Genomic DNA, 69,422 nt, shown 5'->3' on the forward strand with positions numbered 1-69,422 from the left:
GAGTTGTTTGTGGGGGTCGAAGTCTCATTGTCCTGGGTTTTGGTGAGTGCACAGTGCTGCAATTTTATTTACATTCCCTGCTTCTGCTGTTTTTCTTGTCTTTACTTTTCATCTCTTCTTACATTTTATATTTTTCTGTTGGTTTACATTTCAACCTCAATTCCAGAGGTATTTGGTTTCTCAGATTTATTTGTTAACCTTATTCGGTTATTGAGAGGCAGAGGGCCCAGGGATTTTGTGGCTAGGTGGTTTAGTTCCATCCTCTACTGTTTTTGCTTATAGCACATTGTCTTGTGTTTTGCTGTGGGCTCAGTGTAGCTGGGGAATTTTGAAGTACATTCGTGCCTGCTGCATTCCACCACCAGTTCCCACCCTCCGCTGTGTCTGCCATCATCGATTCCCTCTATCCTGCAGCCCTCAAGCAGTGTCCTCTCTCACCCAGTGCCCAGCTATGCCACGTCCCCGCCGCTCACCTCAGGTCCCCACCTGCTACCGATACGCCGCGGATCATCCGGTGAAAGCTGCGGCTGATGCCCCCCTTCTTGACCCGCCTGCTGCTAGGGCCTCGGGCAGATGTAAATCCCGTGCTAGAGCCGATGCGGTGGGCGAGGCTACATCAGCATGCTGACCGCGCTCAGTGACTGGCTGGATATGTCTCAGCGGAAGTGATGGCGCATCGGGGTCATCATCACCCAGCGCCGGGGAATCTTCACATTCCCACGGCAGCACAGCGAGAGGATGCAAGCGGCGCCCGCCCACGTTCATATCACAGGCGGGCATGAGAGCGGCAAAGCGGAATTAGCCCCCATTCCACGGCAGCATCTTGCCCGCGTTCGAACACTGGGCGGATGCAGCCTTCCAGAAGTGGAGCCACAGCGGGGGGAGCAGCGTAGGGCGACCATCCCCGGCAACCTTGCGGGGGGACCCAGTAAACACTTGCCCGCAATCACAGACGGGTGCAGGCTGACGGCAGTGGGGCAACCCCAGGATCAACAGGGGCACAGGGGCGCACCAGCGGCGGAGGGGAGAGCTGGGCAGAGGTCTGATCCTAGAGAAAATTATACATTAACCCGGCATAAGCACCAGAGGTCCCAGGGCAGGGCCGTAACTAGGGGGGGCTAAGGGGGCATGCGCCCCGGGTGTTATGATTCCCGTACTCCAGACCAGAGGTGATCTCATGGCAGAGGTCTGAGTACTGGGAAGATATGCTGGTTGTGGGAGCAGGAGAGCCTAGTAACCCCTGGCGCCCTAACTCCGTTGTCTCGCCCGTGTTATCAGAAATCCCCTGCGAGACTATGGTTGCTTGAGCCCATGGCAGCCGCGTTCGAAGGGCGGATTATGTCTGCCCAACCCCGATGCCCCCGCAGGTCTTAATGGGAGACAAAGGGAAATCCGAGACAGGGTGATAACAAGGGGCCCTCTGACTAAGCAACCAGGCCAGGGGTTACAAGCTAACTAACTTAAACCAAAGGTATGTGCGGACTAGCCGCCAGGGAAAAGGACAACCAAAGATCCACTGATCCGTTACTCCTATCCAGCACCGCTGGATACCAGAGTGGATCTGTGGGAGCGGAATCCTCCGCAAAAGCTCCAGAACACAAATAAACTAAATAATAAACAGTAAGCGGACAAGCCGCAACACACGGCTGCGCCGCGACTCACGAACACCACAGGATGTTAAAGGTGCTCGGTCAGACTCCAGGAATAGATGACAAACTTCCGAGTACAGGATCACTGAGGACAGGAACAACCGGATTGAGCAGGACTGGAAACTCTCTGTAGCTGACACAGGCAAACAGGAAGCTATCACCGGCGTCTGTAAGAAGTCCTGAGAGTGCCTTTATTCAGGAACCCTCCAATCAGGATCCAGACAAGGTAATCTCAGGTAATGCCGTGCAGCTTGCATGCTGCACGGCCAGCACACCAAAATATAATTAGAACAGACCCAGCAACGGGGAACGCGGCCGAACGTGGCGTCCCCGTTGCTAAGGTCAGAGCGGCTCCGTGCGCCCGGCGTCTAGCGTTGCCAGGGAGCCGGCGGCTGTACGCGCACGGCGTCCCTGGTTGCTAGGCGCCGGGCCGCACCGACGAGCGGACCCCGGCGCCTAACACCGGGTGCAGGAATTGAGGGCGTGCCGAGGAGTTACTGAGGAACAGGTGGGTTTTTTTTACTAGCAGTGCTGTGCTGCTCCAGTGAGACAGCAGACTGCTCCTGGGGCAATGTCTCTGACCCACTTGTCTGCCCACAGTTGGCTCCAACGCTGTGCGGATGAGCTCCAGTACCCGGGAACTCTCCTACGCCGGCTACTGTCTTAAACTCTCTTCTTTGCCATGCAGTGCTGCAACTAGCATGCAGTGAACTGTGCAAGCTATAGAGGTGAGCTGTTGGTGCTGTGTTTTTAAGCAGGCTATGATCCCTGCTGCCTGGCCAGCACCAACCGATAACAAGCTGCTGCCTACACACCATTGAGAAGACACGCTGTAGTGTAGCGATGTAGTTCAGCATGTAGAGGATGTTGTACGAGTGATGTAATGCAGTGGATATGGTGATGTAGTGCAGTGATATGGGGGGTAATTCCAAGTTGATCGCAGCAGGAAATTTTTTAGCAGTAGGGCAAAACCATGTGCACTGCAGGGGAGGCAGATGTAACATGTGCAGAGATAGATAGATTTGGGTGTGGTGAGTTCAATCTGCAATCTAAATTGCAGTGTAAAAATAAAGCATCCAGTATTTACCCTGCACAGAAACAAAATAACCTACCCAAATCTAACTCTCTCTGCAAATGTTATATCTGCCCCCCCTGCAGTGCACATGGTTTTGCCCAACTGCTAAAAAATTTCCTGCTGCGATCAACTTGGAATTACCCCCATAGTGCAATGTATGGGGACACACAGGGGGGCATGTGACACTTAGGGCATATGGGGCACATGGGGAATATTGTCCAATAGTATCCCCTTTTTTCACATTTATTTGATAATATGATTATTTTAGTCTGACAGTGTTTGTTAGTTTGCGTGGTTTTTTTTTTTTTTTTTTGGGGGGGGGGGGGGAATTACCGCCTTGCCCCGGGTGATGAAAATCCTAGTTTTGGCCCTGCCCACGGAAGGGGGAGAGCAGCAGTTGAGGACACAGGAAGGGCCCATGCAGCAAAGACAGACAAGGCAGCACAGCCTCATGCTGGCACCCGGGGCAGTACACAGGGGGTAATGCATAGACGCCAGGTTCAGCAGCGCAAACCAGCGGGGAGAGGGAGGCACACTTCTGGCCCCTTCACCAGTGGTCAGGCAGGGGTTTTTCTGTGGCTCAAGCCCAAGGGGTTGCAGGCAGCAGTGCCATATCTATAGCACGGCAACAGGACCCCACGTCAGCATTATCTGCACTATCTGCTTTAGCAATGGTTTTGATGCTATTTTTGTCAGCATTAGACCCTGCTGCAGCAGCAAACTCACTCATTACGTCAGGCAGCAATAACAATCAGGGTGCTGCCCAATTATCACAGTTGCTAGGGGCCAATGGCTGTAGAGACACCTCCCGTAGTCAGTGCGGACGTTTCTGCAATGCAGGAGCCCATAGAGGTCGAGGAGGATGTGTTTCCATCTGTTTCAGATTCCGTTGCAGGGGAGGACGAGCAACAGGACATTGATTCCAATGAGAAGCCGTCTACAGGTACCGACGCATCCAGTGCGTTAGATTCATCAGGTGGGTCTCTGTCAGGGTCTAGCACTTTGTCATCTTCCTTGTCATCATGAGGGTCGCTAGCCGATAGCGACCAAAGGGAGCGAAAACGGGCAGCTAGGTATGCTAAATGCGAGGCCAGACGATGTTCTAGGCATGGACACCGCGCGCACAGGCATAAGAAACAGAGGGCAGATAGCACTGAGACAGCGGGAGTGCATTGCGAGAACACCGCGGTTTTGAGCGGTTTGAGGAAGACTTGCCGCAACAATATACGCTAAGGCCATGTTTGTTTTGACAGAAAAAGCAAAAAAGGCTTTCAAAGCAGCCAGTGCGAAGGGAGAAAGTGGCATAGATGCATTCAAGTCATATAGTAATTGGCTAGTGGAGTTTTGCATATTTTCAGTGTGTTATCTTGAGACACACCTGCAGGAACACATAAATGTGATAAGGTACCTCCATTTAGTGCATAGTATGCAGCTTTCGTCCTGCAATGTGGTGTGGCGTGCTTATGACAAGGAGTTCCGCAGAAAGCAGGACGGCAGGCATATTATGACCTTGGGGTCAAAGGACGTTGAGGTTTGGCTGGAGGTCACAGAATCACTGGCGGGTGACGATCCAGCCACAGGTAAGGAAACCTCGAGCAAAGGCAAATTTACAACAGCGTTTTGCCAAAATACACAGCATACATTGGACGGCAAATGCTTTGCTTATAATAATGATTCCTGCACGCAGGGTCGCAGGTGTCATTTTTGACACCTTTGTATGCACTACGGGGGTGCCCACCCCATCTCGCAATGTTTCAAAGCCGGGGCACAGCAGAAGCTCAGCCCTGCGGCCAATGCCACATCTCCTGTTCATCTGTGGGCAATGTCCAAATGGCTGGGCTGGTACCCAAATGAGCAGGACGCTGCCTTCTTGTTCAATGGTTTTAGATTTGGCTTCCATTTACCGGTTTACGGAAGGATCTATACGGTTTCCCCTCGGAACCTCAAGTCCGCAAGTGATTTGCCTCAGGTGGTCTAAGACAAAGTTGCAGCGGAAGTCAGGTTAGACCGAATGTCAGGGCCTTTCGAGGAGCCGCCCGTGCCCGATTTTGTTTTGTCACCAGTGGGAGTAGTCCCAAAAAAGACGCCAGGTAAATTCCGGCTCATTCAATAGCTATCTTACCCAACTGGATAATCCGTGAATGATGCCATACCGTCAGAAGATTCTTTGGTGGGGTATCAGTCATTCGATGAGGCCTTAGAGGTTGCCTGCGCCTATGGCCCGGGTGCCCTCATGGCTAAGGTGGATGTTGAATCAGTTTTTCATCTGCTTCCCCTACACCCAGATTCATTTTGGTTCATCGGTTTCCAACTTGACGACGGGTATTACATCGACAAGTGTCTGCCAATGGGATGCTCAGTGTCATGCGCGCTCTTTGAGCGTTTCAGCACTTTCCTCCAATGGTGCGTCGAATACTCCTGCAGGCACGGTGTAGCCCACTATCTGGACTATTTTCTCTGCGTCGGCCCTGCCAATTCAAATAGGTGCAGTTTCCTGCTTTTCTCATTGCAATCGCTGTTCAGTCACTTTGGGGTTCCCATTGCAAGCAACAAAACGTAGGGTCCGGTTTTCTGCCTGTCATTCCTGGGTATTGAAATCGATACCTGCGCGGGAGCTTGTTGCCTACCCAGAGAGAAAGTGGACAAATTGCGTGCAACATTAGCAGATTGCGCAACAGCTCTTAGAATTACCCTTCGGCAGGCTCAATCGCTGTTGGGCCTGTTGAACTTTGCTTGCAGAGTTATCCCTATGAGTAGGGTGTTCTCTCGGAAATTGGAGAGGGCCACGGCTGGGGTCGCAAAGCCCGGACACCGGATACGGCTGTCATCTGAACTCAGGAGGGACATGGCTATTTAGGTCTCTTTCTTAGAGGAGTTTAATGGTGTCAGTCTTTGGGTGGCCCTGGTCGCGGTCAATCTCCAGCTCCAGCTTTTCACTGATGCTGCCGGGTCTTCAGGTTTTGGCTGTTACCTCAACGGGGCCTGGTGTGCATGCGCTTGGCCGGCCGAATGGCTGGATAAGGGTTTGACAAAGGATTTGCTACTTCTCGAGCTTTTTCCAATCATGGTTTCCTTAGAAATCTGGGGGGACAGATTGAGAACGGAGTAGATGACGCTTGGTCTCGGTTCCAGTGGTCCCGGTTTTGTGCTCTGGCACCTGACGCTGACCAAGTTGGTACGTCTTGCCCCTCTTATGTTTGGAAGGTAATCAAGCTGACATGGAGGGCTTAGCGGAGCAGGCATTAGCACCAGCCATGTTGCATGAAAGGAATGGGAGGCATATGTCCGCGGCCACAGGCAAGCGGGTAAGAGTAGGCATTGCATGATGCTTTCTTTTATTTGGAGTTATCATGAGGCGGGCAGGTCCAAAGCATATGTCACGCGAGCTCTGGCAGGGATTTCCTTCTATTCCAAATTAAGGGGCATCCCCGACCACACCAAAAGCTTTATAATTACCAATGCCCTTAAGGGATGGGCTAGGATCTCCCCAACTGTGGCAGACCAGAGGAGGCCCGTGGATAGCCAGTTTGTCCCATCAGTATTATAGTCAGTCGGGTGGATAGCGCATTCGAGGTACGAGACATTGCTGGTACAGGTCGCTTTTACCATAGATTTTCATGGAGCCCTACGGGTATGTGAGCTCATCGCACCTGCCAAGCGGGAGGAGGTGACTCTGCACCAATCACATGTCCTACTGGGTGAGGGGTCAGTCCTTATTAGAATTTGGCGATCCAAAACCGAACAGGCTGGTCGGGGTAAGTGGATTTTGTGTCCCTCGTCAAAGGACCAGCGAATCTGCCCGGTAGTACTGGCTCACTTGAACGTGTTGCAGCACCCAGACATTGGCGGCTCATGGCTAGTACACCAGGATGGGTCACCACTTGCAAAATACCAATTCTGTTGGTTCCTTAATTGATGCGTTTCAAGCATCTGCCTCACACCACAAGACTTTGGTACACACTTATTTCGCATTGGCGCAACCACTTCAGCAGCAGCAGCAGGCTGCTCAATTGCAAAGATCAAAGCTTTGGGTCAATGGAAATCGGCCAGTTACAAGCTTTATGTTAGGCCATTGCTGTAATTTACGATTGCCAAGTTGCGATGTGTTATTTTGTCTCTGTTTACGTTTGTCATGTCTTGTCTCATCTGTTCCCCCTTGTCCTTCCTACTCAGGCTTATATATATTATATATTATTTGAACAATTCGGTCCTAGTCACGTCGCTCAGCAGGTTTTCATCATTTCATCTCTCGCCAAGTTCATCTGTGTTAACCTTACACCGCCCCTCCCCCCATGCCTTTCCTCCTGTGTCTCATGTCGTTCACACCTCTGTAGCAAGATAGCAAGCAGGGTATTTTAAAAATTTTCTTTTGGCAGATCCTCAATTTAATGTAGCCATGCTCTTTGGGACGCATTATTTATTTTCTTCTACTACTTTTCCTACCCTCATTTTCAGGTACACGTTTTGATTCCCGGGTTTGTTGGATTGTAGGTCAATCTTTTGTATTCTAGGTGGCTGATTATGTTGTGGCGGGAAAAGCTCCAGGAATTGTAAGTTCCAGCAGAGTGCACTGGTTTGATTTCAGGGGTATGCAGTGGCATTCTTTTAGGCCTCAATTATTACGGCTAGCGCAACACTTTGTAATTCCACGGGTGCTGGTTGTGCACTTGGGTGGAATGATTTAGGTCAGATTTCCACTATTGAACTGCGATGCTCCATACTGCAGGATTTGTCAATGGTCCTGGGAGCTTGGCCTTCATGCAAGATAGTCTGGTCTTACATTGTCCAACGTCAGGCCTGGCGTGTGGTGCAGAATTTACCGGCAATTGATGAGACTCGAAAAAGTCAAATGCTGCAGTAGCAAAGTTTGTGTTAGCAAATGCGGGCGGCATAGTGCCCCACCCACAAATTAAATTCCGCTTTAGGAGCCTTTACTGAGAGGATGGGGTGCATTTGTCAGAGGAAGGTTTATCTTTGTTTGTTGAGGATCTGGTTAGGGTAGTATCTGTTTCTTTAGCTCGTATGGTGGTGGTGCGGTGGTTGCTGTGGGCCAGAACCTTGCTGTGGCGGGAAAGAATGGCAGTTTCACCAGTCAATGTGCAATTGGTTATTTGAGGTGCACTCCCCTCCTGACTAGTAGTTAGCTGTACCACCCCGACGGCAGGCAGTATCACCACCTGGCAGGTGGGTAGTTCAGTCGAGGCTGAGTTGATACCTTCTTGTTTGATTGTACTGTTTGTTATATGGGCACACTGGGTGATCTACGCATGCAATGCTTGTTTTGTGTTGTTTGAAGTCTGAGCATTGCAGACTGGGGATTTCTGGCAGTCCTTTCTTTGCCACCATACATCTTTAATACAGCTCTAGTAGAAAGATTAATCTTATGTTTTAAATAAATTCGCTAACAGTTTCTCTGCCAAATCTATGTCTCCGTGTCTTATTTTATGAGAGTTATTGCAACTTATGGTATGCACCAATGACACACCTCAACCAATAGAACGTTGAAGATAGCAAACAGCACTTTTGGAATAGGTTATTTAATTCCGCATATAAAATAAACACAATAAATTTAATACAATCACACTGGCTGGTATCTTAAAAAAAATACATATTATAATAACATGCTTTCCACATATTTCAATAATAGGGGAATTATCATCCGATCAATGGTTAAACTAATTCCTTAATGCCAAGCTTAATAAGGTACCAAAATATTAAATCCACTCATGTCCTTTGTTAGTTAGAAGTGATTTGCATAAGCGTTTCAGCAACAGAAGTAACCACAGTTGATTAGAATATAAAGCAGTTTTCCTTCTCAGTAGAAAGCAGCCAATTGCTTTTTATAAAAAGTAACAATTTTTCTTGGTACTTATGTTCTAAATAGCAGAATACAATGTTACAATCTTTATTTAGACACAGTTCAATCCCAGCAAAAACTGTATTAGTATGGCAAGGCAGAAAGACAACAATAGAAGAAGCTTTGGTGCTAGCAATCATAGAAAGTGGATTTTTTTTAGTAGCAAGTTCACAACATCAGGGTGATCCAATTACCTTTAGATTTCTTTTTTTTTTTTTTTCCAAATATATTTTATTGAGGTACATGTATAAACCAAAATGAGCAATACAAGTAATAGGTACAAAGCCTAGTATACAATACTAAGAATATATGAGCGAGGAAATATAGAGCGGCCGCTGTATAATCCCAATTAAATCTCACATTTTCCATTTTCAAATATAAAACATATGGACTAAAAAGAAGTGACCAGTACATAGTGCGATAGAATCATATGAATAGGTGTAGAAGTGAAGATACACCTCTAGAAAACCATGACAGGTCCAATAGTATTTTAAGCTATATATATATCAAGGTGTCCTTCAACATGGAGGACACATAACCTAAAGAAAAATAAAATAAAAATAACAGCATACAACAAAAATAAAAATAATAAATGTAACTAAAACATTGTCCGCCAAAACCAGGGGGTCCTCAACCCATCCATGAAAAGAACGTCAGGGCAGAGAAAGAAAGAGAAGGAAAAGGATATGAGTACTGGAGATCAACAAGAGATTAAAGAAGGGGCAATGTGAGATGGGGGGAAGGTAGAGTGAGAAAGAAAGAGAGAGAGAGTTGGCACAGAGAGTAGAAGGATTGCTCTCATCGTATCTAGTTATGGAAGAGAGATAGGGGGTCTATGGTCTAAAAGTTGGCGACAGTACCATGTAGTGTAGTGTAAGCTTTGTTGGATTGCTCGTTTAGTGGATGTGGGTAGTGTGTGAATATATTTACCCCAGCAGAGGAATAATGCAGGGGTAAGAGTCTCTTTATCAAGAGAGGTCTCCAACCAGTCCATGGTGAAAAGGAAGAGCAGTCTGGAGGTAGGCATGGGTAGAGAGGGGGTAGTAGCGTGTATCCACTGCTGGAGGATAGCTTTTCTCCCCACAGCTGATAAAAGAGTCACTAATTTTTTGTCAGTAGAGGGAATGGATGGCTGGTCGAGGAGGTAACCAAAAAGAGCCCAAGAGGCGGTACAGTGAAAATCAATACCTAATGAGGAGGAACTGTATGCTTGCAGTTCGCCCCAAAATGTTTGTATGTGAGGGTAGTGCCAAAAGCAGTGCATAATGTCGGCTACTGGTGCGGAACATTTAACGCATGCTGCAGACTCCGAGAGACCCATCAAGTGACTTCGTTTTGGGGAGATGTAAGCCCTATGTAAAATTTTATATGACATTTCCTGATAGACCCTTGCTGGAATAAGCCTCAAAGATGTGTTAAAGCAGTCTAATACCGCTTCCGGGGAAAAAGAAGGAATTTGGGACGACCATTTTGTACGTTGTATAAGATCGGAAGAGGGGATATTGTCCGTGCATATTCGAGAGTATATAGTTGATATAGAGTATGTGCCAGAGTGTAGGAGCATATCAAGGGGTTGAGAAAATCCTTAGCATCAAGTCGTGCCAGGACTGAACGTATATAATGAGAGGCCTGAAAATAATAAGTCATGGTTAGGGTTAATGTTATATTTGTCTATAGCTTCGGTGAAGGTGAGTGGTTCATGTGAGGAGTTGAGAAGATTGCTAATGTGTGTGATTCCTGCCGTATGCCAGCTGTTGAAAGGAAAAGAGGCCCGTCCGTTGTGAAAGTCTAAGTTCCCCAGAAAAGGAAGAAACGGAGAATGAAGACAATGTATGTCTAATGATTTCCTAGACCTTTTCCATGCTAAGATAGTAGAGGTTAAGAGGGCATTGTCAAGTTGAGGCGTCTTCAAAGTAGCATTGCTGGCGTGTAGAATGTAACTAAGGGACAGGGGGCACATAGTTGAGAGTCCAGCACCGAGTCAGTGAAGACATTCGTGGAGCTGAGCCAGTCCATGGCTATGCGGAGAAGGCAGGCCCTATTGTATTTCTCTATATCAGGCAGGTTTAGCCCTCCATTTTGTACTGTTTGGGACAGCTTGAGGAAACTTATCCGAGGCCGTTTGTTGGCCCATATAAACTTAGATATGTGTGCATTAAGGAGGGATAGGTCCGATTTGGTGAGTAGTACAGGGACCATCTGCAGTATATAGAGCAATTTGGGAAAGCTAGCCATTTTGACAAGGTTACTTCGTCCCAGGAGGTTGAGAGGGAAATTTTGCCAGAGGCCTAGCTCAGTTTGAATTTTAGTAAGAATAGGTTGGACATTGTAGGAATAAAGAAGGGAAGGGTCTGCGGGTGGTTGAACGGAAACGGAGGGTCCCAGCCAGTGGCGTAACTAGAAATTTTTCTCCCCTAAGCCAAAAAATCCTTCGCCCCCCCCCCCCCCCATACCCCCCGTAATTGGCACTAGCAAAGGTAGAAAAATGCGCGCGCCACAGGCGCGCGCCGGCAAAAAGAGTGTGTGGCTTTGTTGAAATGGGCGTGGCTTTGCGTGGAGGGCGTGGCATTGCAGGAAAAGACTACCTTATACCCCAGTTTTGCAACCTGCACGCCCAGACGTTGGCCACCACAGGAAAGAAAAATAATCCTGATTCATGCCCCTTACATTATTTGTCATTTTTCCTCCTTATAGTAATGCCCAGTATACATTATTCCACATACTGCAATGGCCCTTAGACATTATTCCACACACAATAATGCACATGACACAATATGCACACACTGTAATGCCCCAGACACATTATGCCACACACCGTAATGCCTGTGACACATTATGACAGGAATCGCAATGCCCGTTATACATTATGCTACACACTGCAATGCCCCTGATACATTATAGCACATACAATGTCTGTGACACAATGTGACACACACCACAATGATCCTGAGACATTATACCACATACCACAATGCCCGTGATATAGTATACAACACACCGTAATGCCTGATACATTATGACACACACCGTAATGCCCATTACACATTAAGTTCTACAGTAAGGCTTCTAATTACTTTTAAATTACCTGCTCATTGCCAGGGGTTTCATGCTCTTGGTTCCATGCACGGTGCCAGGGGTTTTCATGCTCAGGGTGTCATGCTCGTTGCCAGGGGTTTCATGCACTGGGTGTCATGCTCGTTGCTAGGGGGTAGTGCTTGTTGCTAGGGCCATGCTCCCAGTGCCACATATGCCCCCAGTGCCAGATATTCCCCCACAGTGCCAGGTATATGCCCCTAGTGCCAGATATTCCCCCACAGTGCCAGGTACATGCCCCCAGTGCCACATATACCCCCCCCCCCAGTGCCACATATGCCCCCTCAGTGCCTGCTCCCCCCAGTGCCAAATATTCCCCCACAGTGCCACATATGCCCCCTCAGTGCCTGCTCCCCCCAGTGCCAAATATTCCCCCACAGTGCCAGGTATATGCCCCCAGTGCCAGATATTCCCCCACAGTGCCAGGTATATGCCTCCAGTGCCAGATCTTCCCCCCACAGTGCCAGGTATATGCCCCCAGTGCCAGATCTGCCCCCACAGTGCCAGGTATATGCCCCCAGTGCCAGATCTGCCCCCACAGTGCCAGGTATATGCCCCCAGTGCCAGATCTGCCCCCACAGTGCCAGGTATATGCCTCCAGTGCCAGATCTTCCCCCACAGTGCCAGGTATATGCCCCCAGTGCCAGATCTGCCCCCACAGTGCCAGGTATATGCCCCCAGTGCCAGATCTTCCCCCACAGTGCCAGGTATATGCCCCCAGTGCCAGATCTTCCCCCCACAGTGCCAGGTATATGCCCCCAGTGCCAGATCTGCCCCCACAGTGCCAGGTATATGCCCCCAGTGCCAGATATGCCCCCACAGTGCCAGGTATATGCCCCCAGTGCCAGATCTGCCCCCACAGTGCCAGGTATATGCCCCCAGTGCCAGATCTTCCCCCCACAGTGCCAGGTATATGCCCCCAGTGCCAGATCTGCCCCCCACAGTGCCAGGTATATGCCCCCAGTGCCAGATCTCCCCCCCCACAGTGCCAGGTATATGCCCCCAGTGCCAGATCTGCCCCCCACAGTGCCAGGTATATGCCCCCAGTGCCAGATCTGCCCCCCACAGTGCCAGGTATATGCCCCAAGTGCCAGATCTTCCCCCCACAGTGCCAGGTATATGCCCCCAGTGCCAGATCTTCCCCCCACAGTGCCAGGTATATGCCCCCAGTGCCATATCTGCCCCCCACAGTGCCAGGTATATGCCCCAAGTGCCAGATCTTCCCCCCACAGTGCCAGGTATATGCCCCCAGTGCCAGGTATATGCCCACAGTGCCAGGTATATGCCCCAAGTGCCTGCTCCCTGCTCCCCCCCCATGTGTTGGAGGGACACGGAGCGCATCGCGCGTCTCTCCTGCGTCCCTCCTGGCTCTCCCCCAGGCTGGTCTAATAAAGGAAGTGCCGGTTCATGAGCCAATCAGAGCTCACGAACGGCACTTCCTTAGTCCGGCCGGGGGAGAGCCAGGGAGGGACACAGGAGAGACGCGCGATGTGCGTTCCGTGTCCCTCCAACACAGCAGGGAGGGAGAGGAGACCGCAGATTGACATGCGGACGCTCGTCCGCATGTCAATCTGTTCTAAGTCAGTGGCGCCCCCGCAGCCCCTCGCCCCCAAGCCACCGCGAGGACTGCGGGGGCAGTAGTTACGCCACTGGTCCCAGCCTACAGTGGCTTGTCGAAATATAGCTAAGGCTTCAGACTTGTCATAGTTAATCGAAAAGCCTGCAAAAGAAGAGAAGCGGGTTATAGCTTCTTGTAGTGCTGGGATTGATTGTTTGGGATTTGAAGTAAGAAGAAGGATATCATCCGCGAATGCTATAATTTTCAATTCCTGAGTACCAATCAAGAGGCCTCTGAAACTAGTTAAATTAATAATGTGGCGTATAAAGGGTTCTAAGGCCAAATTGAAAAGGAGGGGAGAAAGGGGGCATCCCTGTCTAGTTCCCCTTCCGAGGATGAAAGGAGAGGAGGAAATATTATTGACCATCACTTGCGCCATAGGGGTAGTATAGAGGGAGTTGACAAGACCACAAAACTTCTCTCCGAAATGTTGATGGCGCAGGACCCGATCGAGGTGAGGCCAGGCGATTTTGTCAAAGGCCTTTTCTGTGTCTAGGTTAATCAGGATGTTGTCTACTAAGTTATGGGAGCGAGAGTAAGTTATAGCAGCCAGAGCTGCTCGTATGCCTTTTACAGATTGCCTGTGTTTAAGGAAGCCCAACTGAGCTGGTGATATGACGTGAGATAGACAAGATTGCAAACGAGTGGCCATGAGTTTAGTTAGGATTTTAAAATCTTGATTCAAAAGGGATATTGGTCTGTAGGAACCAGGAAGGGAGGGGTCTTTGCCAGATTTTGCTATAACAATGATTTTAGCCTCATTGAATCTAATAGGGGTTAGTTTAGAGGAAAGAATGTGATTGTAAAGGGACGTGAGAGTAGGGGCCAATTCATCACGCATCATTTTGTAAAATTCTGCGCTATAACCGTCAAGGCCAGGGCTTTTATTATTAGGCAAGCTTTTAATAGTGTCTATGACCTCCTCAGTAGTAATTGGGCTGTCTAATAGGTCCCTTTCTTCCTGAGAGAGGATCGGGAGATTAGCGTATTCAAGAAAAGAATAGTTAGCAGCAGGGTTGTCAGGGCCCTTGGTGTATAAGGAGTGGTAGAAACGCATAAATTCGGTGCAGATAGATTTGGGGTCTGAGACTAATTTACCCGAGATGTCGATGGCATTAATCCAAGTGCGGGATTTGGGGCCCTTAATCAAATTGGCCAATGATCTGCCCGATTTATTGCCCCATCTGTGGAACTTATTCCTTTGATAGTCATAGGAGAGTTGGGCCTGCTCAGTGAGGAAAGTGTCATATATGAGCTTTGCTGAGAGATATGCCTCTTTACAGGCTGGGGTATCATGTTGTTTGTATCTCCGATATGAGGAGGTGAGCGACGCACTCAGAGTCTGCAGCTGCGTGGAGAATTTTTTCTTTTTGGCGTGAGTATAAGACATAACATGCCCTCGAAGAACCGCCTTAGCAGCACCCCAAAATATGGGGGAATCTAGCATTTGGTCACTATTGTCTAGAGTGTAGTTAAGCCAGGACTGTTTGAGGTGAAGAAGAAAGTCAGTAGAGTGTCGGAGATATGCTGGGAAACGCCAACATGGACGGTTACGAGGAGACAGAGTCATGCGGATATCTATGGATATAGGGGCGTGATCAGAGATGATGATATCTGCAACAGACGTATGTGTGACCTTGGGGAAGAGAGATGTGGAAGTGAAGACATAGTCTATGTGAGTGTGGGAAGAGTGGGGATGAGAGTAGAATGTGAAGTCTTTCTGGGTTGGGTGAAAGATGCGCCACGGGTCAAGTAAGTCGAGTTGTGTGCAGAAAGAGGATAACAGTTGAGAGGTGGGAAGAGAGGCTGAAGCACTTACCCGAGATCTGTCCATGGATGGGTCGATCACCAAATTGAAATCGCCACCTACAACCAAGTTCTGGCCGCCCCATTGTAGGTGCGTCGACAAGAGAGCTGCAAAGAAAGAGTCAGGGGAGACATTGGGAGCATAAATAATAAGGAGGGTGTACATGGTGCCATCAATTAATGCATCTAGTAAAATGAATCTACCCTCAGGGTCAATGTGTTTCCTACTGATCAAGTGCTGTAAATTAGCATGGAAAATGATGGCCACTCCTCGGGATTTAGTATGATATGGGGCCGCTATGCATTCCCCTATCCAAGGAGCCCACAAGGAGTTCCAAGAGTCATCCAGCCAGTGCGTTTCCTGAAGAAATACTATCTGAGGAGCCATACGTTTTAAATAAGAGACTACTATCTTTCTCTTAACGGGGTGATTAAGACCTTCTACATTCCAGGAAATTATGCGTAGCAGGGTATTATGAGAAACTCCATTACTATGAGAGGGTGGGGAGGCCACAGGGGCCATATAAACCCACACCTACAGTTGGGAACCACATGTGAAATATGTGAAAGGTAAAATGGGGTCCCACCACGTCCCAGCGAGCGGGGGGGAAGACAACCTAGGAGGGGCCTGAGTCCCGGGTCGGGCAGACAAAACAAACCAAAAAACATAGAAATAGTAATATGAACAGTAAGAACTGTAAACAATTAAGGAGTAAACTAGAAGCAGTCATGCTTCACAAATATGGCACCTCGCAAGCGAAGCCCGCGAAAAAGGATCAACACAATGATAGGCAGTAAGGTGGTATGCAATAGTCAAAGTCAAGTATCAGGTAAAGAGAAGTGTAGTTTCACCTCTCCCGGGTCGTCGAAGAACAGTGGTTTTCTGTTTTCGAAAATCCGGAGGCAGGCTGGGTAGAGGAGAGAAAACTTGATCTTAGTGTCGAAAAGGTGTTTACAGATGGGGGCAAACTCTCTGCACTTGGTAGCTACAAGTGCTGAGAAATCTTGAAAGATGAGGAGGTGTTCTCCGTTGTATGATAAGGAAGCCATTTTACAATAGTGGTCAAGGAGTCTCATCTTGTCGGCATAGTTCAAGATTCTCATTATGACAGGACAGGGACGTCCAGCGGGGTTCCTCCACTCCGGTCCGAGTCGGTGAGCTCTCTCAATCATGAGTGGGACTCCTTTAAGATCCATAGCTAGTTGCTCTGGGATGCCAGAGGAGAGGAGATCCATGAGCTCATGACCCTTGACTGATTCTGGGATGCCAATGACCCTCAGATTAATACGACTGCTGCGATTTTCGAGATCATCAATCTTCTCTGATAGGTCAGCAATCTCCGATTGGTTAGCTTGTATGGTTTTCTGGGCTGAGAACAAGTCATCTTCCAGCGTACAGATTTGCTGTTCTGCTTCATCCAAACGTGTGGTATGTTGGTTGAGTTGAGTTAGTGTGGATTCGATGGCCTCCTTTATGCCCGCCAATTTTTCGTATAGCAGGGGGCCCAGGACAGCCACCAGGTCATTATGCTTAATTTTCGGCTGTTTAACCGGTGGTCTGGATCTACGTGTGCGTTGGGACGCAGAGCATGAAGTTGAGCGGTCGGAGTCGGAGGAGTTACCCCCAGGGGTTCCGTCACAGGATGGCAGTGAAGCCCCCACAGAAGTCATTGACGTAGGAATCAAGAACTTTTCCATGCAATCGCAGAATAGTAACCGCTGTGGAGATGCGCAGAGAGTAAGAAATGCCAGAGGTGTGTCATGTCTCACATGCAAAGCGCCAGGCTAATTTGGTGTCACATCACCGTGGAGTCAAAGTACGCATCCAGGTTCGGGGTGAGCCCACTCAAAGGGTTGATGGTATGATTACAGTCCGCCCATATAGGACATCCTGAGGAGGGATGAGTGAAAGGTGGGTAATATGCAGGGAGGAGGGCAGCGAGCTGAGGCGGGTATATAGCGTTTCTGTCTTGAAGGGGGGGAGAGTTCCTCACCTCACCACTAGTACCGGATGATACCAACAGTGCGGCTCCCATCTCCCACCGGTGCCACGCCACGATGCAGCTTGGGTACGGTTAAGTATTATGGCCAGCAGCCTACGTAGTGCACGGAAAGTGCGGGCTGTATCTCCTCTCCCCACGGGTATCAGGTGTGGGGGGGGCCCCCCGCGGGATATATGGGTGAAGAGCCCGGTGGTGGGTTAGCGGGAGATAGCGTGTAGGAGCCGCACAGGGGAGGACACCTTAACAGTTATATTGCTGGCTGTGCAGTGTTGGTGTTCTCTCCCCTGTGTTCTGCTCCGTCTCAGGCAGCCGCAGCAGCAGGGGTGAAGGAGCCGCCGGGTACCGCCGCCACGTCCAGGAGGCCATCCACGGCACTGCCAGCCAGAGCCCCCCGCAGGAACAGTGATCGCGGGTCGGAGGAAGACTATCCCCGCAGGCGTCAGGTACGGGGGCCACCAGGAGGTAACGAGCAGGATTCCGTGTGATTTCAAGATGGCCGCCGCTGTGGAGCACCCTTGTCCGGAGGTCCCGAATGCTCTGCTCCCGCCGGCTTCAGCCACACAGAGAGAGCCCAGATAGTAATAGAAGCGGATAGGTAAGCGCCGGCGAGCGGCCCGCCAGAGAGGACGAACCCGGTCACCCGCGCGCTGCTCCGTCACCTGTCTCGGATCTCCTCCAAAATGTAGGCCCCGGCTTTGTGGAGGGGAGAGGGCCGCAACCCGCAGAGTCGGCCTAAGCCTCCTCCCGATTCCGCGGCACGCTCCCACAGAGGCAGGAGTACAGGGTGAGAGATTGGGGCACAGATGCAGGGGGAATGAGGGTGCAGAGAAGGGTGAAAAGGGCTTTTTGCACGAATGCAGGCAGGAGCCCTCAGAAAGTGCCACCTTTAGATTTCTGGCCAATCAATGCACATTTGCAGGTGTAGCAATATAAATATGGCTCCCACCGCCTTCAGTTTCCCACGCAGATATTGCTTCTGGCTGCTGGTGCTCACCAATGTTGCAGTCCTTTCCAGAGTCCACTCTGTGGGCAATCTAGCCTTTTCTCTATACATGGCTAGTCCGGCCAGTGTGCACACTCACTTAATTTTGTAGCGCTACGCGTTTCCCTGCCTCCTCTTGTTTTCAGCAACTTCCTCAGAAGTTAATCCCTAACCCTATTCCTCCCTCTAGTTCCTAACGCTAGTCCCAAAGCCTAACCCTCCCACCTGCAGCCTAACCCTAATGTTGACATTCACATGCTGATATTTTGTGGAACTGCATTTATCAGCATGCACTGGTAAGCATTGATTGGAAGGGCATGCTTGTTGTTGAACCACAACTTAATGTTCACCGCTTCATATAAAATCTTCTCTGTGCCATTATCTAATGGGAAGTTCTTCTGTCTTTCTAATAAAATGTGAGAAAAATCAACTTCATTAAAACAAACACAAAAGCTTGATACAAACAAACAAACAAACAAACAAACATAAAATGACTGAGTACTAAATTGACCATGAGCTATTGGCTAGTAAATCACAAACACCCAGTGTTGGAGAAATGTTTGTGACTGGCTGTGCAACTATTAACAGGATACTGTTTTTCCTAGTTAGTGTGTAAAAAGGATGATGGTTTTAGTTTTTTGTTTTTTACAGGTTTTCAGGCAAAGTCATCAATTGTGATTTGGCCACCACGTGTACATATACATATGTGAAACATAGCAGACCTCCTAAGATCGTCGATTAAAAAAGTTACATTTTAAATTAGTAACAAGGATAACATAAAAGTGAAAGTAAGCACATTTTGAATTACCTGATCATTTTGATGCAGCCTACAATCCTGAAAAAGGCACATATCCATTTTGAGACATAAAAAAAAAAAATCCTCATCCACATTGGTGTAACTAAGGGCTAGGAGGCTCCTGGCACAGGGCCATCTTAATAGCAGTTTAGGCCCCTGGGTTGGGCAAAGGAATGCACTGGGGTCCATTCCCATCCTCCAATGGTATGGGTGGAGGGTGCTATCAGCAGCAGCTTTGATGTCCCGCGGGCTGTAGTGGGTGTTCTATCTTCCACTCAGCATGTAGGACCTGGAGCAGTAATTTCTGCTAAAAATTCCTTTACTGCACAGATGGTGGGATATGGGGCAGGAGGAAGAACACTAAACTGCAGAAGGGGGCATTGGGCTGAATCAAGGGACCCCAGTACAAGACGTCCAGGATGGTAGGGGGTGTTTAATATGCAGGAGAGGGGTGGGTAGTGGAGTGGGCTTAATATTCATAATTTTCCGGTCGGAGGGCAGCTTGCTTGACTGCAGATATGAGAACGTAAGGGTATGATTCTGCACCAGTGTTCAAATAGTATTTGTCGTACCAGAAATAAATTAATCTAACGAGTAAATCTCTCATGAAACACCTGGCGGTGCACCCAGAGTCAGGAAGAGTATAATCGAGGTTTATGTTACAGAAGATTCTTGTTAGGGCGCACTCTTAAATGTGTTTAGTTAAATAGGATAAGTTAAAACATAACTTTTAATAATTGAGGTTAATATACATATGAGCCCCAGCTACTCCACCGTAGGATCAGGATACAACATACAAACATACAAAGGTATTATTAAAAGCAAAGAATCCCCCCCAAAAAAGGTCATGTTCTGGTTAGTCTATTGCATATTAGAACTGCTGGGAGATGTAGACACCATGGTTCAATTTCTAAAACCTGTCATACCAGCACAAGCGAGGCCTGTTTTAATTAGGACCTATTATGGTCAAAAGGAGGTCAGATCATTTGTACCAAGAGTACACATCCACATGTATGCCAGAGATTGACTATACAGTTATTAAAGCTTTACTGTGCCCAATTGTTATCTATTGGAGTGCCCTAAAGGGCATAGAAAAGGTTGTATGGGGGAATGAAAAATAGTAGAAAATAATGTGGTGATCCTGCTGTTGGTATTGAGTCAGGATTGGATCTGAGATTACTACACCGAGTATTCTCTGAAGGTCCCCCTTTCAGAAACTGACCCGGCCCATCACCGTTTTGCTTCCAAGATCGGACGAGATTGGGCTCCTGCGGTGAGGTGTGGTAGTAAAAATTGAACGCAGATGTATACACTCACTAATGAGAGTGCACCTAAAGAAGAATATTCAGAAAAATAATGTGGATCTGCTGTCTAGGTTAGACCTAGGGTTACCTCTCTGAATCATAGATGAGAGTCCAACGGAAGAGTAAGGTTAGGAGAGGGATATAGCAAGGAATATTCCAAATCGTAAATTGGATTAAAGTACCATGAAAGAGGTGGGACTTACATAAAAATTTACAGGTGCCTTTTAGGCTACATAACCTGGCAAATGCTCAAACACTTGTTATTGCACATAACCAACCAGATCATATATCATCGTTTTGTCATATATATGCATACAGAGATGGGTATATGGTTCACCTGAAGGTTGTACTATATATAATAGTTAATCTCTGACAATTAGGAATTCGTCAGAAGACACAAAGGAAATTTTGTCACAAATATGTGTGCATGAATAAGTATATGGTTCACCGTAGAGATGCACTATGTGTAGCAGTTGATCTCTGGTAATTGGAAAATTGCCAAGGTTTAACCAAGAAAAAAAGGGGTAATGAAATAAAATGAAAAAATAAGAAACAAGAGACTTCAAAATACAGCCAATCAGGTAAGAGAATAACTGGACTGTGGCTATTCTCTACCAATAAAGCATCTAATATTTACTTCAATACAGGAACACTGTCCAGGTCCCTGGGTCAGTGTATAGATGAAAAGAAAACACGTTCTGCCCGTTCCGTGGGCTTGGTCACTTCCAAGCCCACGGGAAGGGCAAAATGCATTTTCCTTTCATCTCTGAGGACCAGGGTCACCAGGAGTATCTCTGCACATCCCTCATTCATCCCTTCTACTGACTCAGGGACCTGGGCAGTGTCCGGTATCTGTATAATAGGCATTTAATAGCTGATGTTCAGTATATACACCCTGTACTTTATTCTAAGCATTAGCTGACACTCTAATTAATGCTTGCACAAAAAGAGTATTACAGCCTAAGCAATCTGGCACTTATGTCATGAATGCCCATGTATATTTCTCCTATTCCTTATACTGGCTCAGGTTCCTGACTGTGCCCTTTCTTGGTAACTAAGTCTATACTATATATTATATTTCGAGATAATAGCTATATTTTAGTTTTTATCTACTGGAGTGCTGCATTTTGGATATTTCATATAGCCTAATAATTGGGTAACGTGACAAATGCCATATCTACTACGTATTTGAGCACTGGCTGCTACTCGAGTATATGGTTAATTTTGATGGTTTTTGATATCTTGGCATATATGTGGTGGCAGGAATATCTGCATATTTTCTTGACTCTATACACTGACCCAGGGACCTGGACAGTGTTCCTGTATTGAAGTCAACATTAGATGCTTTATTGGAAGAGAATAGCCACAGTCCAGTTATTCTCTTACCTGATTGGCTGTATTTTGCAGTCTCTCTTGTTTCTTATTTTTTCATTTTATTTCATTACCCCTTTTTTTCTTAGTTAAACCTTGGCAATTTTCCAATTACCAGAGATCAACTGCTATACATAGTGCATCTCTACGGTGAACCATATACTTATATATGCACACATATTTGTGACAAAATTTCCTTTGTGTGTTCTGACGAATTCCTAATTGTCAGAGATTAACTATTATATATAGTGCAACCTTCAGGTGAACAATATACCCATCTCTGTATGCATATGTATGACAAAACTATGATATATGATCTGGTTGGTTATGTGCAATAACAAGTGTTTGAGCATTTGCCAGGTTATGTAGCCTAAAAGGCACCTGTAAATTTTTATGTAAGTCCCACCTCTTTCATGGTACTTTAATCCAAATTTACGATTTGGAATATTCCTTGCTATATCCCTCTCCTAACCTTACTCTTCCGTTGGACTCTCATCTATGATTCAGAGAGGTAACCCTAGGTCTAACCTAGACAGCAGATCCACATTATTTTTCTGAATATTCTTCTTTAGGTGCACTCTCATTGGTGAGTCTATACATCTGCGTTCAATTTTTACTACCACACCTCACCGCAGGAGCCCAATCTCGTCCGATCTTGGAAGCAAAACGGTGATGGGCTGGGTCAGTATCTGAAAGGGGGACCTTCAGAGAATACTCGATGTAGTAGTCTCAGATCCAATCCTGACTCAATACAACAGCAGGATCACCACTTTATTTTCTACTATTTTTCATTCCCCCATACAACCTTTTCTATGCCCTTTAGGGCACTCCAATAGATAGCAATTGGGCACAGTAAAGCTTTAATAACTGTATAGTCAATCTCTGGCATACATGTGGATGTGTACTCCTGGTACAAAGGATCCGACCTCCTTTTGACCATAATCGGTCCTAATTAAAACAAGTCTCGCTTGTGCTGGTATGGCAGGTTTTAGAGATTGAACCATAATGTCTACATCTCCCAGCCAGTCTAATATGCAATAGACTAACCAGAACATGCCCTTTTTTTCTTTTTTTTTTCTTTTATTGGTTCTTTGCTTTTAATAATACCTTTTGTATGTTGTATCCTAATCCTACGATGGAGTAGCTGGGGCTCATATGTATATTAACCTCAATTATTAAAAGTTATGTTTTAACTTATCCTATTTAACTAAACACATTTAAGAGTGCACCCAAATAAGAGTCTTCTGTAACATAAACCTCAATTTGACTGCAGATATCTCAGGTTGGATAAAAAACTAGAGAGTCCCACCTTTCAGGAGGTACTGGGGACTTGGGGATCAGAGTTCAGAAGCCATGGCAAACCACCGCCGAAAATATAAAACTGCATACCAGGCATGTGAAGCTGGAGCAGAGTCCAGCTGCTGGAAGACTGATATCTCTGGTTCTTGTCATATTAGAGACAAGCTGCCAGTGTTTACCGACAGGGGAGATTCCCAGCTTTTGGAATATATGCTTAGAAAAACTTTAAGTCAGACAGAACCTGAGATATCTGGCTGGGAAGAGCAATTAACAGGCTTGGATGGGGACCACTGCTTTGAAGTCAGATATCTCTGGTTCACCAAAGCCGATTTTCAAAAATCTGGTACCCCTGGGAAAAGGGGACCCTCAGCTATCAGCCTAGGGCCCTTATACTCCTGGAGCCCTTAGGCAACTGCCCATTGAGCCCATATGAAAAGACGGCCCTGCTCAAGGTGGACCTCCTATTTGATTTTATAAATCCCTAGGTTTACAGTGCCCAAAGTGCCCATCATGTTGAGAAGGGTTTGATTGAATCTCTCTGGCTGTGGGTCCCCTTGTGGTTGGAATGGTGTCATCCTCTACTTTTCTATCCCACACAATTCCCAGATCTCTTTTATCAGGTGACTCTCCAAATCTCTTCCTTGATCAGAATGGATCTGGGCAGGGAGTCAATAGTGCACAAAGAATTTCCCCCATAGAATCTTGGCAACAGTTGTGGGTACCAAGTGAAATGATCCGTCACGACCAGAATATGTGCAGTGTTGCTTTCATCTGGCTCTACAGAAAATAAATCAATACATACCAGCTCTAGTGGCCCATCACTCAAAATGTTTTTCAATGGTGTGGCTCTTTCGGGCAGTGTTTTACGCAGAATGCAAGTCCCACAATTTCTGCAATATTTTTCAATATCAGCCTCCATCCTTGGCCAATAGAACCAATCAGCAATCAACCCGCTTGTTTTCTCAACACCTAAGTGTCCATGTTGCTCATGTAGGGCATTCAGTACAGAATCACTATGTTTCTTTGGCAGAACCAACTGTCTTTTCACTCTAACATCTCTGCGGGTGGATTCCCTATAAAGGAGGCCTCCTCTGACCATCAGAAATTCTCTTTGCCTGTGCAGTAAGATGGCTTCTTCTGTTTTAAGGGCCTTTAGCTCCAACCTCTCATTGATCTTTATCATTCAATAGACCGCTCCTAGGGACAGATCTTCCAGCTGATCACTCTTCAGCTGTTTCCTACTGATCCTCTGCAGATCACCCAGTTCAAACTGACTCAGCCAGCAATAATGTTTGGGCAGTGCAGCTTCTGAAACTCCCAATGCAGTGACACATTCTCTCACAGGCAGCACCACCACTCTTCCCTCATGGCACATACCTCTTACTTCTGGAGCAGGCACTTCCACCCACTCTTCTTCAGGTGATTCAGCATGTTTTCCAGCCAACCTGGACAAAGCATCAGCATCAATGTTTCCTTTCCCTGGTAGGTACTTTAGTGTGAAGTCATACACAGCCAAAGCTGCCAGCCATTGATGTCCTGTGGCATCCAACTTTGCTGTAGTCTGGATGTATGTCAACGGATTGTTGTCAGTATGGACTTCAAATGTAGCACCATACAAATAATCATGCAGACGGTCGACAATGATCCATTTTAATGCCAAGAATTCCAGCTTGTGCACAGGGTAATTCTTTTCGCTGGGTGATTACCCTCGGATCACATAGTGCGCAGGCCTCATCTGGCCCTCTTGTTCTTGGTAAAGTGCTCCTCCGAGTCCGTCAAATGATGCATCTACATGCAGAATGTACGGAAGGTCAGGGTTCGCATGGGCGAGAACTGAAGACAGTGTAAGGCCCTCCTTCAACTTCTTGAATGCAGTTTAACACTCTTCTATCTATCTTTCCCCAAACAGGTCATTAACACGGAGAAAGTGTTTCTTTTCTTGTTGGGCCATCCGCCCCTTCACTGGTGGGTACCCTTTGGTTAATTCTGTCAAAGGCTTGGCTAATTTAGAATATCCTGGAACAAATCTACTGTAGTACTCACAGAACAACAGAAAAGACCTCTATTCCTTTAGTTTTGTGGACCGTGGCCTCTCTGCCACTGCTTCTACCTTGGCTGGGTCAGTGGAGATCCCTTCTCTGCTGACAATGTGCCCAACATACTTGACTTGCTTCTGGCATAGTCAACGCTTTTCTACAGATAACTTTAACCCTTTACTCTTCAATCGGTCAAGTACTTTGAGCAAGCTCTCGTTATGTTCTTGTAGAGTCCTCCCAAAAATGATCAAGTCATTCAGATACACGAATACTGCACGAAAATTCATGTCTCCCACTGTCTCATCCATGCATCTCTGAAAGGTGGCTGGGGCACATTTTACCCCCTGTGGCATTCTCTTGAACTGAAAGAACCCTTAAGAGCAGATGAAGGCTGTCTTCTCAGCATCTTCCGGACTCATCAAATCTGGTAGTATCCACTCCTGAGGTCTAGCACAGAGAACCATTTGCTTCCTTGCAGACAGTCAAGTGCCTCATCAACTTTAGGCACTGTGTACTGGTCTGGCACTGTTCACTTACTAAGAGTACGATAGTCCATACACATCCGGATATCACCATTCTTCTTATGGGCCACCACTATTGGAGAGGCATAGGGAGTTTCTGATTTTTCAATAACATCATTCTCCAGTAGACCTTTCAGATGACTTCTTACATCATACTAATACGCAGGATCTAATCTTTGTGACTTTTCTCGAAATGGTTTTTCATCAGTAAGACGAATCTTATGTTGGACCCCTTTAGCCAGCCCTAGGTCCCAATCTCCTAGGGAGAAAATGTCTCTCCTTTCTAACATTTCTTTGATCAGTCTGTCAAGATCTGCTTTCATGGCATCTGTACCTTCAAAGCATAGTTGGAAACTGTCTGCAACCAACACACTCTTTTTTCTGAGCTTCTTCTTCCTCCTTTTTTCGATAGGCAGCCAGGCATACAGGGTGAATGGTGAGCGTCTGGTAATATTCATTTCCACCCTCCTCTCTGCACCATTGGTCTAGTGTATTGAACAAATGGGCATTGGTTCCTATGATAACTTGCACATCTCTATCCTCTTCTCTTGGATCTGGACACACAAGGGTGACTACTTGCACTTCTTTTTAAATCCCAGCCACTTCTCTTGGGAACTTGAGGTCCACTGTGATGTATCAAAGATATGGATACCTCTGTTCGCTGAGGCCCCAGATGGTCAGCCCAGACAATGTGTGTACCTTGACATCAGACAGATTCTCACGAAACCACTTCTCAAACACAATGTACACCTGGGACCCACTACCCAGTAAAGCCGTACACTTTTGTCCATTCAATAAGGCAGGCACATGAGGACATGGGCTGACTAGGCCAGGTGGCAATATATTCCAGGTAGCAGGTGAGTTTCCCACAGCATTGGTGCTAACTTTCTTTAGGGGGCCAGGGTGGGGTCTTCTGGTCCCCCTTTCTCATTTCCCGAAGGCTGTTCAAGTTGTGGGGATTGCTTATATGATGACCTCTGATTCCATCTGGCTGGACACTGTCTAGCTATATGTCCAGGCCGACCGCACTCGAAACATCTTCTGGGGTCACCTCGGCTCTCTAGTTGTATTGGAGATGATGGATGCGGAAGCCTTGGGGCCTCTCTAGCTGTCTGAAGGGCGAATAGATGGTCTATCTGTTCCTTCTGCACTTGAAGGATCTTCAGCAACTCCAACTCTTTTGTACTGGTTTCCTGTGTCAGGCTAACGGTCTTTATCTTCTTGACCACACCGTTTCTAGCTTCAATTATAGCTTCCTCTTGTTTGACTTCATTGATTAGCTGGTTGAAAGAAGGAGCTGGCTTTCTAGTATAGACTCCCCAGAGCTTCAATGCAACTGGGTCTAAAGACAGTGCTCCTCTTAGTAACTGTCGCATGCGACTCTCATCTACTTCACTGAGGGTCATTCCCCTTTACAATGCGGTACATTAGCTTGTCCAGGCGGTATAGATATTTGGACAATCTCTTGGCAGGTGTTTCTTAACTTGTAAAGGAGGTCAGTGGCATCTTCTGATGTTCCAAACTCTCTTTCCAGAGCTGCTAGATAGTTCCGTGCAGTAGCCTTTGGGTCACTCCGACGAGTGGCCTGCACAATCTCCATTGCTGGACCACGTAAACTCTCCACTATCCGTTGTCTCTTTGCAGTCTCAGGACAGTGCCACTTTTCCATATACTGGATTGCAGTGTCTTTCCACACCTCATAGGCATCTTCTCCAGTTGGAACAGGTTGGACACCTGAAAAAAAGGTCTCAATCTCCTATATCCACATTCATGCTGGTTTTTTCCCAGTTGCTCCACGAGTTTATTCATAGCGATCAAAAATAATTGACTCTGCATGTCAGAGGTTCTATCTAGGCCCGCAGGTGAATCATCTTGTCTTGGAATGTCAGGGGACTGTACAATGGGGCTCCTTGCCCTCTCTTCAGTAGGACTTGATTCTTGGGCAGCTCTCATCCCCTCACTTGGCTTCAGAGGCAACACTATGCTGCAAAGTGTGCTTCCCTCATAGGAAAAGACAGCAGGGATCAATCCTCTCTCCAACACAGCATTGCTCTCTTGCAGCACAGCATCATCCCGCCTGCCTAGTACATTTGGCCTCTGCATCCCTGTCTGATCTGCAATTATCTTGGTAACCTCCTCATCTGAAACTTCATGCATTCTGAATCTTTGGATAGTTGTTCACACCAACCATATACTTCTGGCTACAAACTAGCCATGGCGCCCGCCTGGTAAGCAAATTCTGAGTTAGCTGTATGAATCTCAACAGTGCACTCCACTGTAACAACCCTTTACCTGGGTTTTCTTGGTAATGGTGTGTATTTAAACTCTTCCCGCTTTGCAATACTTCTCACCTTGTACTTCTCTTGGTATTAGTGCCTCCACCCGAATCTTGCATGACGTGCTCTTCTGGGGAGTGTTCAATTTCAGGAACACCAGAGGAAGATTCAGGAAACCCCCCTGCCCACCACATGCTTAGACCACCCCCACTACAGGGATATATTACATGGATATGTTGCAAAAGCCACCCTGGCAATTTATTAAAGGGTCTGGAATAGCAATTGCTTTTATGAATTTATATACAAGGCACTATAGTAAGATCAATAAAAGAGGATATATACTAAATAGGCATAGAAACACATTGAACAGTCAGTAATGTACACACATATCTAAAGGGTGTATAATGCAGTAATAAGAAAAAATGAACATAACACATGAATCTGTTCTCTCCTGTCTGTTCCTTCCTGAACCGTCCTTTTGTATACAAAAAACACCCAGGCCTTTGCAATCACTGACTGGGTAATGACAACTTAAACAGCAGTATCACAAGGAATTTCACATACATACCACACTCAGAATTAGACAATGCATTCCCCACTATAGTGCACTGTTATTTCAGAGTTTATAAATTATCTTCTGCATGCTATGGCTTGGAGAAAACTGTACTTTAAAGGGTTCCAATTGGCACTTTCAGCAATGCTGGTACTTGTAGTTCCACAAACTGATTTGTGATGAAATCACACACTTTGTTAGCTAATAATTGTCAGTCTTTAGCAAGAAACATAACACTGTAAACTGTTAATTATCTCACATGCCTCCAAAGAGTGCAAACGCTCCTCTCCAGGGGTCAAAAAGGAAGGTTTGAAATGCATTATCCTCTTTAGGCTACTTAAATTCATCAGACTGGGGTTCTCCCTCTCAGTGGGACTCTCTCTGTACAGACACTTTGATTTCTTCCCCAGTATTCTCCAGTCATTGTCAGCTGCATCTTAGCTATATGCAAAACATGGCTCCTTCTTCTCTCTCTCCTGGCCCATCTCCTCCTCCACTCCTCTGGACAAAAGCATTCCATTCTCCACTCCCCCCTCTCCATGCCCTGTTTCCCCACCCCCGACAGCCTCTGCGTGTCACTCTGTATATCCTCTGAATTAAACCCAAGGCTGTCTGGGAGATGTTGTCTCTGAACACAAAATGGCCGGTGTCCAATTTCACATCTGCTGCCTGATATAAGTGCTGGGCACTACATATACATTTTAAATACCATCAATTCAAAGTTCTTACTTCAACCATTGGTATAAAGTGTAAAAATATGCTTGGTTACAATACAGGAGACATGTGAACCTGTAGAGGAGTGAAGAGGTACTGCTAAAATGATGCCAACTTCCAATCATTAAACTGTAATGCAAATACATTTGTGCTGAGATAAATAAAATAAAAAAATAAATAAATAAAACTTGATTAAGGCATCATTCTAGACAAGGAAGTGTGCTAAGCTATTACTATGTATGATTATGTTTCTAATTTGTATACAATGTTTAATAGCCACTTTAAGATTAAACAGTTAAAATATATATTTTTTTTTTAAATTTCTTCATTGAACCATGTACACTTAAAATATTAAAATGAATTTGACATGTATGACAGTAATAATATGTGAAATACAAACAGAGTCAATATAAGTAAAGCAAAATCCATGTAGTAATAAATATAATAGACTTGGACCTGTAAATCACAGCTGCCCAGAGCTGGAGTAGCATCAGTAGCAATCAAAAGATCTTGGGAGTATATTCGTGTATCGTACCACAATGTGCCGGGAAAACATTTTCTCAGTTGTTCTCTCCCATGTGTACTTAAATAATTTTAAAGTTGAGAATTACATTTTTCAAATGCTATTTTGTCTTGTTAATGTTTTAATAGGTTTTCACACCTTCCAAGTGGCTGAATTTGCTTAAAATGCAGCTGTAGTGACAATGGTGTGACCAATGGGACATCAAGCAGCAATCAGTAAACATGGAACAATGTTAGTGACCTTTCTTCTACTGTTAATGGATCCCTAGAGAAGCAATGTGACATTATCCTGACCTGAACAAGTGGAGTGGAATTACCAGGAACTGCCCACACATATATATTTGTACATTTATATGTAATAAGAGATGCAGACAATAACTGTAAGCAGTAAGACAAGTCAGCCACATAGATAGATTGTTTTTCAAGAGTGAATGGAACAGACATTGGTACAGGCAATCAGAAGAAGGTATAGAGTGAGTGACAAGCAGCTAGGGGACTATGACAGCAAGCCATGCACCTCACTGGAAAGTAACTGGAGGCATGAACACTGTTTTGCTTTGTATTATTATCTGTAATTTTGTATTTTATGGTAAGATATATTGAATCCATTGCTTTCTATGATGTTAAAATACTGTTTTAGTCCAGGTGCTCACTGGTGTAGCATTTCAAGTGAATTGTCTCCTGCCAGAATCTTAAAGCTTGCTGCAGGTTACATATTTATACACATCGCACTAAAGCATTCAACATGCTTCATTGTCTATATACAGTGGCCAATACAGTATTTGGTGACCATGGCTAATTAGATTATATCTGTAGTACTCTGATGGAACACTCCTGGGTAGAAACATCTATCTACTTCGTGTGGACAGAGTGTGCCATCAAACTCAGCACACCGAGAGGAGCAATACCCTAGAGGTATATTTACTAAAGTGTTGTTATTTAGAAGTAAAGATGTTGCCCATAGCAACGGATCAGATTCTAGCTATTATTTTCTAGAAGGTGCTAGATAAAAAAGTAGACTCTGATTGGTTGTCATGGGCAACATCTCCACTTCTGGTTCTATAAACCCGCACTTTAGTAATTAAGTCTTGGAGTCTTAGAGTATTTGTATTAATAAAAGTAAAAACTTTTTCTTAATACAGATTATTAACACAATTAAGGGGATAATTCCAAGTTGATCGCAGCAGGAAATTTTTTAGCAGTTGGGCAAAACCATGTGCACTGCAGGGGAGGCAGATATAACATATGCAGAAAGAGTTAGATTTGGGTGGGTTATTTTATTTCTGTGCAGGGTAAATACTGGCTGCTTTATTTTTACACTGCAAATTAGATTGCAGATTGAACACACCCCACCCAAATCTAACTCTCTCTGCACATGTTATATCTGCCTCCCCTGCAGTGCACATGGTTTTGCCCAACTGCCAAAAAAATTCCTGCTGCGATCAATTTGGAATTACCCCCAAAATACACACAAGAAAAATAAATAACAATATATAGCCTTAAACACAGTTACAATGTGCTTATTTTTACATTTGCCTAGGATTATTAATACTATATTTTTGTTTTTTTTATCATTATCACTGGTAACTTAATTAATGGCCTTTTTTTAGTTTTCTCATGGATTAAAGTGACTATATTGTGGCAGTATATGCTCGTTTTTATCTTATGGTTTTAGGTGGTTATTCAGTAGTCCTTTAATAGACACGTGATGATGGGGTGTAGCAGTCTTTAGGACTGCAGGCTCCTAGGCCTAGAAATTTCGGTTACTGAGTGACATAAAAATGGACAATTTGTTGTTGAGAGTTTGAAGTGGTTATCTATAACCCGGTAGCAAAATGCTTTCTGCATCTCAGACGTCTGCCATTACAGATTTGTCCTCTTATATCTTTGCTCTGTGCGCTATAAGTCGCAATAGGACCCATGAGCAGCTTCTACTTATTAAAATGATATGCAGCATGCCTATGTTCTGTGTGTACTGTGACTGTATTTGCATACAAAATGCTATGCTAGAGTGTTTTCCTGGAAAACACTGTAATGTGGCATTTCAGATGCAGATACCACCGTAATTAGACACAGAATATGACATGCTACATATAATTTTATCGGCAGAATCTGCTTGTGCGTTCTGTTGCATTACATTGTGTTTAAGACACATTTTCATGGAAAATGGACACAGGACACATCTATGTTTGAGAATTGTGTCACACAAAGCCTCCTGCTCCACTGCACTTTTTAAAAAAAAACAATAACTTTATGAAAACATTTTTCTTTCAGATAATAAACCATTTTTTTTTGTGATTTTACTGAAGCAAGTGTATCACAAAATACACAAAATAAAAGTCATGACATACAACATGGTACAGTAATTTTCAACATGAGACAAACAAGGTATTTGGAGTACAAATGTTGCAATGCAGGTGGGGCAGATGTAACATGTGCAGAGCAGTGGCGATTTTCCCATTAAGCACGTGAGGCACTTGTCTAGGGGCGACACTTGTTTGGGGGCTGCACTTGGATACTTGTGTTGGTACTGTCAGATCGAAATGTATCAGTAAGTGCCAAATATTTCCACTATACTGTACCATATGCCATCTTGAATGGAGTGTAAATGGGAAGGACATGCACATACTGCCCCTGTAAGCTGCCCGACTTAGTAAATATGTATACCTGTACGTAATTTTTTTAAAAGGTCATAGTTAAAGGATTTTTCTTTATTATTAAATTAAATTGGCTATCATCAAATGAGTGCTCAATAAAAATAATAAAATAAGGCAGACAAGGAGGAGCAGCCATTACTATTGTGCCTATGGGCATGCTCACCCTTACATCTGCCCCTGGTGCAGAGAGATTTAGATTTGGGTGCTTCTGTGCATGGTAAATACTGGCTGCTTTTATACACTGCATTATAGATTTCTGTCTAAATACAGCCTACTCAAATCTAAATCTCTGTTCACATGTTACATTTGCCCCACCTGCAGTGCAGCATGGGCTCTCTTACCTTGGAAAATAAACTCACAAAAATACAGTGTTAATGAGTTTAACGTCTTCTAGACTGGGAAGTAATGGCAAGACTGTAAAAGATATCAAAATTACTGAAACGTTCCTCAGCCATAGCTTGAATAGCATGAGTGATATTAAAATCGTAAAAATTCACTGGGTTTTTGGGTAGAGAGATATCTAAATATGGAATGTGGAATAAGACCCATTGGAAGGAAATGGTATGTCCCCATAAAAGAAGAGAACTAGATTTAGATACATATGCATTGTCTTGTCCACATTGACCAATAAACCATTTTTTAAATTGCATTCCCTTTTGTTTTCGCCATCCTGTATTGGCAATAACAGAACAAGGACTGAGGGAGTACATCTTTGTTACATTTGTAAATAGAAGTTCTTCCGGTCAGGGCCCTCCACTTCCTTTTGTCTCACCCTGCACTATACTTGTCTCCAGTGCACCCACTCACTCAGCAGCTCTGTCTGTCCACCCTCCCAGGACTCTGGGTCACTGGCTGCTATTTTTGTTTCTGTCACTCACTTGTACTGTTTCAAGAAAGCTAAATCCGGGTTGGTTCACGCTGGTGCCTGCAAATTACAGGCTATTACATTTGGTCCAATATGTGATGTAAACTGTAGGACAAGGAATATAAACAAGAACCAGATTTTAAAAGTCATCTTTGAGTCTATGGGGGAGATTCAATTCTTTTCACCCCTTTTCACACCCATTCTGTTTCTGCCCTCAGGGGCGTGGTATCATTATTTCAGCTTGCTACCTCTGGAGTATGGAGGCACCCAACCCTTTACACAGCTAAACCTGATCACTATGGGCGCAATATGCGCAATAACGGAGATCATTTTAGAAGGAAATTGGGTGTGATATGTCATTTGAATCTCACCCTATGTCACACACTTTCCTGGCAACTACTCTCAAAAGCTTGAGCTATGCATTCCCCATATCGTACTTTTATCACCCAATTTTACTGATCTTAGAAACCCAAATGTATAAAGAATATAAATAAAGAAGTTAACAAACAATAATAAACTGGTAACATAGCCACAGTTCTCTATGGTCGGTGGATATTGCAAGCACACTGTATATGGGTAAGAGAATTTAGGAGCATAACCTTAGAAACCTCAAGTCTTACAATCTAAAAGGAAGGTTATTTCAAATACATGATGGCATTTCCCGGCATCCTTTGTCTATGGGAATGTTTTGGGAAAACAGAATTTACATGGAAGATCTTTCTCTTGGGGAAACTGGTCTGGAGCCCTTCTAGTCCTAACACAAATTATGTTCCCCTGCCCTGTAAGTTATATACATTGAATAGAAGCTCTATACAGCTCATTATTCTAAACATATTATTCTTTGCTGAACTATAGAACTGTGTCCTGTTTTATTCATAAGCAGCATCTTGTTTCTCTCTCCCTAGCTCTAGCGGAAAATGCTGAGCTGCACTGTACAGGTTCGGAAGCAGGGCCTTCACATGAGTCCTTGCAAACGGTGTTTACCAAGAAGTCATTTCGTCCAACCCTGAATTACAGCCGCCCCACTAGTGTGAACATCTCATTCACAATGTATGCAGTGCTTGGAGTGGTAAGAATTTCTTGTGTGTTATAGCTGAGGAGACTGGAGTCTAAGTAGTATATAGATAAGGCTAAGTTATGCTGAATTCAAATTGCAGGGACATTGTTAGATCCTAGCTCTGAGGCCCAGGCTCTAAACGCCTGAAGCAGAGTTGAATGCCAGTTAGCCAAAATTGGTTTTATATATCTTTGCCCATATGCAGAGTTCTAAGCATCATTGTTGGTGGGTTGCCCCATGGTTTCCTACTCCCTATCATGATCAGTGCTCACTTGTACCGCCCTATATATGCTTATGTCCAACTCTACATAGCTCTACAGTCTACACTCTCTCTCTACACTTTGCCTACATGAGAATGTAGGTCAGCTCTGCCTCACGCCTCTGGAGTCATACACAGCACATTAATTATAGCAAATTATATAATACACATAAAGAGTGTGACCGCTTTGCAACATCCCTGTTAAATACCTGTTTAAAGAGCAGGTAAATCTGGAAACATATATTGAGATACTTTGGAAAGAAGGGTGAACTGTAGTATTTATTACACCTTACTGCCAAATCTGTATTTGTGCAAGTGTGTCGCTTTGTCCCTCAGAGCACGTCATAGTACACACTCCCTTCCTGCTCTTGGGAACTGACCGCTAAAAGAGGATTGCACCTATTTCTGCAAAACCACCTGACAATGCACACTGAGGAAGCCACTATATAAAGTACAAGCTACTACTGACTTAGGGTCATCCCCTTCATTCATTTAAATGTCTGTGTTCTCCTAATATACTGATAACTTATACTCATTTATGTCTGAAATGAATCATGAGTGAGGATACATTGGTACCTATCCTCAAAAAAAGAGAGAGCCACCTAAATGCATATTTTACACTCATTTATCTAATTTAAACATCCTTGTACCTAACAACAAATCTTATTTTTGCATGTTGGTACAAACGTATTTATTTATTTGTTACCAGTTATTTTTGTAGCAGCGCTTTACAGAGAATATTTGACCGATCACATCAGTCCGATCCCCAGTGTATCTTACAATCTATATTCCCTACCACATGTACACGCACACACTTACACACTAGGGTTATTTTTTTGCTGGGAGCCAATACCAGTATATTTTTGGACTATGGGAGAAAACCGGAGTTAGGCGATGGTAGGAATTGAACCCATGAGCTCAGTGCTGTGAGGCAGTAATACTAACCATTACACCGTTCATGCTGCACATTCATATGTGTAATCTGCTTTCAGCATGATAATCCCCAATCTGCTCAACTCCTCCCATAATGTACTCTTGTTGTTATCCAGCAGGTGCTCTCCTATAAAACAAATAGAATATAATTGGAGTTTCCCTCTTTTTTTATGGTTTTGTGTCGGGGAATAGAGGTGGTAGTAGAGGTGAAAAAATTGTAGAAGCTGTCAGTTATTGAGGAATTCTCCTGAGTTATCAATACAGAACAGATAAATACCGGTGCTACAAAATTGAGAAGAACTGGGAAAAGCAGATTGGAATAGGAGAAATAAAAAAGAGTCCAAGTCAACAAATTAGTTACATTATTTCAAAATATGTAATTTATTTTAAATTCCTCTGCAGAGTTCTATCACCCGTGGGGCGATGATAATAGGCTGCAATATCAAAGCATAAGATGCAAGTATTGATGATTCAATAAAATGCAATCTGACCTTAAGATGCATTTTCCCAGGTCTCCATTTTTTCCAATGCTGATATTTATCTGTTTTGTATATCATTTAAAAACAGATGTATACCAGTAGCATGTGACCTTATAAAACACATTCATAAATTAACTTTATTTACTTTTCATAACTTGCCTTGTTACCAGTAATGTACATTACAGAAATTCTATACCTTTTACATGGAAATGTAAAATGCGTTTTCACATTTTTCAATTTACTAACACTTTGAAAAGATGGATTCAATATTTTAGAGTGGAGACAACACTCATCAATAATTGTCATATTAAATCGTATTGATTCCTGGTATATGTATTTTGTGGACACCATGCCCTTAATATAAGAAATATCCCATAGAGAGGAGCCTGCTCAGGAGTTAAAGATACCTCTATTTGGAGAGTGGAACTTAAGAACAAAAAAAAACTCTGCACAAATTTGGCATAGTTGGATATTTTATTGCACATTTTTAGCTAATGGTCTATTTCCATTTTTATCAATGATATTGAAATATGAAATTAAAAATGTAATCTGTATAAGTTTATTTAGTAAATTTAGGGTTTATTAGTATGGACACAATTTACTGTGTGTGTAGAAAATGCCTTCCCTGTAGATTTGCATTTGTAAGCATGGTCTGCAATACTGGAGAAAGATCTGTCCAACAAAGGACAACAAATTAGAACTTTCCAAAAAAGGAACATTGCTAGGTCGATATCAAATTATGAGACTTGTGAACCTCATCAAGTGCAACACATCTTAAGGGGGGTACACACGGAGAGATCCATGCTTAAATTCTTAGCAATCTGACTAGATTGCTAGAAATTAAGCACAGATCTCTCCGTGGGTGGGGTTCTGGCGACAGCAATGCGCGGTCCCATGCATCGCTATCGCTGGCTCTAGATTTGGCAATGCCAAATCTGGTGAGATCGCTCATTTTACCGCTGGGAAAATGAGCGTGTGTCTCCCCCTCTCCACACAGCACACATCACGCTGTGTGCTTAGCGGGAGGAGAGATGTGTGCTGAGCCGTCTGTGCTAGATCGCTCAGTACACATTTCCCCCGTGTGTACAGGGCTTTAATTTTCAACACCAATTTGGACACATTGGTGGGAATTCAAATGTTTGAAAAGTCAGTTGGGTCTCTGTTTTTTCCTGTCTATTAGATAGGAAAAAACAACCAACTGACTTTTCAAACAATTGAATCTCCCCCATTATGTGACGTATAATGTGTGCATTATGGAGGTAATTCCAAGTTGATCGCAGCAGGATTTTTGTTAGCAATTGGGCAAAACCATGTGCACTGCAGGGGAGGCAGATATAACATGTGCAGAGAGAGTTAGATTTGGGTGGGGTGTGTTCAATCTGCAATCTAATTTGCAGTGTAAAAATAAAGCAGCCAGTATTTACCCTGCACAGAAACAAAATAACCCACCCAAAACTAACTCTTTCTGCACATGTTATATCTGCCTCCCCTGCAGTGCACATGGTTTTGCCCAATTGCTTAAAAAAAATCCTGCTGCGATCAACTTGGAATTACCCCCTATGTCTGCTCCTGGTTAAGTACTATCAAATCTGCTTTTTCCTTTAGAATGAAAAATCTCAAATTCTCACCACTTTCCTCTGGCTGCGTCTGGTAAGTAACTGCCAGGCTGTGCGCTTCTGTAAGCTAGTTTGTCATTTACCTTACATTTTCCCTGTGAATTACTGCCTTGATTCACCAACCTTTATATTCTGTCATAATTAAAATCACAATAAGATGTGAATTACCAAAACTGCATATTTAGGAGATGGCTTTAAGGAGAATAATGCTCTTATAATGCTGACTGAGCATGTGCTTATGGCTTTGCTCCTTATTGCCAAGGGAACATATTGTGTACTATTTGTTCACACATTTGTGGTCTCATATTTGCATTTATTTAAATGTCCATGTGTTTGTGTAATGACAACGGCTATATTATTCATAGCTCTGCCTTATATAAACAAATGTATGAAGGTTTTACAAAAAATAACAATTCAAATATGGGGCCTTACACGATCAGTTGGTGTTGTCATATAATACTTGTGTTTCTGACCCCAAATAATCAGCTTTTGGAGCTATTTTTGAATGAACAGGCCCAACGCCGGTTGGATTTTACTAAGCATAGAAACTCGGTGGGGCAATGGATCAGGGAAGCTTTTGGCATCTATTGCTAAGTTACAATGCCGTAAATCCTATATCACTTCGGCAATAGAACTTAGCTCTGGGAAACAATGTACCTCACAGGGTGACATCTCTTTGTTTTACAAATATTGTCCTACTTTGTATGAGACAGCGGATGTTGATACTGGTTTGTCTAGTTTAGTGAATACTTTTGGAGGTTTCCTTAACCATCCTTACTTCCTCACAAAGGGAGATTTTGGATGCAGAGATCTCAGGAGGAAGAGGTTCTCAGTGTCATTTCCTCTTTGCCTTCTAATTAGTCCCCAGGCCATGATGGTCTAAAAGGAGACTACTATAAATTATTGAAAGATGACCTGGTGCCTAGTGGCGCACGCAGGGGGGGTTTCTGAGTAAACAGAAACCCACCCTGATGGATCAGATTATTTTCAACAGAGATGGAGACAGCTGTGTCTCCGTCTCAAAATAAACTGCGATCGCGGCAGAGAGCTTTGACCGGCATGGACGGGAGAGCTGGGGAGTTTCTGCACATGCTCATCCCACAGCTGCTCCTTCATCCTCACAATCTGAAATGCAGGGGCTGCCAGGTAATTATGTTTGTGTATGTGGTATGCTATGTATGAGTTTGCAATGTGTTTTATGTGTGTGGTGTATTATGTATGTGTGTGCAATGTGTGTGTGGTGTGCTATGTATATGTGTGTATGTATAGCATGTGTGTTGTATGCTATGTATGTGTGTGCAATGTGTGCTATGTATATGCGTGTGTGGGGTGTCCTATAGATACAGTGTGTGTGTATAATATGTGTGTGGTGTGTAATGTATATTCATGTGTATGTGTGTTTGCACTGTGTGTGTGCTGTGCCATATAATGTATATGTGTGTGCTATTTATGTGTATGTATGCAATGTGTGTGGTGAGCTACTGTATGTATGTATGTATGTATGGTGTGCTATGTACACAGTATGTGTGTGCGGTGTGCTACAGTATGCATGTGTATGCAATGCAAGTGTGTGTGTGTGTGTGTGTGTGTGTGTGTGTGTGTGGTGTGCTATGTATATGTGTGCAATATGGAAACCCCCCTCAGGAAATCCTGCGTTTGCCTCTGGTGCCCATGTTGACAAACTTGTTACAAAAGATGCATGCAGAAAATTGATCTTATGCTGGCTTTAAATCATCTTACAGTATATTATTCTATTAGGAACCCAGAATTGCTTGCTTCTTACTGTCCTATCTCCCTTCTAAACCAAGATTTAAAATTAATCACCAAAATAATATCAACTCTATTGCAGCGATTGTTTCCATTCTTAGTTACGTTTCATCATTTAGGCTTTACACATGGCAGGCACTCGTTTAAAGGAGTAAAATGGCACTGTTGACTATTTTGGCATCCATGAGTCAGCATAACTCACAAAATGTTATTTTAAGTTTCGACCCCAAGAAGGCCTTTGATAAGATTTTATGGCCTCATTTACATAATGTTTTGGCAATTAGGGACTTTGGGTCCTCTCTTACACAATGTATTAATTCATTTACACTTCCCCAACAACCTCACTGATTGTTAATGACTTGCGAATTGACCCTTTACCTTTGTTTAGGGATACCTGACAAGGTTGCCCACTTTATCCACTACTTTTTAACCTTACCCTGGACCCCCTTATTAGATTACTTCAATTTGGCAGCAGTTCAAAGGTATCCAGATAGGATAGTGGGAAGTTAAGTTAGGCAACCCGGCTGTGAGTTTATTGCCCCTTATGGCTAAAATAGCTTGTTTTGGTGAAATTTCTGGGTTTGCGATTAATATTGGAAAATTGTTGGATCTTTCCTTAGGTGATGAGGTACAACCCTCTTGGGCATGTGGCAGTGCTGCCTCCCTCTCTCTTCTTTAGGTAGAGCAGACCTTATTAAAATGAGCGTATTTATAAGAAATTTTGTATCCGCTACAAGTGCTGCCAGTTATACTTTCTAAATCAGATGAGGCTGCTGTTCTCAAATCCTTTTGTCATTTATTTGGAATGTCAAAAACTAAAATTAGAATGGTTGTTCTGCAGAAGACAAGGCTGAGGGGCGGCGTCAGTTTCCGGAATGTTCAGCTTTAAACTCACAAGCTGCTATGTGTAGCTATATTAAAGATTGGTTACATAAACAAGACTCCTATGCTGACACATTGCTAGAGCAGCAGTTTCTGCCCTGGATGGATGTAATTTGCTTTTTACTCATGCACAAGCAACAGTTTCCACCTCACTTATTAGATAATCTACTTTTAATGACTGCTTGGTCAACCTGGCATATTAACAGAAATGCTTGGAATCTTAGTAGTCACCACTCTGTTTTCCTCCTCTTCTTAGCAAATCCTGAATTTCAAAACGGTGAGGCCGCACTTCCATTCCGCTCTTGGGCAAGGGAGGGACTTAGCTGTGTCTGGCATCTAACAAATAATGACACTATTAAGTTTTTTTTTTTCTCCTTTTCTCACAGTTCATGATTTCAGGTTCTTACTAGCACAACATTACACTTCAAATATCCTGGTCTCTTTATCTACCATAGTTATGTCTAATTCCACGGATGTGGATTCCAAAATGAGAATGTCCTGTCCAAAGCCATTTCATATTTTATACTACTCTGCGTGCACATTATTATGATAAAAATAGATGTATGGTAGTGACATATCTATAACGGGTGCAAGATGTGCGGTGCACCCATTTCTTGAATAATTACTCCTCCCGCATTGGCAGCAGCAGTGCTGCACAAGTCACCGGGTAAACAGTGTGGCAGCCATTTTCCTGGCATTTCGCACATACACAGTAGGCAAATCACTGGGAAAACAGCCATGTGCATTAGTTTTTGGCATAGCGCTAAGGTCACCTAGTGACCCTAGTGCTCAGAAACTACTGCGCTGCAGGCTAGAGAGGAGGGGGCAAAGATGGAGAATGTATACTCATTCATTTTACAGAGGGCATCTATCCCCATCTTGATGTAGCATAATGGGTTTACAATCCCATTTGTCTTGTCTTATATGTGCCTGTGTAGATGCCTCATTATATCACTGTCTGTGAGATTGCCCACCAAGTAAAAGATTCTGGGAGCAGATTAACTGTCCATCTGCTCAACTACTTACCGCTGATGCTGGAATGGGCAATAGTTGGAATAACACCGCCGGGTATTAGATACACTAAAGGTTTTAAGAAACGCCAATTTATTATCTCTGCTGAAAAAAAAAAAAACAGCCATCCTATAGCACTGGATCCATCGCCACCATGCTAGTTTGTCTCTATTTTCAAGATTTTTATTTTTTTCCTGTTTAAAATGGATTGGCTGGAGGCATCACACCATAAGGAGGCTAGGGTGCAGATTTTTTTCAAATTATGGGAAAGCTACATGGATACCTTTCTGTCAGAACTTACATTCAACACAAGGGTTGGCATGAGACCCAGGGGTGGAACTATCATTGGTTGAGCAGATACATTGCTCCGGGGTGCCTGTGGACTAAGGGGCCCACTGCTGCCCAGACCAGCAATGAGTTATCTACTGGTCCCCCACAGACCATTTTGGAAAATGTCAGATGAATTGCCCAGTGCAGAGAGCAGGGTGGGCCCCACTGCCAGAGAACTTGCTCCTTAGATTAGGGAGGCAGGGCTGACCTTCTGTGTACCGGATTGATAATGAGCCCCGGCACCTATCAGCGCTGATGATTACAGCCACTTACTGCCTCTGATTAACAGAAAGCTGTACATTTTTCTGATTCACTGCTTCGATGAATTAAAGGCAGCTCACAACCGGTGTAACTGTTCTCTGAACCGTGCAGGACATTGTGCTTTTACCACTGTCACCCACTTCCTCTCCCTGTCACCAACTACCTCTTCCGGACACTCACTACCAGGGGCGGATTGGGAACAAAAAGCGGCCCTGGAAAAATTTGTACTAGTGGCCCCACATGGGCAGCACCAGAGGTGTAAGGTCTAGCCATGGGCCATGGCAGCAGCACCCTCCCCCAAGACTTTCCAGATAGTGGGCATGTCCAGCATCAAGGGGGAAGTTAAAAGGAAATACAATTAAATATTATGAGCACATTATATGATATACCTTTAGAATTTAGGAAACTATATCATTCTTTAGAAAGATATATTTTCTTGATTATTACACCAACCGTATCCCAATCACTATTCACTCAATCTTATATGTCAGCCAAGCAGGCAGACAGGGCATACACTAGATCATCTGCAATCAGGCTAAGTGGCAGTAATTTTCATATATGCAAATTATTTTGCATCTTATTCATTATGTCTATTTAAAGGACCACATGTCCTCAAACAAAACAGGCCCCACCGGGAATCTTCCCTGTAAACCCTATGGCCAATCCGCCTCTGCTCACTGCCTCTTCCTGTCACCCTCTACCTCCCCTTACACTCCACTGTCACCCTATGCCTCCCCTTGCCTTCCGCTGTCACCCTCTGTCTCCCACTGCCTTACGCTGTCACCCTTTGCCTCTCCCTGTCACCCATTGCCATATGTCAACTTGGGTTGGAGGAAAGGAGGCTCAAATTTTATTTTTGCACCTTGGCCAACCACTTATAAGTTCCGCCATTGATGAGAACATAATTTTTTTGGAGGGAAAAGTCCTGTCCTCTCCTGATATTAAAGAAAAAAAATGTGTACGTTTTTACTGTTAAGAGTAGTTTACACTGTCCCACACACTGACTATGAATATATGTGTTATACTTTATGGCCCTCATTCCGAGTTGTTCGCTCGCAAGCTGCTTTTAGCAGCTTTGCACACGCTAAGCCACCGCCTACTGGGAGTGAATCTTAGCTTATCAAAATTGCGAACGAAAGATTCGCAATATTGCGAAAAGACTTCTCTGTGCAGTTTCTGAGTAGCTCGAGACTTACTCTTCCAGTGCGATCAGTTCAGTGCTTGTCGTTCCTGGTTTGACGTCACAAACACACCCAGCGTTCGCCCAGACACTCCTCCGTTTCTCCAGCCACTCCCGCGTTTTTCCCAGAAACGGTAGCGTTTTTTCAAACACTCCCATAAAACGGCCAGTTTCCGCCCAGAAACACCCACTTCCTGTCAATCACACTCCGATCTCCAGAACGAAGAAAAAACCTTGTAATGCCGTGAGTAAAATACCTAACTGCATAGCAAATTTACTTGGCGCAGTGCGAACATTGCGCATGCGCAGTTAGCAGAAAATCGCTGCGATGCGAAGAAAATTACCGAGCGAACAACTCGGAATGACCACCTATATTTATTGTACTTGTGCGGACATTCTTTTCCCTCTTGTTTTTATTTTTTGCAATTACTGCTAATTGCGCTCTGTACATTTGTGATATGTTTAAATAAAAAAATAACAATTGTATAGGTACCAACAGAAATAAAACAGTAAGGGTGCGTATACACTATGCAATATCGCATATGATCTGGCAGATATTGGCAGGTTCCTTGCGATATTGCATATTGTGTATGCACAATGCAGGATATGATGCACGATCCCACGGGTCATATCTATCATCACACTTCAGACCTGTATGCAGGTCCAAAATGTGATATTACTTACCCCTATCGCAGCTGACATCGCCACTTGATGTTGGAACCCCATTGCAAGCTATGTCGCATCGTGCGGCCATTGCACTGATGTGTACATAGCCTAAGTAGTACAACTATAATAAATCAGGAAATACTGCCATCTCCTGGTGTAGTACAGCCACACACAACCTGGGGACATAGCCTTTGTTATATGTGACCCTCTGGTAGGAACCCCAGATTTAGCCGCCAATCTATTGTTTTTTGGGCTTTTTTATTTAACACTTTATTTTTGATCAGAAACAAGTGATATGTCCAAACGGGTGTGGTTCATCAAATCGACAGTGTCTAGGTCGACAATGTTTTGGTCAACCACTATAGGTCGACAGTCACTAGGTCGACATGGATGGAAGGTCGACAGGGTTTCTAGGTCGACAGGTCTAAAGGTCGACATGAGGATTTTTTTCTTTTGGGTGTCGTTTTATTCGTAGAGTGACCGGGATCCCAAATTAGTGCACCGCGTCCCCTCGCATGGCATGCTTCGGGCATGGTGCCTTCACTCCGCTACCACTTCGCTCGGCACATTTTACCGTTCCAATCGTAGTCCACGTGGATCGTTAAGTATGAAAAAATTCAAAAAAAGAATTTTTTTTTTGAAAAACTCATGTCGACCTTTAGACCTGTCGACCTAGCACATGTCGACCTAGAACCCCTGTCGACCTTCCATCCATGTCGACCTAGTGACTGTCGACCTATAGTGGTCGACCTAAACATTGTCGACCTAGACACTGTCGATCTTCAGACCGGATCCCGTCCAAACGGTGTAAGTTCAGTTCATTTCAGCCCATTTCAGCCTATTTATCAACGAGTTATAAAACTCGTTGTGAATGATAACATTTGTTGCGCATGAGAGGAGTGGGAATTACACATCTGCGTAGGACTCAACAGAGACTTGCATGTGACAGGCAGCCTGGTGGCCAATCAAAGTTGCCATGCATCTGTTTTTGCTGATCTCCCAACTTCATCATTTTTAAAGATATGATACACTACATTATGGAATAAGCCAAAATGTTGAATGAATTTATCAATGGTTTTAATTAAAACAAAAGTAAAGGAATTACAGAGAGTTAGCCGGGTACACACTGGTGACCTCTCCTAGTTAGCAATCAGCGCTATATTGCTGATTACTAATTAGGGGAGATCGCCAGTGCATACACACTGAACGATAATGATGTTCGATATCGTTCAGTGACATCATCCCCTGCACTCCCTGAACATGCAGCTCAATGATATAGTTAACATTCATGGATGAATATATGAACGATATGGACCACAATATGAGAGATAGATATTCCAAAACAGATCGTTATCGTACATATCGTAATGTGTCGTCACCCAGTGGCATGGGGCTTTCATTTAATTGAATAGCCTACTAACAAGGATTGTCTGCTTTCTGTTACATTATAAAGAATATTGTATACTTTATTTTCATTCCCATAGTCAGAGCCTGACTGGGACCTTATAGCAAACATTTACACGCAAAGCAAACAAAGCCACATAACAAAATATATTCATAAATCTAATGACACAGGAAGCGCAATTATTCTCTAAGAGCCTCAGGACTCCATCTGTTTGAGGGCACCACAACTGACCATATAGTAGTGAGAACCAAATGGAGAGAGCACATTGGCAGTGCAGGAGGATGTGTTGCTGGGGTTGTGATGATGTTGCTGTAGTGGTGAGTAAAGGTGTTGCTACGGCCACACCCCCGGTAGTTTAAGTGAATAAAGTTTTTTTATTGTGTCTCCTTTAATGAGTACAATCTCCCAACACGGCCTTTGAGCTATAACATAATGCACACCCCTGGTGTAAAATATGGTTGGCTCACACGAGCATATGGGCCTGGTTTACAGAAGTCCAGAATAAGTGGCGGCAAATGGTACAACTATATAGTCTCGCTTCATGGCCATTGCTGATGAGGAAGAGTCAATAACACTGATGCCCAATTTCCAATGCTTCAGTCTCCCCATTTTTGCTCAGTTTTGGCAGCATGAATTCTTGACCTGGAGTCCGGCGAAATGTGGAGCGATTGAGAAAATTTCACTGCCAGTAGAGGACATCTGGATGCCGGACATAATTGTCTACGAGTTGTACGTGGTGATCTGCATGCCTATACTGACATAGTGTGCTGTAAGAAATTTAGATGGGTAGCAAGATAATCTTTTAGATGTGGTTAAATATTAGATACACCTCTACCTTAATTATATATTTGAAATTATTCCATCAAAAATAGTCATGCAGTATCTTCTAAGACATCCTTCTGGGATAGGAGAAAATGAACCCAGGGATAGAGAAGTAAAGACTCGGACAGATGCTGCTCATTCTAAGTTGGGTGCACACATTTGCTTAGCATAGAATAGCCAAGTCTGTTCTACCTAGGCCCACAAAAAAATGTTCTCCATATGTAGATTATGTACTTGTGGGTACTGGAGGCCTGGTGCAAATGCATAATGATGGAGACAGTGATGAGCACTATTTAGCTGTTTCTGATTGGGGATTAATGATGACCTCTGAACCTGATTCTTTACATAACTTTACAGGTATATTTTGTAATTAGTTTTTTATAACTTTCATTTGATACTATACCTCTTATATTACAGAGGATTTTTTTAATCAAATGAAATAGCAAATGCATTTTTTTTTTATCAAAGCAAATGTTAAAAACACTTGAACCTGGAAGCATATGCTATGGTGCAGAGCTGGATGTACCACACTCTTTACATGTAACTTTTAGAGCTTGTTTGACAGGTATGCGGTTAATATACTTCCTGCCAGGATCCCAGCATTCAGGATCCCGACTCCGGAATCCCGACAGGTGGCTAAATGCTGGCAGTCGGAATCCTGACCGCAGTGCCGTATTCCCACTAGGGTGGTGGGTCCACACCACCACCCGAGTGGGAATATAACCTGTGGTGAGCGAAGCTTGCCACCAAATCTGATACGTGGCGAGCCCAGCGAGGTGTCAGTATCCCGACAGCTTGAGTTGTCAGTATCCCGACAGCTTGAGTTGTCAGTATCCCGACAGCTGGCTGCCAGTATGCCGGTTGCGGGATACTGACAACCGGCATGCCAACAGCCAGTCCCAACTGTAGGCCATCAAACAAAGTTTAAAGAGTGGAGCTCTGTACTGAAATGTTACTTTATTTTGTGCATGCTTGTATGTAGTGGTTATTGTTCTATATTGTCACTGGACAATTTGTTTTCTTTAGCATAGATGAGGATAAGTCACAGCGCACACCCTTTGTGTATGTAAATCACACTGGACGTGTTCGCTACGACCGAATGCTTCGAGTGGTCAGCTCCTGTAACCTTGGTATCTTCAACTTTCCATTTGATGTTCAGAACTGCTCACTTACCTTTGGCTCCTACATGCACACAGGTATGTAATATGGATCACACATAACTTGTACTCTAACACTGGACAATCCGTCTACCATACTGAAAGCATGTAGCACAGAACAGCACAAGTACATAAAATAATGAAAACACAATCTCATATTGTTAGGTCAAATCTATATATAATGAATCAATGTATCGTGTTCACTGGAGTGTTATCCACATAACAAACCGAATACAGGTAGTAGATATCTGCACAGGATGCGGTCCGGAGACCCCTGATCACAATACCGACTCCGGGATCCTGAAGCCTCAATAGCCTGCCGGTCGGCATGCCGACCAACAAGGACTATTCCCACTTGTGGGTTTCCATGGGAATAGAACCTGTGGTGAGCGCAGTGTGCAAGGGGCTTTGTTGCACACATTCACCCGCTGGCCATCCAACAGCCAGGATCCCGGCGTCAGGTATGGTGACTGGCGGTCTCTTGAACCCAACCCCTCTGCACAGTCTCTAGCTACAGTGCATTATTCTATTCCTCTCTTTGTGTAACTTTATATAGACACTCTACATACTGTATATACAGTACCACTAAATGAATTCCATATAAATGTGTGTAATACCTGTAATCCTATTACAGTGAGGGATGTACGTCTGGGCCTGGCTCTTCCCGTGGAACAGATTCTTCAAAACTCTTTGCAATATTTGGAGACAAGTGGAGAGTGGGAGCTTCTGAGGATAGAAGGAGCACCTGATATCCTGAGATTTGGCATTGACGAATGGGATATAATAACATTTTGGGTAAGAATTTTTTCTGAGTGTTAATGCAAGAAAATATAACAGGAAAAACAACAGTAATAACATTATGGATACATAGGGCCTGACAATGAGTCGGATGCAGCTGTGGTCATGACTTTAGCAGCTGCCACCTCCAGGGGGGCAGTGTACTTCACACTCTGCACCACTGTACAGACCACTGTGCTTCCAATGCCATGTGCTGACTCCTGTTGTGGAAGGAAAAGGGGTTTTTAACTCCCTAACCTTGTCCCGGAGCAGCTAGCAAACAATGTGCCAAAGTCTTTACTTACATCTGAAAATGCACTATCTTTATGACTTTATCATTGAAAAGTTGTTGCCATGGGTCACGCATAGAGAGTTGGTGAACTGCATTGAAGACACACATTCAAACAGGTACGGGGGGCCACTTAATGGTGCGGGGCCTGCTGCACATGACCCCCAGTTTTCAATACCCCCCTGGAGAGGGGGTATTGCTTTATTCTAAATGTCAGGGTAAAAATAAAACTGGCCAATATTGTTATATGCAACAGCATTTTTCTGCATGCAAAATAATAACTGCATTTGCACCTCTTGCATTGCAACATGGTATGCGTATGTTTGGAAGCAATTTTTTCCTGTAATTAGCTTTTAACTCTGAATCAAGCATGAATCTGAATTTACTTCCAAAATGATCTGTCTGTCTCTCGATGACCAGTGCTTAATTTGTAGGTAGAAAGAGGAAGAACTCTGCATACAGTACCACCCTAGAGCACAGGTTCTCAAACTCGGTCCTCAGGACCCCACACAGTGCATGTTTTGCAGGTAACCCAGCAGGTGCACAGGTGTATTAATTAATCATTGACACATTTTAAAAGGTCCACAGGTGGAGTTAATTATGTCACTTGTGATTCTGTGAGGAGACCTGCAAAACATGCACTGTGTGGGGTCCTGAGGACCGAGTTTGAGAACCTGTGCCCTAGAGCAATTAGTGTGCTGTGAGATTCTGAGAGTAAAGGGCCCCATGCACTAGTGGGAAATTGCCTGTTTTCATGCAATTGAGACGAATTGCTGCGATGGATTGCATAAAAAGGGTCACATTGCATGTCCTTTTCGTGCTATTGCGATGCAACGCACGTTCCCGTGTGTCTCCCATCGCAATCGCAGATCACACGTGCTGCACGTTAGATTTCTCTCAATTGCATGGAAATAGGGTTAATAACATTAGATTGCATGAGATATATCACATGTAAAAATACACTCAAGTAGCAAATCGCAATCACAGGCCTCCTGGGGAGCTCCCTGCCAGATTGCAGGAAAATTGCGTGCAAGTCATTGCTGAGATACATCTCCCTAGTGTATGGGGCCCTTAAGTGGGTTATGTGAGGACTGTACATCTAGGCATTCAGAAATCCAGGCTTTCATGTGGGCACAGGGTCGGACTGGCCCACAGAGGTGTAGGAGAAATCCCTAGTGGGGCCCACTGCCTGAGGGTCCACTCCCTCCTCTAGGGGTCAGGTGTACTTGAATTATACATTATTACACTAAAAGAGGGTCAGTTATTTGGTGGAGCAGGACCATTAAGTATCCACCCCTTGGCCAGAATGGCACTCGCCAGGGGCGCCGGCAGAGAAGAGTGCTGCTGCTAAATACATATATATAGCAGCATGACGTAATGTGGGGTGAGGCAGGTGAGGCAGAACCTTTCCTGTCATAGTAACGTTTGCGCTAGAGTTTTGAATGTATAAAGTATATGAAAAATACAAAGAATATGTTTGAAATATCTTATTTGTATTATTCTAATAATTTTTATAGTCAGAACTCTGGCATAAACAGTATATGGCAGGTGCCTACCTTATTTATTTTCAGAGGATGAAAATAAACAGCAAGTACTCATCATAACTTTGATATAGGGAATGGCAATCACATCCTCAGCCAAATGTCAGCCTTGGTCAACAGCTGTTTGGTGCAAGAGATGCACCTTTATCATGGACGATGGATGATATATATATATATATATATATATATATAGAGAGATAGATAGATAGATAGATAGATAGATACTACCGCCCATTGGCATGGAGAGGGAGAACAGGGAAATTACTATGTCCCAGCATGTACCAGAAGTGGTGATATCCTGGCAGGAGCTGGAATACACACTCAATGTGTAAGGAGCATTACTCTGTGGCATAATGTGTATAAGGGGTACTACTGTGTGGCATAATGTGTATAAGGGGCACTACTTTGTAGCATAATGTTAATAAAAGGCTCCAGTGTAAGGCGTAAAGTGTATAAGTGGTACAAATGTGTGGCGTAACATGAATAATGGACATTGTACGGTGTAATGTGAGTAAGGGACACTACTGTGTGGTGTCATTTGAATTGGGGGTACTATTGTTTGGCCACGCTCCTTTTTTGGCACACATGCCTTCACCATTTTAAATATGGGGGTGTCAGTACCTTACTTTGCCAGGGGCACTCAGACCCCTAGATAAACCCGTTACCAGGGGTTGACTCCAATTTGCTGGCTCCTCTGCAGTTTGACATTATCCTGCAGCTCTCGGCTCCTGAGAAGTGAAAGGAGCCGAGAGTCTTCCGGGGAAAGCCCAGCATCTTCGGAGATGCTGGCCACGCCCCTGGGTGAGGTTATCAGCGGCTTCCTGCGAGGCCATGCCCCATTTAGTGATGTGCCCCTATCCAAAAAAGCTATGACCCCCTTTCAAGCGTTCTTCCGGCATACACAGGGGGTCTCTTGGGCACACTGGGTGTCACCGACCCCGCTGCTATCACCGGCACTCCTATATGGTTTGAGCATCTTCCTATACAAACTAAGGGCCTGATTCATGTTTGTAAAAAAAAGCAAGTAACTTTTTGTCTGGAACAAACCATGTTGCCATGCAAGGGGAACAAATACATTTATATTTTTTATGTGCAGGGTAAATACGGGCTGCTTTTGCATGTAGCCCACAAATGTTAGAAAGCTTCATTTTTACACTGCAATTTAGATTTCAGTTTGAGCATGCCCCACCTAAATCTAAATATCTTTGTACATATCACAAGCCTTTCTGGTGAAGGCCACACCCCCTCTGGTGACTGACTGACTGACTACACCCCTTAAGTATAGGCCCCTAGCACTGCATTTACCTGGTGGGCCCTTCATGCCCCAGCCCGAAACAGCATGAGCAGTATGCTGTCATGTTGTCGATGGTTAAAATGTTGACAATATTAATGTCGACACCTGTAAAATGTTGACATGGGAGATAATGCTGACATAAGGGAGGAGATTCAAATGTTTGAAAAGTCAGTTGGGAGTCAGTTTTTTCCGATCTAATAGACAGGATAAAACAGACACCCAACTGACTTTTCAAACTTTTGAATTCCACCCATAGAATTAGCAAACTAACAAAGCACACTAATGGAAAAACCATATTGGACTGCAGGTCGGGCAGATATAACATGTGCAGAGAGAATTAGATTTGGGTGTGTTGTGTTCAAACTGAAATCTAAATTGCAGTGTAAAAATAAAGCAGCCAGCATTTCCCTGCACAGAAACAATATAACCCACCCAAATCTAAATCTCTCTGCACATGTTACACTTGCCCCACCGACAGTGCAACATGGTTTTGCCCATTAGTGTGCTTTTTTTTAGTTTACTAACAAACCTGAATAACACCCATTGTCAAAATGATCAACATTAGTATTAGGCTTAAGTTTAGACTTATGTTTAGGAGTTAAGTTTAGTGTTAGAGACAGACTTACCTGAAAAACACAGTGTCGACATTCTGTGTCGTGTCGCAAAGTCGCAAAGTACGAGAGCATGGCACCACTACTGCAACATTGTTCTCCCACCCCTCACTATACAAAGCTGAGATTCAGAGCAAATTGTGTCATTGGGTAACTAAGACAGCCCACTCCTCTCTGAAGGGGTTTGTGGGAGTCATGCCTAGTCTTCCAGGAGAGCAATCCACTATATGGGAGTCTCCCTTATGTTCGGGGAGGTTAGTATGTACAGAAGGTTAATTTCCTTATTATGTGGAGTTGTAAAGACATTTCTACTCTGCAATATGACTTAGTTACATTTTTACCCAGCTGATAGAGAGGAATAAATATGATTTACCGATGGCCAGGATCCCGGCGGTCATGATCCAGACAGTTGGATCCCGGGGCGAGCGCTAGAAAGCCCCTTGTGGGCACGGTGGCTCGCTGCGCTTGCCACAGGTTATATACTCCCTCTATGGGTGTCGTGGACACCCATAGAGGGAGTAAAGCCTGTGGCGCCGGTGTTTCGGTGGCAGCATTTCACCGACTGTTGGGATTCCGGCATGGGCATTGTGACCACCAGGATCCCGACAGGTGGTCTCGTGATTGCCTCCCAAAGCGAAGGCTTCAGGTTTCGTCCTATATTTTGAATAGCACTTGTTTTGCGCTCTCAGCTCTTTGGCGAAGAAGTTAGTTTCAAGGCAAATTGTGAGCAATATAACAAAAATGTCCATGCAGATAAAATATGTAATTAATAAGATGTCAAGATGTCCTTTCATTGTAAAAATGAAAGTCATAAAAGAGAGAAAAAAGCAGTAACTTAGCTGAGTGATTACATTTTATTACTGATGTGATGTTTACACCCCTCTATACACCTCAATAGAGTTTCAGAGGCAACTGCTGGGAGTATAGGACAGCCGTGCATCTTGGACTGACAGACTAGGTGCACTTGTGCGAGACCAAAGTATATCGTGATATGCACTGGGAGCACTTCATAAATACCCTCTTTATTGTCCAAGTTAATGATGTAGTATAGTAGATCTTAATTAATATACATATATTGTCACTAAAATTCAGATCTTTATTCTGTACCTGATTGTTTCAGGTAGTGATCAGACGTCGCCCTGTCTTGTATGTGGTCAATCTACTTATCCCTAGTGCATTCCTAATGCTGATTGATATCCTGAGCTTCTTCCTTCCACCACACAGCACTGACAGAGCATCCTTCAAAATGACTTTGCTCCTGGGATACACAGTGTTCCTGCTTATTATGAATGACTTGCTGCCAAGTACAGCCAATGGAACACCACTAATCGGTAACACTCTAATTTGCATGACGGGTACATAAGTCACCTCGGGTACATAGAGTTGTATGTCACTGATTTGTTTGATCATTTTTGACAAAGTCAAACACAAATCACTTTTTGGTATTTAAATGCATAACCAAGCACTAGGAGTCACCAGCTTGTCACTCACTTTGCAAATAATCCTTTGTGCGTCCGCAAGTGCTAATCAGATCTCTCACGGTGTATTGGCCACAGTATTGCTGCTCTAGCCCTGGGGAGGAAACATTTTCTCATTCCTTCCCATTTGAAGGAATAGGGTAAATGTCCATTGGTCCGCTGCAGTAGGGCATACATAGGCAAACGCAGGGGGGGGGGGGGGGGGTTTCTGGTTGCCCGGAAACCCCCCTTCTCTTGGTAATTGGCTCAAATTTTGACAATAGCAACGGTATATAATATGATTACTAGAGCTGCTGCCACATCATGCAAGATAAGAGACAGAGCAGAGCTGCTACACATGCCCAGTGGTAGCAACTTCTTCTATCAAGTTTGCTGTGCATGGCTCTGAGCACTCAATCAGTGCACTGGACCAGAGATTAGCTACCAGGAACAAGAGACAGGAGCCTTATCATGAGGTGGAAGAATGTGTGCTTAGAAAGTGTAGTACTGGTTCCATTGTGTTTGCGTATTTATTATAGTATGTTTAACCTTTTTCGTGACCACTTATCTTATTTATATTATTTAAATGTTTGATACAGCCTATACTATAGACGTCCATAGTGTTACATATTAATACTGTTCTGCAGAGTGGTAGACTATGGAATACATTTGGAAACCCCCCTCTAGAAATCCTGCGTTTGTCACTGGCATACATTGCTCGATGCAGCCGGCTTTCAGCTTAGAAAAAGTTGGACGATCTGGTATGCCCGTTTGATTGATGTTTCTGGATCGGTCATCCACATACACGTTACAATTATCTGGACGATTGGCCTAAGTGCCTTTGTCAATTCTAGTATAATGTATGTGAAGGGGAAAACTGAATTTATCAAGTTTTTGTTGTTTGTCAAAATAAAAACTTATTGAGTATGACACTAAACTTCTATAACCACTTCTTCCTCCTACACTCCTAGGGGGTAATTCAGAGTTGATCGTAGCCGCAAATTTGTTAGCAGTTGGGCAAAACCATGTGCACTGCAGGGGGGGGGGGGGGGGGGCAGATAAAACAAGTGCAGAGAGAGTTAGATTTGGGTGGGTTATTTTGTTTCTGTGCAGGGTAAATGCTGGCTGCTCTATTTTTACACTGCAATTTAGTTTTCAGTTTGAATACACCCCACCCAAATCTATTTCTCTCTGCACCATAGGTGTGCGCAGGGGGGGTGCCTGGTGCGCACAGGCACCCCCTAATGTCCGGCACCCCGATCTCACATGCCTGATGCAGCGATCGCAGAGCAGGCTGATTACTGTCTCCTCTGCGCTGCACCCTGTCAGGACTGCATTACTGAACGGGCGTCTGGGTTAATCGAGAGTGCCACTGCCACTGGTTTTCAAATTCCCAGCTCCACCACCATGTACAAAAACAGCGTGATGTGATGTGATTACGTCATGCTGCTCGCACGCCCACCCGTCACACCCACCACATACACACCTCTCTCCTTCTATTCTATGCCAACGCCAGCCATTGATGAGGATCAGCATGCAGCCAGCATTCCTCTTAGGAAGACAAATTCAATACTGGCAGGCGGATGGCAGCAGCATTGACACGTCACTCGTTTTTCCAGCAGCAGCAGTAACTAGTCTGCGACTGTCAGTGTCAGTGAGTGACTGACTTGTAAATAAGCTGCTGCAGCTTGCAGGGGAAAGAGAGGGGGAGCCAGACCAGGCTGAGGAGGAGCAGTGTAATTGCAGCGAGTGCCATCAGGTGTGTCTGGTGCACACCACCACATCTGACAATGTATCTGCTTTATTAGGATTGGTACAAAGGTGGATATTTTATATGCGTTGACCATCAATAGATGGTGCTAAACACGCCCAAAAGGCGGTGCTAGACACACCCCTCCGACGGTGCACCCCCTAATAAAATGTGCTGCGCACGCCAGTGCTCTGCACATGTTATATGGTGGTGTCCTGTGCTGCCATAAGTCCAGCGGTACTGCCATATAAGTCCAGTGGTACTGCCGTATAAGTCCAGGGGTACTGCCGTATAAGTCCAGCCCCCCGTATAAGTCCAGCCCCCCCTGCAGTGCACATGTTTTTTGCCAACTGCTAACACATTTGTTGGTGCGATCAACTCTCTAATGTAGTAACATTTTCAAATGCTCTTGCACAACATAAAAATTGTGTACCTTATGACATTTTGCTCATGTGCAACATTATTTATTTATTTATTAACAGTTTCTTAAATAGTGCAGCATATTCCGTTGCGCTTTACAATTAGAACAACAGTAATAGAACAAAACTGGGTAAAAACAGACAGACAGAGGTAGGAAGGCCCTGCTCGCAAGCTTACAATCAACATCTCACTCGCGATTACCTGTCACATAAGCACTGTGATGATGTCATACAAAGGGACATGGACGCCGGAGGGGTCAGTTTCCACAAGACCCCTCCAGAGACTAAAAAAGTCATGCCTTGCTGCTCTATGACAATACAGGATGTTTCGTAGCACAGAGATAAGTATCGTGCTGTTTAATCTCCCCCTAACTCTATTTCACTCAGGTGCCTCACAAACCTACATAAACTATATGACTCCCGGTACCTCGCCGTCGCCTCTGTAATATAACGTTGATTCCTGACCTCATAAGATATAAACAGGAATATAGGGGGTTATTCAGACCTGATTGTAGATGTGCTAAATTTAGAACATCAACGATCAGCTTCACTGACATGCGGGGTGGACGCCCAGCACAGGGCTAGTCCGCCCCGCATGTCAGCCCCCCCCCGCCCCCCCAGCACAAGTACAATAGCATTGCACAGTGGCAATGCTTTTGTACTGGATAAGTAGCTCCCAGCCAGCGCAGCTCCCAGCCAGCGCAGCTCCTGCGCGCTCGCAGGGAGCTACCCGTCACAGTCCAGGTCGCAGGGGCTGCATGTGATGTCACGCAGCCGCCACGGCCTGCCCCCTTCACCAATGGTCCGGGCATTGACTGGACAGCACCCCCTAAATGATGGCTAAACGCCGCCGGCCTGCCCCCTCCCACCCAGTGACCGCCTCTGCCTGTCAATCAGGCAGAGGCAATCGCAGGGCTAAGACAGTTGTTGGCTGTCTGCCATGCGCCAGCGCACTGTGGCGCCGGTGCAGTTCAGGCATGATCGCTGCGAACACGCACAGCACCAATCAGGTCTGAATTAGCCCCATTGACCTTTTCAAATGAGCATGAAATACAGATTACTATGTAAACTGCAGAGCACCACAAGTTATAATATATAAGATAGGTGATACAGGTTGAGTATCCCATATCCAAATATTCCGAAATACGGACTTTTTTGAGTGAGACTGAGATAGTGAAAAATTGGTTTTCTGATAACTCAATGAACACAAACTTTGTTTAATACACAAAAGAATAAAAAATATTGTATTAAATGACCTTCAGGCTGGGTGTATAAGGTATATATGAAACATAAATTAATTGTGTGTATGTATACACACTTTGATTAATGCACAAAGTTATTAAAAATATAGTATAAAATTACCTTCAGGCTGTGTGTATAAGGTGTATATGAAACATAAATGCCTTCTGTGCTTAGATTTAGGTCCCATCACCATGATATCTCATTATGGTATGCAATTATTCCAAAATACGGAATAATCCGATATCCAAAATACCTCTGGTCCCAAGCATTTTGGATAAGGGATACTCAACCTGTATAACATATTTATGAACCAAACAAATATTCTGTAACTTAATGGAAAAGCCAATTATTGCCGATCCAAAATATAATTTGTAGGAAAAGTGGAATCGGGACTTTAGGTGCACAACACAGGTGGGAGGAATGTCTTATTTCAGTGGTCACATCCATCTGTAACAGTACAGTGATGTGAGCGCAGCAAGCCCGCAAGGGGCTCTTTTGCTGCTCGCTCCGCTGCCAGCATGCCGGCGACGGTATGTTGGGCGCAGGGATCCCGACAGCCGGCATAACATACTACACTCGGTGTATCCAGCTTCATATATAGTGGCACTGTATGTGTCAGTCCTCAAACTTGGAGGAAAATCCCAGCAATAACATGCAATATAGTCTTCCCTCACCTATATTACTTTCACTAATGTTGGAAGATCACTGGCTTAAAATGTTCCAAAACCTATGTGGATGATATCACTGGTATCACTAGTATGGCAAACAGTGTTCCAAAACCTATGTGGATGATATCACTGGTATCACTAGTATGGCAAACAGTGTTCCAAAACCTATGTGGATGATATCACTGGTATCACTAGTATGGCAAACAGTGTTCCAAAACCTATGTGGATGATATCACTGGCATGACATAGACTAGTATGGCAAACAGTTCCGGAAAGATATGTGTCTACCTTATGACTTACTTGGAGAATATACTGTACTGTATATAGAATTTATGTTTTTAAATTCCCATTGCAATAAAATAGTTATCACATCCATTTAGCTATCATCAAATTATAGATGTTTTACACAATGAGACACAAAAATCTCATATTATTACTTATATGTAATATGTTTCTTTTTCAGGGATTTATTTCTCGGTTTGTCTTGCGTTGCTTGTTCTCAGTTTATTGGAGACGGTTATAATCACTCATGTTCTGCATCGCGGAGCTCTACAAAATGGCTCTCTGCCTTGCTGGGTCAGACGCTTTGTCCTGGGTTTTCTAGCTCAGCTGATATGTTACCATTACCCAAATGGCAATGCAGAAAGCTCATCCTCCAATAACCCTGTTCTGTCCGCCACCAATGAAATTGATGCACAAAGACAGCCACCACCTAGCCCCTGCCATGAGAAAGTCAGTGAAAAAGGTAATGTCCATGAGCTGGATTGAAGAATATAATGCGCAATCTAAAGGTTAGGGTAGAAACAGTGACTGTAAACTGCAAGAAAGCATCAAAGCACAAACAGTACTTTAGTCTGGGATGATCAGTTAATTTAACAGCACAGTATTAATGCCCAAAAGTAGTCTATAACCTCATGACCAGGTGACTCTTCCAGCTTTGTCATGTGCTGATTAAAAAGACAGTAAACCCACTGAAAAGAAAATGTTTTGGCCCACGCTCTCTTACATAATAAATATGCCTCTAGCACTACACTACTCAGTTTGAGTAAGAATACCTGTTGGGGTAACATCATCACTTAATAGCAACAGTGTGCCCACCTATGACTGGAAAGCAAAAATGCAATCTAGGCTGACCCAACTTTCTTCCTGTCTATGGAGAACAAACATTTGTTATATAATCAGTGACAGTTGTTATAATCACAACATTGCAAGACTATTGTACATTGATGGTGTCCTGCACAGTATAATGACTATGCATTTAGCATGTCGTTAATATTTTCATAGAGGGCTTGCAATGCAATGGTCGCAATAACCTGTTTAGCAGTTCCACTGACACAGCCACACCAAATGCCCTATTACAGCCCAGTTACACCTCTTCTGTAGCGACTCACAAGTGGAGATGTGACTGAAGTGTGTTCGATTTTGTATTGCCTGTGCATGCATACACCATGTTCTGGAGCATGTGTATTATAGACAAAACTCTAGAGTAAAAAGTCTATGGCAGGTGAGGCGTCTATCTTTTCAGCACATCTCTGACCAAAACGCACCAAATTTCAAGCAGTATGTACTGCTGCACCTTTGTTTAATGCCCACATGAACCCTTGGGACCATATATTGTGTGTAAATCTGGCTCTGGTACTAGCCAGTGCTTCCAGAGCCATTTAACTCACAGCACGTCCCTGGCGTGCATACACCATGCACTGGGGCATGTGCATTGCCTGTGCGGTGCATACACCATGTTCCTGGAGCATGTGCACTGCCTGTGCGTGCATACAAACACCCAGTGAATCTAAACAGCATGGATACACTAGGAGGAGATCATATCAAACAAACCTTGTTGACTTTTTTGTCTGTGTAACTAAAGTGATGGATAAAGGTGGAGCCGTGGGTATAGCCTTTAGTAAGGCTTTTGACACTGTCCCACATCGCAGACTTCTAAATAAACACGAAAGCTTGGGATTGGATACTAAGATTATTGAATGGATAAGATCTTGGTTGCAGAATAGAAAACAGAGAGTTGTATTAAATGGAGTGCATTCACAGGAGGGAAATGTTACCAGTGGTGTACCCCTGGGATCTGTACTTGGACCAGTGCTTTTTAATATCTTTATTGGTGACACTGCAAATGGCATTAAAGGGAAAGTATGCCTTTTTGCAGATAACACAAAGGTATGCAACAGGGTAGACACACCAAGAGGGGTAGGATCTAGGTAGACTACAGGAGTGGTCAAGAGTGTGGCAATTACAGTTTAATTCCAAAAAATGCAAAATCATGCACTAGGGTCTCAAAAATCCAAACATGCATGGGATAGACATAAGGATATCCTTACAAAGAAATCAGGATCAAATAAGGTTGGAGGTAGAAATATAGTTAAAAAAAAAAAAAAAAGGGGGCAGACTAGATGGGCCAAGTGGTTCTTATCTGCTGTCAAATACCATGTTTCTATGTTCTGGAGCATGTGCAGTGTAACATTTGTTAGATCTACTCTGTAAACAAGTCTACATTCAACTAAGCACAAAGTCCTTACTGTCCTCCTGGAAATGGGGCTCCTCCTTGCATTAAGGAGGGAACGTAGAAACATAGAAGGGGAGTGATGGAGAGGAGACTAGATGGTAGGTTGGGGGTGAGCATCATCATCTTACACAGGGCTGGATTAAGGTTTGTGAGGGTCCCAGGGTAACTAATTTGTAGGTGCCCTTACCAGTAAAATTATATTATGCCACTGTATAAGCATTATGCCACATTATGCTGCCAGTATGAAACACAGCCCACTCCAGTATGCCACACAGAGCCTGCCATATTAATATTATGCATCAATGCCTCCTCCCAGTGTGCCACATAGTGACCCCCAGTATGACACACGGCGCCTCCCACATAAATATTATACACCAGTGCCCCCTTCCCGTATGCCACACATTGCTTTACATATGGATATTATGTTTGTGTCCCCTCAGTTTGAAAAAGAGCCCTCCATATTAATATTATTTTGCAGTGCCCCCCAGTACTCCACATATTGCTCCCCAGTATGCCACACAGAGACCCCCATATTAAATGATGTACCAGTGCCCTCCCAGTATGCGACAAAGTGCCCCAAGTACTTACCAATCAATAAGTCTCAGTGCCAACCAGAAGTGTGACAAATGAGGTGATTATAACAATCCTGCTGAGTGCTAGAGCATAGCCAAGAATATGTTTATTATACAGCATATAAAGTACATGCAGGAACAAATCTATAATTTGCCACATGCAGGCATTATCTATCTCATCTCTCTCTACACACAGAGCACAAGGAGTTCTTCCCGACAGTCCTGGAGCTGCTCCCTCCAGACGCTTTGTGTCCGGGCACAGAGAGGCAGCTGGCCCTTATCAGCCAAAACTTGCAAATGGTGCGAGAAATGTTGGAGAGCAGGAACCAGCTGCGGGCACAGGAAGAAGAGTGGGTGCAGGTTGGCTATGTGTTGGACTCTCTGCTGTATCGTCTGTACCTGATCTTTATTGGTTCATATGCCATCATCATCATCAGTGTGTGGTGTGTCTGGTATAACATATAGGTAAAGAAATACATTTCCCCAGACACCAATGATACTGGGAACAGATACTGATAACGCTAATCAGTATCATTTATGGGACTTTCTTCGTTGTTGATAATGCTGAAATGTTATTTTCCATTCTATAATGAAATTTGTGGGTAAAGTGTAGATGATGGCACTTCTCTGCTAAGCACCAAATGCACTTTCATGATAACTGCTAATTTTCTATATGTTCTGAGAAATATATACATACAAAGGAAAGACAATGGTTTTTGCCAAATCTTTATACCATTTTTGAACAGTTTACTAATGGGACAATTCGCGCCAGATGTACTAAGCATGAAAAAGTGATAAAGTGGAGGGTGATAAAGTACCGGCCAATCAACTCCTACCTGCTGTGTCACAGGCCCTGTTTCAAAAATGACAGTTAGGAGCTGGTTGGCTGGTACTTTATCACTCTCCACTCTCCTCATTTTTCAAGGCTTAGTACATCTAGCCCTTAGTATGAGCTACACCAGTGTTTCTGTGGCTGGTATGAGCACGGGGACGGCACTGCAGTGCACACTCACTTTCATCATGGGATACATTTTGACAATGATCCCATTATTACAATGTAATTGTTTCTTGAGAGGGATTCAGTAGGATTTCCCAACAGTTGGGATCCCGGCGGTCGAAATACCGACGCCGGAATCCCGACAGTAAAAATCCCAACATTGAGCACAGCGTGTCCCCTTGCGGGATCGCTGCGCTCACCACGCTTTAGGCTCGGTGGCGAGCTTAGCTCACCACACTATTATATTCACCCTCGTGTGGTGGCGTGGACCACCACCTTAGTGGGCATACCGGGCGACATTTTGATTCTACTGTTGGGGAATTAACTGCATCCCTTTAAGAGGTGTGAGGGCATGTAGATAAGTGTATATTTAACTTGTTTGCAAGTGAACACACAGGGGGTGGGTTATTCAGAGATGGACGCAGATCTTGCTTCCCACAGCAAGATCTGCGTCCATCTACTCACATGTTGGGGGCCGCCCAGCACAGGGCAAGGCCGCCCAGCATGTGTGTGGTGCCACCCTTGATGCGTCCGCAATTTTATTGCAGGTGCATCGATTCAATGTTGACCCCTGCCTGCGCAGCCTGAATGCACTGGCAGGCAGTCCAGCACCATTTTTTTACGCATGATGTCACGCATGCAGCCCTGATACCGGTCTGGATATGCAGGCCACAATGACGCCCCCACTGTCAATAACCTAGCGGCCGCATCCTGGAAAGATGCGGCCGTATGGTGAAAGGTCGCGCACGCAGACTATGACCAGTTGGTGTGTGCCGACCCTCTGAATGCAGCCCTTGAGTAAAGACGAGCGGCTGCATTTGGGTCTGAACGACCCCCACAGAGTAGCAGAATAAGATAAATCATATGCATGTGTCTGTTCAGAAACAATTATACTATACTTGTATCTTAAAGTGAACATGTAGCCTACACACAGTTGGGTGTCCATATTGTGGGTTGAGCCATGAGTTGGATCATTAATTAATGTATGGCATGACTACTATTTATGGGACCTGATTTATATGTTGGGATACTGGTTAATATAGCAGGCTGTATTATTAAGAATTAGCTCAGCTACAATATATCTGCCTCCATTTTGCATAAGTGGCCTGTCCATTTTAGGGCAAAATTTGAGCAGTTATTGCTTTATATGTAAATGTCCAAATAAGTGCTGCAGTATTTTATTGCTAGAAGAAATGCGCTTGTCATGAAAGCAAAAATCCACATATATTTCATAACTACAATATCCTTTTATATAAAAGGCAGTGGCGGAACTTGTGAGTGGTGGTCCCAGGTGCAAAAAAATTATAATTTGGGCCCCCCTCATTCATCCCATTGCTGGTCTGGGAGGCAGTGGGCCCCTTAGTCCTCAGGGTTCCCGTTGCAATGCACCTGCTGCACCAATAGTAGTTCTGCCTCTGGATATAGGCCATAGAGATTCCCTTTGCATACAGGCCCGGCGACAGGGGGGTTCAAAGGGGACTCCCGTCCTGGGCCCTATCGATGTGAGGTGCCCCAAGGTCCAGCGGCGGCAGCATGTCAGATTTCAATAATTATATCAATTGCAGCATCACACAAGCTGCGGTCCGCCTGCCGTGTATTTAAAAGGAATCAGTAACTGCCTTTTTTTCCCCTAGCGCGCCCCCCTGGCCCTGTTGTCACCCCTCAGTGCCCCCAGCCCAGCCCCCAGGTCATCTGTCACTCAGCCAGTGTCCCTGTGCAGTGCAATGACGTTGCACTAGTCACACAGGACGCTGCATCTGGACCGTCCCTCCTCTCTGAGTATCCCCCGCCCGCCCTGTCTCTGCTGTGAGGAGCGCGAGCGGCAAAGCAGGAGCAGGACTGCGGGAGTGTGGCAGCTTGTTGCTGCATGGACGTCACTGACACTCGGAGACTGGATGATTAGCAGCGCCGGCGGCTGTGTGTTGCTGGTAAGTCAAGTGTGTGCACTGCCGGCGTGCTCGGCTCTCCAGCAGGATGATGTAGTGCCTGCACTATGATGTAATGCTCTGGAATACACCTTATTTGCACTAAAAAAATCCATGCAGTGCCATCTGGTTCTTATGTTGCTAGTGATTGACATGCAAGTCACCCCAGGGAACCCATTTATTCCTGTATCTGTCAAGGAAAGCACCCTGGTTGTTAATGTTGGAAAGTAATATCAGTGTACCGGGCCCCAAATTTTCTGTTGCCGGCCCTGTTTGCATATACTGCCTACCCTTTGTGTTGCATGCATTTTCAGATGCAATAAATTTAGCCTTTAGTGTATAGAAAACGGAGTAATATACCGCACAAATATTTAAGAAAAGGAATTGATGTGTGGGGCGAAGTAAGTGTACGCACCCTCAGGGGGCATGATTACCACTACTGTAGTACAAGGATCCCTCAACCTTCTTTAAGCACCTGTTTATCAGTGGTGGGCAGTGAGGTGAGGTCGTACTCCAGTATGCTCCACAGTTTTATTTATTTATTTATTTATTATTTATTAACAGTGTCTTATATAGCGCAGCAAATTCCGTAGCGCTTTACAATTGGAAATAACAATGATATAACAAAACTGGGTAATAACAAACAGTCATAGAGGTAGGAAGGCCCTGCTAGCAAGCTTACAATCTATAGGGAAATAGGCATGGATACACAAGGATAGGTGCTATCTGTTGCATAGTTGTCCGCTGGATTGCATAGGTTCTTGGTGGGCTGTATGATATGGTAATACAGCAATGATGAACCGGGGTCGAGAGGAAGGGAAAGTGAAGAATGAGAAGACATGTGAGGATATGTGTGGACTGTACAGAGTAGATGCAATTTGATAGGGAGGCTTATGAAAGTTATGTGGGTGGTTCTGGAATTTGATATGCTTGCCTAAAGAGGTGAGTTTTCAGGGAACGCTTGAAGGTTTGGAGACTAGAGGAGAGTCTTATTGTGCGTGGTAGGGCATTCCACAGAGTGGGTGCAGCCCGATGAAAGTCCTGCAATCGTGAGTGGGAGCGAGTAATGAGTGTGGATGAGAGACGCAGGTCCTGGTAGGTGTGTGTGTATATATATGTGTGTATATATGTATATTGTGTCAAGAACACTGGGATAGTGTTTGAGGGCAGGTATGTTTGTCCCAGGTTCTTGTCTTACATGTTTTAGAAAATGAAAACTTCTAGGAAAATGCTTTTGTTTTGTTAGAACCTTTTCAGTTTGCTGGAAAAGCTGGATAAGGGCCCTGAGAGAGAGAGAGATAAGGTGAGTTCCAGACATTGGGCTCAGTTTGGATCTTTGGCCTCAGAGAGGGCTAATCAGGGCTTTCAGCTGTGCAAGAGCCTTATAGGGCTTCTAGCTTGATTAATGTGTGCAGACTGCCTGGGAAGACTGCAGGATCTCTGTGAGAGAAACACGCTTCCTGATACAAGTAAGCTATACAGTGTTACTGGAGAACTCTGTGTTTTTGTTTAGTGATAGTTAGGAACATCTTGTGTTTAGTTAGTGCCGGACAGGCAAGGTATTTTCTTTTGGTGTTTGTTTTATTTTCTGTATAATAAAACTGGCTGGGGCCAGTTGTACCAGAAACTGGACTTGTGTGGTTCCTCAGCTCCTGCGTGCTGCCATTTACCCCAGGAAACGGCACCTTGCACCCTTACAGTGTTACAACTTGGTGGAGAATGCGAGCATGCCGTTCTGCGCATAAGTGAAAGCAGCAGCTTTGTGAGGCCTGCAGAAAACGGTGGTTTATGCAGATATAGCCCAGTGTAAAGTTACTGAGACTCGCCCTGAGGATTTGATATATGTCCCGGGTGAAAGCAGCTACGAAGCCGCCTGAAAAGTCTGTCGACATGGAGGAACTGCTCAAAGCCTTGCTGCAAGCTACAGCGGCTCAGCAGGAGGCCAACAGAAAGCAGCAGGTGGCAATGGAGGAAAATTGGAGACTACAGCGAGAGGCCTTAACAGAAGTGGTGCAGAGCCTTGCAGCCCGGATTGGAGATATGGCCGTCAGTGCTCCGACCAGCTCTAGTTCTATACGGGCCAGTCACTTCCTGCAGAAAATGACAGAGGCTGATGGTGTGGAGGCCTACCTGACCACATTTGAAAGGACTGCCGAGCGTGAGAACTGGCCAAAAGCACAGTGGGCCAGTCTGCTGGCACCTTTTCTGTCAGGTGAGCCCCAAAAAGCGTACTTTGATTTAAGCCCTGCTGAGGCTCGGGACTATGATAAACTCAAGACTGAGATCCTGACCCGCCTGGGAGTCACGCTGTCAGTACGAGCACAACGGGTGCACCGTTGGGTGTACGCCATGGAGAAGCCTCCTCATTCCCAGATGCACGACCTTATTCAGCTAACAAAAAAAAGGTTACAGCCAGAGACATTAACTGGTCCCCAGATGGTTGAAAGAGTCGTCATGGACCGCTACTTGAGATCTTTGCCCATGGTCCTGCGCAAGTGGGTGAGCCATGGAAACCCGGGTACTGCTGACCAATTAGTGGACATGGTAGAGAGGTATTTGGCAGCAGAGGAACTACTGATGACCACCCAGCAACCCATAGATCCTCGACAACGCCCTTCAGTAAAGGCTGGTAAGACTGTTTCGTGGGAAAACGTTGCTGGGCGGTTAAGAGAATGCAAGGCTGGAGAGACTGTAAATACTTGCCCTGGAGACAGGCCAATGGGGCTAGAACGGTCTATGCTGCCCAAACGGGTTGATAATCGTGTGGTTAAATGTTTTAGGCGTGGTATGCCAGGTCATGTTATTGCCAATTGCCCAGTCACGCAAGAACCCATGCAATGTGATGCTGCCTTTGAATGTTGCAGAATGTCTTTCTTTGCTAGGTTAGCCTGTACTGTGGTACCTTCACCTGAGCTGGAAAAACAAATGTGTGATGTGTTCTTAGAGGGTAACCGGGTAGAGGCCTTGCTAGATTCAGGAAGTTTAGTTACCCTCGTGAAAGCTGGGTTAGTGAACCCCTTAAAGGTCCAGCAAATACCTATTGGGGTAACTTGCATACATGGGGATACTCAACATTATGTCACTGCTGAAGTGAATATAGAAACTTGTTGTGGGTCAGCAATTGTTAAAGTAGGACTGGTCCCCACCTTGGTGCATGAGGCCATAATAGGGAGGGATTTTCCTTATTTTTGGAAACTGTGGGAATCACGGTTATCAACAGATGTGAGAAGTAAAGAGCCAGTTGATAATACCGGTGATTTTATGGATGTACGTGTGTCTTCGGAACTTTCTGACCCTTTGCCTTTTGATAGTTTGGCTGGGGAAGTGACAGATGGGGAGTCCAGTGAGGACCCTCTTGCTGGGAACAGAGACATAGTAGTTAGAACTGAAAGCGTGCCTGACCTGGAGGTAAAGAAGGATCTGTTTGCGTCTGAACAGTTAAAGGATCCTACCTTAATAAAGGCTAGAGAGAATGTTAAGGTTGTTAATGGGGAACCTGTGGTACCAGGTGACAGGGTTACGTATCCCCACATGGCCATCTGTAATGAGCTCTTGTACCACATTGTCAAAAGGGGTGAGGATGTGGTGGAACAGCTGGTAGTTCCCCAGCCTTATCGGAGAACGGTACTAGATTTAGCTCATAGTCACGTTACCGCAGGACATTTAGGGGCAGAAAAAAACACTGAAAGAGTTTTACAAAGGTTCTTTTGGCCAGGGGTTTATAAAGAAGTGTCTGAATATTGTTCTTCCTGTCCTGAATGCCAGTATCATGCCCCTAGACCCCATTTCAGGAGCCCACTAGTTCCCATGCCTATTATAGAGGTCCCGTTTGACAGAATAGCCATGGATCTCGTGGGGCCTTGTTAAAGTCTGCTCGGGGCCATCAGTATATCCTGGTAATTATGGACTATGCCACTTGATATCCTGAGGCTGTCCCTTTACGCACGATCACAACCAAGGCGATAGCTAGGGAGCTGGTGCAGGTTTTTAGTAGAGTGTGAATACCAAAAGAAATTTTGACTGACCGAGGTACTCCATTTATGTCAAGGATCATGAAAGAATTGTGCAAATTATTTAAGGTCGCTCACCTCAGGACATCCATCTACCATCCCCAAACTGATCGGTTGGTGGAAAGGTTTAATAAAACATTAAAAAGTATGTTAAAAAAGGTTGTTGAGAGAGATGGGAAAAACTGGGATTGTTTGTTGCCCTACTTGTTAATCAGAGAAGTTCCTCAGTCCTCTACGGGGTTTTCTCCATTTGATCTGTTGTATGGTAGACACCCCAGAGGGCTGTTGGACATTGCCAAAGAGACGTGGGAAGGACAGCCCACTCCTTATAGAAGCGTTATTGAACATGTAACACAAATGCAGGATAGGATTGCAGCCGTGGTACCTATTGTCAGAGAGCACATGGAACAGGCCCAAAGTACTCAACAGAGGGTATATAATCGGAGTGCCAAGATACGGGAATTTGCTCCTGGAGATAGAGTTCTTGTTTTGGTACCCACTGGGGAAAGCAAATTCCTAGCTAAACGGCAGGGTCCATTTGAGATTAGGGGAAAAGTGAATGAGGTTAATTACAAAGTATACCAGCCGGGAAAGAGAAAACCCGAACAAATCTACCATGTTAACTTAATCAAACCCTGGAAAGATAGGTTGTCTCTGTCAGCGGAGCCTTGCCCTTTGGTGTCTTCACCTCGGTTGCTTCCCGCAGTAAAGATGTCAGAGACATTATCAGCTGATCAGAACAATCAGGTTAAAGAATTTCTCATCCAAAATAGGGAGATATTTTCAGAGCTGCCTGGCCGAACGACCATAATAAAACATGACATTGTCACAGAACCAGGGGTCAGGGTTCATTTAAAGCCATATAGGATTCCTGAAGCTCAGCGAGAAGCTGTTTCTAAAGAAGTTAAAACCATGTTAGAACTTGGAGTCATAGAGGAATCTAACAGTGAGTGGCCCAGTCCCATAGTTCTCATCCCGAAGCCCGACGGTAGCATACGCTTCTGTAATGACTTTCGTAAGTTAACTGAGGTGTCCAAGTTTGACGCGTACCCCATGCCCCATGTGGATGAGCTTATAGAAAGGCTGGGAACAGCCAGGTTTCTCACCACGTTGGACCAGACCAAAGGTTACTGGCAAATACCTTTATCTGATAGCGCAAAAGAAAAAACAGCCTTTTCGGTTCCGGAGGGGCTGTACCAGTATAAGATGTTACCCTTTGGGTTGCATGGGGCTCCAGCAACCTTTCAACGGGTGATGGATAAAATTTTGAGGCCCCATAGAAAATATGCAGCTGCCTATTTGGATGATGTGGTAATTCACAGTACAGACTGGGGGTCCCATTTGGTTAAAGTACAAGTAGTACTGGACTCAATCAGAGAGGCAGGGTTAACTGCTAACCCAAAGAAGTGCTGCCTCGCAATGGAGGAGGTCAAATACTTGGGCTTCACCATAGGCAGAGGTCTAATTAGGCCCCAATTGAAGAAAATGTATGCTATTCAAAACTGGCCTCGTCCAGTGAATAAAAAACAGGTAAGGGCTTTTTTGGGAATAACTGGGTACTATAGATGGTTTATTCCCAATTTTGCGACCACAGCGGTGCCGTTGTCAGACCTTACCAAAGGGAAGCAGTCAAATATGGTGAAATGGAACCCTGATGCAGAAAAAGCGTTCCAAGCGTTAAAAGTGGCTTTGTGTTCACAACCGGTATTGATAACACCAGATTTTTCAAAAGAATTTGTGGTACAGACAGATGCCTCAGAGGTAGGAATAGGCGCTGTGCTGTCCCAAACCAGAGATGGGGACGAACACCCTATCATTTATTTGAGTAGGAAACTCAATGAGCATGAAAAAAGGTATGCCATTGTGGAAAAGGAGGCTTTGGCCATTAAGTGGGCACTAGATACCTTGAGATATTACCTCTTGGGTAGACAATTCAGACTAGCGACAGATCATGCCCCTTTAAAATGGATGTATGTAAATAGAGGCAAGAATGCTCGGGTAACTAGATGGTTTCTAGCGTTGCAGGATTTTAAGTTTACTGTTGAACATAGACCGGGTACACAGTTGGCCAACGCAGATGCATTGTCCTGCATCTTCTGTTTGGGGGCTACAAGTGTTCCGGCCCCTAGGTCGAAACAGGGGAGGAGGATATGTGACATGAACACTGGGATAGTGTTTGAGGGCAGGTATGTTTGTCCCAGGTTCTTGTCTTACATATTTTAGAAAATAAGCCATTTGTTTCCCCCAGCACCCTGAATGATAACCGTAACCAGATTTAAATTCCACATAATAATAGAATTCAGAGATCTTCGTTACACATATTTGGGCAAATATGTGTAACGAAGATCTCTGAATTCTATTATTATGTGGAATTTAAATCTGGTTACGGTTATCATTCAGGGTGCTGGGGGAAACAAATGGCTTTTTTTCTTGCTTAGAAATACCCCTCCCTTTTGAGCACCTGAATGATATCACTAAGCTAATTGAGCATCTACCAATATATATGTATGTTTTAGAAAATAAAAACTTCTAG

At 44.5% G+C, this 69,422-nt stretch overlaps 1 protein-coding gene across 1 annotated transcript; it reads left to right on the forward strand.

The window, feature by feature from the left end:
• Positions 1-33,648: 33,648 nt before the first annotated feature.
• Positions 33,649-60,571, forward strand: LOC134910915 (5-hydroxytryptamine receptor 3A-like). The gene is made up of 9 exons (XM_063919301.1): positions 33,649-33,778; positions 33,903-34,066; positions 37,331-37,375; positions 45,463-45,572; positions 46,692-46,861; positions 47,457-47,617; positions 52,455-52,665; positions 57,334-57,615; positions 60,154-60,571. The coding sequence occupies exons 1-9, from the start codon at positions 33,649-33,651 to the stop codon at positions 60,420-60,422; spliced, it is 1,542 nt and encodes a 513-aa protein (XP_063775371.1). The 3' UTR covers positions 60,423-60,571.
• The last annotated feature ends 8,851 nt before the right edge of the window (positions 60,572-69,422 follow it).

The sequence above is a fragment of the Pseudophryne corroboree genome, chromosome 4, assembly GCF_028390025.1.
Source record: "Pseudophryne corroboree isolate aPseCor3 chromosome 4, aPseCor3.hap2, whole genome shotgun sequence".
In the NCBI taxonomy this organism is placed as follows: Eukaryota; Metazoa; Chordata; class Amphibia; order Anura; family Myobatrachidae; genus Pseudophryne; species Pseudophryne corroboree.

Bases quoted from the DNA above. Each gene is read 5' to 3' on its own strand.
- LOC134910915 (XM_063919301.1), top strand. From the start codon at position 33,649: ATGGCATTTCCCGGCATCCTTTGTCTATGGGAATGTTTTGGGAAAACA. The intron at 34,067-37,330 runs GTAAGAATTTCT...TTTTTCCTTTAG, and splicing joins TGTATGCAGTGCTTGGAGTG to AATGAAAAATCTCAAATTCT. The intron at 37,376-45,462 runs GTAAGTAACTGC...ATTTTTGCTCAG, and splicing joins CTTTCCTCTGGCTGCGTCTG to TTTTGGCAGCATGAATTCTT.